Genomic DNA, 72,089 nt, shown 5'->3' on the forward strand with positions numbered 1-72,089 from the left:
AAGTGTGATACCATGGTGTCCTTAGGGCCTGTTTCAGCCCGTACAATGCCTTCTTTGTGAGGGAAAAAGGAAGAAAGGACCATATGTCTGAGAGATCAGAGCAAAAAGAGTGAGTCTATATATAATGGTGAGTGAACATATGCACAAGGGCCCTCTGATTTGAGGTGACTCTGAGTAGAAGAAGACCAGTGTAGAAGCAAAGACGATGTCGGAGCTGAAGCACGATCGGTGACGAAGGCTCACGTCGATGTGAGGCAAAGGCAATCCGTGAGGTGGTCGGTGGATGCAGAGGCACTCCGAGGTGGTAGTGAGCAGTGGAAGGGATGTAGACTGTGGTGACAAGGGTGCTACGGTACCTGAGCAGAGAGGGCTGCCGTCCCGAGTGGTGCAAGCTCTGGTGACAAGGGTGCTGCAATACTTGAGGGGTGGTGAGGAGCAAAGAGGGCTGCCGTCCCAAGTGGTGCAAGTTCTGGTGACAAGGGTGCTGCAATACCTGAGTGATGGTGAGGAGCAGAGAGGGCTGCCTTCCCGAGTGGTGTCAATGGTGAAGATAAGTAGAGAGGGATGCCGTCCTGATGAGGTGAGATGATGAGCAGAGAGGGCTGCTGTCCCGTGGTAAACAGAAGAAGAAATACGATGGTATGTTGTAGCAGAGAGTGGGCTGCTGTCCCATGAGCCGAGGAAAAACACTGAAGTCCTCACTGCAGAGAGTGGGCTGCTGTCCCAAAAGGTGGCCTGATATAAAACGCTGATGTACTGACCTGTAATAGCAGAGTGTGGGCTACTGTCCCAAGGTGTGGCCTGATGTAAAACGCTGATGTGCTGACCTGAAGAGCCGATGATGTGCAATCCCCGACAACAGCAACAACAGCAAGTGGTACCGGATATGACTAAGTGATGAGGCTATGCTATATATAGTGGTGGTGTGCTGCTGGTCAGCCCAGTAAAGGGGCTGTTTGCCAGCAGCAAGACCCAGTAAAGGGGCTGTTTGCCAGCAGCAAGACGCAATAAAAACAAATAAATCCAATAGAACCCAGAAAAATCCCCTTTTTAGGGCTGGGAAAAATGCCATTTTCACACACCCCCTCTCAGGCCAAAAAGGGGACCATGAGAGAAGATGAGAAAAAATGAAGGATACCACGGTCCCACACTAACACTCTGGCAGAAGGAATGTATCCCCCTCTGGAAGCAAAGTCTGATAAAGTCAAAGAGGGAGATTGTGATGGCAAAGGTAGTGAAGGTGAGTTGATGTAGATGGGTTGATCATCTCCCAAAGTAAGATCTTGAACGAGGCTGTCCTTTGAGTAAGAAGTCCCAAGCCCTGTGTGGTCTAGATTAGAGTTTGGAGAATCAGCTTCTAGTGAGAAAAATTGGGCAGTAGATGATCCATGTTGTGTGCTCTCGAGGTCTTCAATCCCTTTGCTCATGATAGCTCTGATACCATGTGAGGGCAAAAGGACGAAAGGACCAAATGTACGAGAGATTAGAGCAAAACGAAGAAGACCAGTGCAGAAGCAAAGATGATGTCAGAGTTGAAGCACGGTCGGTGACGAAGGCTCGCGTTGATGTGAGGCAAAGGCACTCCATGAGAAGGTTGGTGTCGATTTTCTTGTCCGTATTAGATAAGCCTAATTGCAAACATAAGGTCAAAACTCTATTGGCAAACTGAAGGACTGGTTGCGCGTTCTGACGTGCTCCCCTGAACTCATCTTTGAGTTGCTCAAGGTAGTGGGGCGGTAGAAACCGTTGCTTAAGGTCGCGGACAAACTCGTCCCACACATAAGCTGCCATACCTAATCTGGTGTGGGCATGAGCCCACTGAGTCCACCAAGGAATGGCCTCACCTTCTAAGTACCAGCTGGCTAAGATTTTTTTTTCCTTCAGAAAGGAGACATATATTAAGTATGTGTTAGATCACCGTAGCACCACTACGGGCGCTACCACAAGAGAGGACGGCCTCTGGCTCACCACCCAGCCATAGAGGAAGAATGAGGATTGCCCCTCATCCCCCACCAGGCTATATAGTGTGTGGCCTACCGTCCACACTAGCCTGGCCGCCCATGACTCCGCATGGGCATCCTCTCCCACTGAACCCTGGATGGCCACGTCCTCGGCCATCCGGTCTACCGTCGGTCATAGGCGTTACAGCCTACGTGACATTACTCCCCCCTTAAGAAGAGTTTTCATCCTCGAAAACAAATTGGGAAAACCTTTTGGAAATTGCACTACGGCGTTCCCAAGTAGCTGCCTCCTCATCCCTGTCTATCCATTTAACAAGTATCTCCTGGTACACTTTATGTCGGGTTTGTCTATCACGATACCCTAGAATCTTTTCAGGTTCATGTGGTATCTTTGGTGGCTCTATCAAGTCCACCAAAATCTCTCGAGAAACTGCGTTCTCTAACCCGTGAACTGATTTCTTCAATTTACTGACATGGAAGACAGGATGGACTTGAGAACTCTTTGGTAACTCAAGTTTATATGCTACGTCCCCAATCTTCTTAAGGATTTTAAAAGGACCACAATATCTCGAAGAAATTTTATCACACTTTCCCGTTTTCAAGGTTTCTGACCTCGCAGGAACCTTGAGGCATACAAATTCACCTTCTGCAAAGGTCACCTTTCTACGTCCTTTATCCGCATAAGTTTTAGCGCGATCCTGAGCGCTACGAATACTCTCACGTGCGGCTCTGAGCATATCATTCATATCTTCAAGGAAATCCTTGACAGATTGAATCTTCTCCTTTTCTAGGCCTACAGCCATCGGAGATCTCAGCTAGAATCCATACATTAGCATGAATGGTGTAAATCTAGTCTCGCTGAGTGTTTGGAGCTGTTATAGGCAAACTCCAATAAGGGCAAGTACTCTTACCAATTAGATTGCTTCTTACTAACATAAGAATGCAACGTATCCTCTAGAATTTGGTTCTCTTTCAGTTTGACCATCAGACTCCGGATGATATGCCGTACTCATACTCAGAGTAGTATCCAACTTTTTGAAGACTTCCCTCCAAAAATGATTGTTGAACTTTCTATCTCTATCCGACACTATATCTGCGGGCAGGCCATATAGCTTGTAGAGATGTTCAATAAAGAGTTTTGCCAACTCTGGCTTTTTAACAGTTTTCTTCATGGCGATAAACTTTGCCATTTTAGTTAACCTGTCTACTACCACCCACACCGAGTCATTCCCTTGACTCATCTTGGGTAAACCAGTAATGAAATCCATGGAAATGCTTTCCCGTTTCCCCTGAGGAATCTCCAATGGATGGAGTAGTCCTCCAACCTTAAGACGTTCGTGTTTATTGACCTGGCACTTATTGCATTTCAGCACATAAGTCTGGACATCCTTAAACAAACTAGGCCAATAAAGCTGTCTTTTTACTAGTGCATAGGTCTTCTGAATCCCGGGATGACCCGCACTTGGACTATCATGACTTTCTTTAAGAATTTGGGCCCGAAAGTCACCAATAGTTGGTACACATACTCTACCCTTGTAGAGTAAGTACCTGTCGTCAATGGAGTAATTAGCATATTTCTCCCCCCGACGAAGTTTATCACTCCCCTTTGAAGCTGCACTTAACATTCACAACCAGATGTTCTGAAATGAGACGCTGAAGGTTTCTTACTAGAATAGGCCTTTTTGCAGTGTCACATGCACTCTGCACTGTAGTGCATGGTGACAAGATGGCTCATCATCAGTGCATCATTGTACAACAGTAGGACCCTTTAGGATATGATATTGTTGTATGCCGTGGCTCCATTGTAAGCCCTAGTACGGGATATGTCAGGCACGAGCTACGTAGTGTCAGTCAGTTAGTCAAGTCCCTTAATCCACTTGAAGAGTTCATGCATGTAGAAGTCAGTAGAAGCCTTAGGATTTGCATTAGAAAGCATTTTGCATTCGTATAGCAATCATCTCATGTGCATGTGAACCCTTGCATAAGCCTCGAATAAGCATTATACCATTTACCCATATTTATCATCCACAGTCGGTAGCACTTAATGCTAAGTCAGTCAGCTATTACCATTAAAATCAGCATTATTATCATTATCATCATGAATAAGTCGTGTAGCTACAGTCGGCCAGCTCTGTAGCCACTTGACCAGCCACCTAACTCCATATAAATAGCAAGCGTTGGCTTCCATCAATCATTCATCATTGATTCAGTATTCAGCACATCAAGCACCATCGTTTTGCAGCATACAAGCATCCAACCTTCAGCAAAACGCAACATCATTAGCATAGGGAAGAAGTGATTCAGTCCATCTGCGTTTCTCAGCCCTGTAGCAGATTCCAGCATTCATATTCATCATCGTTTTCTCCATCCTCCCGGGTGATGGTAAACGCAGCATATTCAGTCATTCCCTTGCATATTCACAGCCTAGAATAGTCCCAATTCAGCCCCTTTTCTCAGCCCCACAGTTCGTAGCCTTCTTGCAGTCCCTTGGAAGAGTGCATTGGCTTTGATATTGGACACCATTGGTGCTTCTATAGCAGTGTACAGTCAGCCCGACTCTTGGTCTTCTCTGAAGGTCCAAAATCAGTCATGCTCTTCAAAGTAATAAAGCAAATACTCCTATCAATAGGAGGGGGCCCTTCAGTGGGTAATTTGGGACCCAATAAGCTGTACAAATCTCTCTCTCTCTCTCTCTCTCTCTCTCTCTCTCTCTCTCTCTCTCTTAAAGTGTGAAGTGATAAAGTACATTGCTAAAGACGCACGAAACTCAGGATATAGAAGGCGGTGTGAGACTTTGTGTGACAGGATTCTACATCTACACATAATTCCGCTGCATGTTACATTGATATCAGATTTAGCTTGTCCACACACACCACATCCTAGTATGAGAGCATCCTTGGATGGTCATACTTCGCTCTGGCATGACCACCGACTTCAGAAAAATGTCTATAGAGGAGAGTACACATCAGCAGGAAGACGTCTCCCGCTGCAAGTTACATGCGGTGTGATACCCTTGAGTGCCTTTGCGTAGCTTCGATTGAGGATGTAAATTGTTGTGGTCACTACTTCAGCCTAGAAAGTGTCTGGTAACCCTTTCCCTTTTAGTGTGCATCGAGCCATCTCCATATGAGGGTCCGATTATGGCGTTCCACAACACCGTTTTGCTGAGGGGTGTGAGCAGTGAGGATGAGTTGGCGCTTTATGCCACTCTCCTTGCAGCAACTAGGAAATTATGTTGAAAGGAATTCTCCTGTTGGAGTTGTACAAAAGTTATTTTACCTTCTTTCCTATCTCACTCTCCACAAGCTTATGACATTGTTTAAACTTGCCAAAAGCTTCAACCTTATCTCAAAGGAAATAAACCCACATTTTCCTACTATAATCGTTGAAAAAGCATAAAGTGAGAAGATCCCTTCATCTAGGTATATCTTTGTGTTGCATTATCGGACATGCAAATTTCACATTGTGAAGTTTTCGTCCAAGTTGCAGCCAGTTGATATTGTGTTAATTCTTTCGTGGTGCATATGCCCTACCAACTATCTGTTTGTTGTAATAATTTTTTCTATTTGTTATGATCCTTAGTGCTAGGCTTCATGATGGCTGAGTTTGCCCTGTATCTCTAGAGTTCTAACAGAAACTCAGTACACATACCTGCCCTGTATCTCCGGAGTTCTGACAGAAACTCAGTACACATACCTTTGTATGAATGTATGCTCTTATGTGTGTGCGTGCGTGTGGGGTGTGTGTGTGTGGGAGCATATATTGATACCAAGTTCTACACCCACTATTGGGCACTGACGACATTAGTGGGGATGTCGTAGTATCTAGTCCATACTATGCATGATGGAGTTGATGGTTTATTGTCTTGTGGATGACTACCATGAGGTTATAAATTGGACTTGTGGATGACTACCATGAGGTTATAAATTGGACTTTCTTATAAGGTGAATTTGGGCATCTTCCTAGATTCATCTAGGTATATCTTTATGCTGTATTAGGGGACATGCAAATTTCACATTATGAAGTTTTCTTCCAAGTTATAGCCAGTTGATATTGTGTTAATTCTTTCTATCTTTCGTGGTGCATATGCCCTATCAACTACCTTTTTGTTATAGTAATTCTTTCTATTTGTTATGATCCTTAGTACTAGGCTTCATTATGGCTGAGTTTGCCATGTATCTCCGGAGCTCTGATAGAAACTCAGTACACAGACCTTTGTATGAATGTATGCTCTTATGTGTGTGCGTGTGGGGGGTGTGTGTGTGGGAGCATATATTGATACCGACTTCACACCCACTATTGGGCACTGATGATGTTAGTGGGGATGTCGTAGTATCTAGTCCATACTATGCATGATAGAGTTTGATGGTTTATTGTCTTATGGATGACTACCATGAGGTTATAAATTGCACTTTCTTATAAGGTGAATTTGGGCATGTTCCTGGATTCATCTAGGTATATATATATCCCTTCAATGCAGTAGTAGACATCTTACCATAGAGATGAGCATATACCAGCTCTAGAGGAGTCTTTGCCCTATTTTTGCTCTTCTGTGGACATGCCTTGCGCAGTTGCTTGCCCATTATGCAAGCCTCACATAGTTCCTGCAATTTTGAAAATGCAGGTAAATTCGCCATCATTCCCTTTTTTCTCCTTTAGCACAACAATTCCAATTCTCTTGCCATGGACATGGTGGTTGTCAGGCGGTTTCACCAAGGGTCCTTTAGGACAGGCTCTAGTGGTATGGGACGCTAGGGGTGACTGGCTTGGCCTGTGGGGAGTGGAATCTTAGCCCTTGACTCACGAGAGATTCCGGATGGAATCTAAGATTGGGAGGTGAGTTTGCTTGCACCTTTATGTGGGAGCTTCACACCTAGATTATTTACAAAAGTGTGTAGCAGAAGGTCCCAAGAAGATCTAGAAGCTCAAGGATATCTTGAAGGAAAGAGAAATCAAAGCAGAAGAGGACTACAAAGAGCTGGTGGTACTCATGAAGGCGGAGCTACAGTTGGAAAAGATCTGAATGCAGATGTTGGGTTTGGAGGAAACCAACAAAGACATAGCAAACCGAAGGTGACAATGGCTAGGCAAGAGTAGAAAACAAAAATCAAGGAAGGATTGGATGCAGCCACTCCCAAAGCCACAATGGCCTAGCAAAAGGTAAACGTTGTGCTAAAGGAGCACCTGGAGGTGGTCAAGGACGTACAAGCAAGGGCATACAAAGCCAAAATCAAGTTGATCCGGATGGAGGCCAGGCTTGTAGTTCATGAAGCCAAGACCCTTGCAAAAAGTGTATGAGTTGGATGCAGCTAGGATGGAGGAATGGGAGGAGCCTGCAATTGAAGAGCTCCAAGGAGTGTGGAAGGGATACTTGGGGAAGCTCAAAGTTGCAATGGAAGAACGCTCCCCCACATGCAAAGAGTTGGTTATATACAACAAACATGACAAGAATCCTAACGGAGGCAAAGGACAATGGGTGAAGTACTGCTAGGCACTTAGGAAATAGGGGACAGTCAGGAGATAAATGCCAAGCCTCCAACCTTTGGGGAGTCAACATCAGTATTGGTGTGGAAGCATGTCACATGTGGAGAAGCACATGATTAAGATAGAGGAGACAGGAGGGAGAGATGGTTGGTGTTAGGGTTTTTTGTATTTAATATGGTACAAAAAGGTGACTGAAAAGTCTGTACATGGTTGGGCCCTTGCAACCCTAAAGGGGTGACCTTTGGTCCCTACATATGCTCTACTGATGACTTCAGTGATGGATGAATGAATAACTTGGTAACCGCTGAATGATGCCTTTTGCTTATATATGAGTGGAAGATGGTAGTCGGCCAACAAATTAAAGGGATTAAATCCCATTTAAATACTGCGATTTGCCTTGGATGCTGCCCACTTCGTTGCCATGCCATCTGTCGCTTGCTGCCAACTGACTGTGTCTTGATGGTTCTGCCGATAGGCCTTCAGTGCCCTTCCATGTTGTCAATACTGATGGTAATGCTATTGATGATGATGATGAGGCTCATGATGATGCTACTATTGCTGTCCTAACTGATGATTAATCAAGGATTAAGGCTGTTGGTGCTGGAGATTAGCCATGGCACGGGCGTGCATGTGACATCCCCTCTTGCTAAACTTGATGACGGGGTGGACACTCTGTTATCCTTCCTCTGTGGACTACTGACCTTTAACTCCTACTTTTGACTTTGACACTGACTGATATTTTTGTATGAACACCTTCACTTCTGATCTCCACTTCCAAGTCTTGCTGAAGAATCAAGCATCTGTTCCACTGTTGTCCCCATGCCCGCTTTCCCTTACCCTCAACATAGTAGCGGGTCACCTGCTAGAATTGATCATACGTGTCGGTAGGCCTTTGGAATTGATCTGAGAGCTTAATGATGTACTGGTTATGCGTGCATATCCTTAGGGAATGCTTCCTCTAGCTTTGCCTATTTTACAGACCACTCCATATGCTCCCTTGCTGCATTCTTCTACTGGACCTGTGCACCTTCCTTGGGACTTTGCTTAGTGGGATGAGCCTGAATGCTTTGATACCAATGTTGCATGCGTCGGAAGCCTTGCTGTACTGATCGACAGCCCTAAGCCTGATTAAGAACAAGATGCTGATTTAAACATGATTAAGATAGAGGGGCGAGAAGGAGAGAGAGATAGTTGTTGTCAGGCTTTTCTGTATTTCATATGGTACAAAAAGTTCATTGAAAAGCCTATACGTGGTTGGCCTCTGGCTCCTACATATTCTTCTACTGATGACTGAATTGATGGATGAATGAATGATTGAATGAATGACTTGCTAACTGCTGAATGATGCCTTGTCTTTATATATGAGTGGAAGACGCTGGTCGGACAGAAGCTGTCAGCCAGTAGTGGACCTGAATTAATGGGATTAAATCCCATTTAAATGCTGCGATTTGCCTTCGGTGCTGCCCACTTTGCTGCCATGCCATTTGCTGCCTACCGCCTGCTCTGCTGCTGCCAGCCGACTGTGTCCTGATGGTGGCTGCCGACATGTCTTCAATGCCCTTCCATGCTGTCCATGCTGATGGTGATGCTATTGATGATGATGATGGTGATGATGATGAGGCTGATGATGATGCTGATGCTACTGATGTTAATACTACTACTGCTATCCTAATTGATGATTAATCAAGGATTAAGGTTGTTCATGGTGGAGATTAGCCATGGCACGGGCATGCACGTGACACGAGTGTCTTCTTTCAGCCCTAAGCAACTGAATGGGAAGCTTGATGCAAATCACCAACAAAGACAAAGAGAGAGAGAGAGAGAGAGAGAGAGAGAGAGAGAGAGAGAGAGAGAGAGAGAGAGAGAGAGAGAGAGCTGTATTTTCAGTATATTATATAGTACACAAAACTGTACAAGATTGTGGCCTTTGGCCTTCCAAAAGGAACTCTTGACCTGCCCCAACTATGGGGGTCAGATGGTTTACAAATGAGCAATGCCAAACCTTTTATAGGCTCTTGGAAGTCTTTCCCAACTGGCCGACCATGGGACAAATAAACATATCACAATGCTGCCGACACCTCATAGGCTTGGCTGACATGGTCCCTGTCCCAAAGAATACCTTCCGGTGCCTCTCCATGTGTGCACACGATATCCCCTCCTGCTAAACTTGATGACGGGATTCCAACCTTCAACCTTGGATGACTATCATCATCCTTTTGTCTCCTCCTAGACTCCCAAATCTGTCATCCTTCCTTCCTGGCAACCTTTGCACTGAAAACATTGCCATTTCTTTGACTCCGCTCTAGATTTGGTGTTGAGATCTGTGCATCTGTTCCACTTTGTCCCCTTGCCTTCATGCCTTATCCTTGAACACTTAAATTGTCTCCTTCGCAAGTTTGATCCTGGCATCCTTGCTCCACCCCCTTGGAACCGTTTTCCCAAAAGCCTTCCTTGGTATGCCCCAAATGACATCCGACTCTCAAGGTTGCCATTCCCTTGGTTTTAGTTGACACCGACCAGCCCCATGGGATTTCTACCCTAGCTGTGTTACTCTCCTTGGACCTATGCACCTTCTTGGGACACTGGCAGCACCTAGCCTTGCTATAGCCTTGCTGAGCCTGATGTTGTGATACCCATGTCACATGCTTAGAAGCTCTGAGTTTCTTCTTTCAGCCCTAAGCAACTGAATAGGAAGCTTGATGCAAATCACCAACAAAGATAGAGAGAGAATGGATTCAGACCATCTGTGTACTGAGTTCTATCTGTGTGATGTCCAGAGTATAACTGTATATTCATGTGTGAATCACTTTAACATTGTGAACATATGCACTGTCATGGGCATGCATATGAGTACTGTAGTTCATGTAGCTTAAGTCTTTCTTGCACTATGAATAGTAGTAGGCACTCCTGACTCTTGTCCAAACTCATTCCAGACAGTCCTCTGGCTCAACTGGACCAACCTCCAGAATGTCGAGTTCATGCATGCAGGCTGGTGTTGGGCACGTTTTACCCACTTATGGCATTGGGCAGAGGCGGATAGCTTGGCTAGATGTTGGTGGATAGGTGGTCTGGAACCACTAAAGTGTTGGGTCTTGACTGGACAACAACATGATCACCATAAACTAAGTCAAGGTCTCGGTGGAAGTGCATGTGGATGTAAGTGGAGGTGGGATGGTTAGGGGGTGGTGGTGGTGTGAAGGTAGTTTTTGCTAGTCACTTTTCACCTCATGTAGAGGGTCTAAAAGGGTTCTCATGATGGACAAAACTCCAAGGTCAGTCATAGTCAGAAGGTGTACATGCATTTAGTGTAGTTTCTCTAGTGTGGTGGGGCATGCCTTGTGTGTGTGTCATCGTCTCATCTCTAAAGCATAGAAACACACCTTGTGTAAAAAGGGAGACTTATATTTTGCATCGGTTTTAAAACCTTAGGGTATTTGGAGTCCCTTTATAAATCATCAAACCACGATCCTCTTTCTCTCTTCTTATTGTTGCCATGGCTTTCCATCAGTCTTCACCTCTCCTTCTACGTCACCCCATTCGTGCTCTTTCTGATGGTTCTCTGCTCACCATCTGGCTAATCAATCCCACATACAGAAGGTTTTGCTAGTGTTTTGATCTGGTAAACACCCCCAAATGTCGCTCTACTGCAAAGATTAGATATTGATCTATCATTAATCCATTTTTGAATGGGACAATTATGGCATTTTTTAACCTGTTTTTTTTTTTTGGTTGTTGTTGTTGCTAAAGCTACACTTATTACATGGTTAGGGCATTAAACTGCACCTCTCACAAGTTGCATTTTCAACAGATTTATCAAGCTTTGGGTTTTGTATTATCCGATTAGGAAATGATTAATACATAATTAGGACATTGACTTGTGCTTTCTGCATGTACTAGGTACCCTTTTCAACAGTTTCATTAAGATTTGGCACATTTGCAGACTGCCCATTTCAAGGGCTTTGTAGCAAGGGGAGAAGAGGAAGATGGGTCGGCTGTATCTGACAAAGCTAGATGGGGCTTATTACGCTTGCCGTCTCTGCCACACCCATCTTGCCGACATTGAAGAGCTGATGTCCAAGGTAAGGCCCATGCTGATTGGGAAAAATCCTTTATTTTTTCTGAACTTTAAGCTGTTCATTTTTTTTTTGGCTCTCCTGCAATAATAATCTATTTTTTGGGTCCATTTTAATCAAAGATTGAGGCTTGTTATGGGAGGTTGCTTGCATAGCATGGTAAGACTTGTTATGATTACATTGTGCGGGGAATCGAGGTTACTATTAAGCATATCTGCAACTAAGCACAGCTGCATTTGCATGCTATTTTTCTTAGATTGTATGCTACCTTACTATGTGTAATCTGAGATATACCATATGTAATATGATAACATGTTACCTTACCATGTTTTTTGAGACCCCAAATTTTATATAAACCCCGTTGGGTCTATCGAGATTATTAATGATGGCTGGATTGTTGTTGAGTTTACTAAGGGCTCTTGCTATGTGCTTTTTCCAACACACTAGCTGCTTCTTGTGTCACAAGCCAATGATGGCTTAACATTTAAAGAATTACATGTCATCTGTTCTCAATCAGCACAAACAGCATGGTGGAAGATTTGTGGATGTGGCAATCCTTTCATTGCCTCTGGCTGTGAAAATTCTCATTATACACCAAAGGTTTTATTACATTTTACTTTCATCTTCTCCTCCATTGATATGGTCTCCCCTTTTAGCTGTATTAGTCTAGGAGATGACTATGAAGGTGAACAATAAGAGATGTAAGGTATGATGATGATGGTGAGTCTAATGAATGCCTTCTTATGTAGGAACCGCAAGAGATGCTAGAGATTGTGATGGTGATTCTTGAATCTCCAGCAATCACGAAGGGATCTAGAATGATGATGGTGATTCTTGAATCTCCAGCAATCACATGTCACATGCAGGGAAGCTCTGTGTCTTCTTTCAGCCCTTAACACCTTTCTAGGAACACATAGATGCAAAACGTAAACAAGAGATGGAAGGAAGAGAGAGAGAGCTATATTCATTATGTACAAAAAGGTACAAATTCTTGGCAAGCCCTTAACACCTTTCTAGGAACACATAGATGCAAAACATAAACAAGAGATGGAGGGAAGAGAGAGAGAGCTATATTCATAATGTACAAAAAGGTACAAATTCTTGGCAAGCCCTAGGCTGCCCATGAAAAGGTAGCAACACCTAATCTATAACTATGACCCAACACCAAACAAGTGTCAGATAATCCACTAGAAGCCAGCACCGCCTTTATATAGGCCCTTGAAGAGTGCATGAACTGGCCGACAGCAGTTCCTTGGACCTAAAAATCCCTCTTTGTTGTCGACGTCATCTGCCAAGTACTCATTTTCTGGCCCCGATAGAGGTCATGGTCCACCAAAGTACCTTCCATGCCTTAGCTAGCTGTTGAAGCTCTAGAATCTAGTCTTTATCTGCCGCTTCAGGGATTAGCTCTGGGATGAGCATGTCCATGTGCATGCACATGACATCCCCTTCTGCTAAACTTGATGACGGGATTCCAACTTCTGACCCTGGATGACTGTCATCATCCCTTTGTCTCCTCATGGACTCCCCAACTTGTCATCCTTTCCTTCCTGGCAACCTTTTCATTGAAAACCTTGCCCCGTCTCCAATTCCACTCCAAATCTGATGCAGATCTGTGTAGCTTTTCCACTTTGTCCCCTTTCCTTCTTGTCCTGTCCTTGAACACAAACATGAGACCTCCTTCTTGAAGAATGGTCCTGGGCATCTGTGGCTCCACCCCCTGGATGAACTTCATCTCTTGGAGTACTCCATAAAAGCCTCTTGAGCAGACCCTAGCTATTGACTCTCATGAAATACTCCTGTTGGGTTTGCCTGACACCAACCAGCTTCGGGGGGTCGTCACTCTCCTTGGACCATGCACCTTCATTTGGGACACCGTCAGTGTTTAGCATTGCTGAAATTGAAGCTGTGATACCAATGTCGCATGCGCGGAAGCTCTATGTCTTCTTTCAGCCCTAAATACCTTTCCAGGAACACATGAAGGCAACACCTAATCTATAACCTATTCTATGACCCAACACCAAACAAGTGTCAGATAATCAACTAGAAGCTAGCACCGCCTTTATATAGGCCCTGGAAGAGTGCATGAACTGGCTGACCTGTTGTCGGCCAGTTCCTTGGACCCGAAAATCTCTCTAAGTTGCCAACGTCATCTGCCAAATACTCATTTGCTAGCCAACAGAGGTCCTGGTCCACCAAAGTACCTTCCATGCCTTAGCTAGCTGCCGAAGCTTGAGAATCTAGTCTTTATTTGCTGCCCCTTCAAGGGTCAGCCTTGGGATGAGCATGTCCATGTGCATGCACATGCCAACAAAGGATCTAGAATGATGATTGTGAGCTGTTGAAAAACAGACTGTTGCTAGTAGTTGATGTGCCATGTCTCGAGTCACACGAGATGATGGGATGTGAAAGAAAGCTAGCTACATGATTAGCCTAGATTGCCTAGCTTAGGATGGATTAGCCTAGCTTAAGATGATTAGCCTGTGATTAGAGAAAGAAATAATCCACATGGATGGAATATGTCACTAAGGACTCATGTCAACATCTTGCGCTTACTCATGCTACATATGTGGTCCCAAAAATACATGTGTATGGCTGTAGAATGTCCCTAAAGCCTTCAAAACAAGCCATAACATCTACCCCATAATGGCATGAGAGCCTCGTGTAACTTCCAAACACTATGCATCCAAAATCCAAGGATATAGAGCTGTCCACACAGTGAATTTACAGGAAGTTCCAAGAAGCTCGTCCTCTGTTGTTAAGCCTCATTGGACCCCTCAAATGCATCCAATAGCCCTTCAAACCCTTCCAATGTAGAAGCGGGTTGCCCAAAAGCTTCTTCCTTAGGTAATCCTCGCATTGGACCAAGTATTCCACCAAAGTTCGGTGCGAAGGATCCTTTCTCTTGTGTCCAAAATCAATTCCGGCACATACTCAATCATGCCCTCCTCATCCATTGGAGGTAGCTCATCTTGCATAAAAACTTCCGGTCCAAGGTAAGCTTTAAGATGTGATACATGAAACACATCATGAATTCTTGTGGTTCATGGAAGCACCAATTGGTAAGCAACTTCACCAACACGTCTCAAAACTTTGTATGGTCCATAGTATCGATGAGCTAACTTGGTGTTTGTGTTTTTAAGAGCTCCATATCTAGTCTTGGGTATTCTCAAGAAAACCCAATCTCCCTCCTTGAACTACTCAAGGGGTCTCCTATGATCATTTGCATGGTGTCTCATCCTTTCTTGAGCTTGCTTCATATTAGCTTTGTATTGTTGTAAGAATGTGAAGCATTGGCCCGGGAGGCTTGAGTACTCTACTCTTTGTAGAATGGGGTCTCCTATGATCATTTGCATGGTGTCTCATCCTTTCTTGAGCTTGCTTCATATTAGCTTTGTATTGTTGTAAGAATGTGAAGCATTGGCCCGGGAGGCTTGAGTACTCTACTCTTTGTAGAATGGGGTGTCCCCGGAGGCAAGGGAGGGGTATGACGTGAGGCATTGTCTCTGGCGAAGCGCTTGGGAGGCTTGAGTACTCTACTCTTTGTAGAATGGGGTGTCCCTGGAGGCAAGGGAGGGGTATGACGTGAGGCATTGTTTCTGGCGAAGCAATACGATGCGAAGGGATGGAACACCAGCTGCCTGGGCGAGGGCCGAAGCGACAGTAGGGGGGATTCCATCACTCTTCCAATGGCTCCACCAATCACCGGGACAAGACAAAGGTATTCGGGGAAGCCTAAAACGCCAGCTAGTGGGTCGGATGCGGGGTCTAAGCTGTGCTGCCACCTCGCAAAGAAGGCCTGGGCTGTATGCAGTGCGACAAGGCTCAGTTGCATGACTATTTGACGCCGCTGGCAAGTCAAATTCAACCTGGTAGTTCAAAGGATGAATATCGGTAATCTTTACTGGCGCTCCAAGGAGGCTATAGCTTGTAGAAGATCTTTGAGTTGTCCGCGCACCGGGCGGCTACCAACAATCTTGCATACTAGAGTGCAGGCCTCTAGGGATGCAACTGTCGAAGTGAGGAGCTGGAGGTCCACTTCTGAGAAGGACAGGCAAAGGATGGCGGTGTCCTCCTGAAGGGTGTAGACCTGGAGAGGCCAAAGCTTGCCGAAGGATAAAATGCCCAAGAACAAGAAAAAAAACTGCCAGATGAGAACAGAGGGGATGTGTTGTGGAGCCGTAGGGAGACAGGGGGGAGGGACTGGAGAGGCCACAGGGGAGAGGAGGAGGGAAGCGTGGGAGGGGAAACGGTTGGGGCGGGGGGTGCAGGTAAAAAGATGAGGCACAGGTAGAAAGAGGAGGCGAGAGGGGGCGCAGGCAGCGCCAGTGCGGAGGGGGAGGGGGGGCACTCGCAGCTCGGCTTTACTGACTTTCTTTTATTAGTGGTTACATCATGTTCTATATTTTCTCAGTACTAGTGGTTGACAAAGGCATCCACAAAACAGGGATGCCTTATTGGTTTTATCGCATGATCACACTTCCCTGAACCTATGATTGGGAGAACAAGGGTTCAAAAGGCTAACGAGCGAGGTAATCTTGATGTTCTTGATCTTCTCTTTTTTTTTTTTTCTAACCTCATCTTAAGGTAAGATTATGATGCCATTATAAACAGGGCGACTCACAAATTTGGCATTATCAAGGTTTAGTGTATATTTTTGTGCATTAGGCTGTCTGAAATTTTTTTGTGGTAGAGCATCAAGTGCGATATGTCTTGTTCCCTTTCAGGGTAGGAACTTTCTTTTCATGGCTTTGATGATAATTTGATTTTGCAGACTTGGAGGAGGGTTTAGTTGCTCAACTTTTGACAGTGATCTTGTTTTTCTCCAGACCTTTCATTGCAGACATGGGAAAGCTTATCTTTTCAACACCGTGTAAGTTTTCTCTTGTGGTTTTGTTGCATTCTTGATTTTGCTTGATTCAGTATAATGATTTTGTAATGTTAAGACCTTCATTTGATGGATAATTGCTAGAATGTTCTAAACGACGCAAACTAGTCGGAAGCATGATTCTATTACCTTATCCAGTAAAAGGTTAAATCAGGGAATCTTTTTAACCTGAAGTTTCGTGGTTTGGGTTGGATAAAAGCATAAGACAGCCAGAGGTAGAGGTGTGAGGAAAGATGGAGAGCATGAAAGTATGGAAAGCCAGTGTGGTAAGAGGTGTAGAGGTGATGGTCAACAAGCAAGAGAAATTGTTGGCAGAAGAAACAGTAGGAATTAAGACAAACGGCACAAGCTTTTAATGACGGTGGCAGATAGTGGACAAGCTTTACAGGTGGATGAGACAGGCCGCCCAACTCTTGTTTTTTCAACAATTTTCATTCCAATTTGTGGAATGTGCGACATCTCCAGGCACACATTCTTTTTAGTCCAAATGAGTAAAATAAAGTTGGAAGGAGAAACTAACTCCCTTTCGCAAGCATCATCATGTTAAGGTCTACACTCATGAATCCAATCCATCGGCATGTCAAAGATGGGGCAATCAAATGCGTGGGAGGTGTGAAGGGACAGGCGGGTGGTTGGTACAGAGATGGGTGAGCACCCATCCCTCAAGCTGGCTGCTGGGGAAATTCTGGATGAGCTTGACAGTTGGGTGCTGGCTGGCCGATGATCGGTGAGCTTGTCCAGGATTTGTGAGTAACAGCCTGGAGCACTACATCATCATGGAGCAGTTTGGCAGGCAGGGTCGCAGGGGCCTGAACCTGAAACCAGGCAGGCTGCCTTAACTGTAGAGATCCTGCAAAGGCCCTGCCTTTCCGTCAAGTGTATGGGTGCCTGGGTGCTGGCCGTATAGGAACAAGTGGAGCCTGGTTGTGCATGGAGTTTGACACAAGCATACTAATTCTGTGCTTATAGGTACAGGCAGAGCCTGGTTGTGCATGCAGCCTGACATGAGCATGGCAATTCCAGGCAATGTGTGGAAAACATGACGTTATTTTCAAATTTTCTAGATAGGCTTTCAATGTGCTTGACTTGACTTACTGAACATAGTATGAATCTTGCAATGGTTTGCAGAGTGAATGTGACAGTGGGAGAGAATGAAGAACGGATGATGACAACAGGGATGCATGTGGTTGCAGATATCTATTGCATTTGCTGTCATCAGAATGTAGGATGGAAATATGTACGCATCTTCTCTGCCAATTAGATTTTGACTTTAGGAATCAGACTGGGTAGCTTTTAGGCTGTAATATTCTTGAAGTCATAAAAGAAATTTATTCCTAGGTTTGGGATCTTAGATTTCATATGTTTTTTGGCAGGAAGCTGCATATGAAGAAAACCAGAAGTACAAGGAAGGGAAATTTATACTGGAAAGGTGAACTCTTTTGCATTGTCCTAGGAAGAATGGTGGGCATGCGTGCATGATTTTATATGAATGTGAAACCATGGCAAGCATGCTTACAAGTTGTGTTGTTTTGCGTATTGTTTTGGGTCTGCCCTCATACAGAGCAAGGATTGATGGGGAGCGCAAAGAAGCTAATCCCATAAGCAGTGATGCAGATGATGCCTAAGCTTTGTGGGGGCGTCTGGTGCTTTGCTGTTCACAATCCTCATTGATTGCATACACTGCTCTTTTTTTTGGGAATAATTCAAGGCTTTCTCGTAGTATAATCTGTCATAGTTCCAGGCAGGAATCAATTGTATATATTGGTATGCTGATTATAACTACTCTTGCATAGCTTTTAGTCCCACAATGAATTATCTTATTTCTTAATCATTAAGTATATAACGCTTGACCTTTTTGGGTGTGCTTGGCATAACTCATTAGTAATGTTTTTATGGGATCTGGATTAGTTCTGATTGTAGCATAGCTCATGTTCGTATGATGTGTTTTGAAATTTGTGGTGATTTTTTTTCTGACTTGTAAAAGAGCCTCACAAGTGCTGCATCATGGGTATGCCTCTTGCTCAAGGTTATGCACAGATGCTCACCTCCTATGGTTTGAATTTTGTTTCGAAGACTTGGTGTGTTAAGAGTATTTGTGAATGCCGTTTTTTATGTGATTGGCATTGACAAGGCCTGGAAGGCCTGGATATGGGCTAAGGGAAGATGGATCTAGAGCAGAAGTTGTTTTTGACGCCTATGTCAGTTGGGCTGGTCATGGGGAGGAACATTGAATCCATGAGAGTACTGACTCATGGAAAAAACTGGAAAAAAAGAAACTAGCTAACAATGTTGTGAGAGCCAGATGACTGATACAATATGTTACTATGTGGGGATGAACGGGAGATAGTGTAGCAAGACTTAGCTAATGATGACACCTTCTCGGAGGGCTGTAGTAATATCTCTTGCCTGGGATGGGAGCACTCCATATCGTCGAAGAATGTCGGATCTGCAGCTGATTGGTAGAAGGTCAGGATGCTCGGGGTCGGGGATGTCTGGCCCTCACTAGCCCTCTCTCTGATGACCCCTTGGCATTGTCTCTATCCAGTTTGTGAAAGGGATAGGGAAGGGGTTCTGTATAAATCAATCAAATACAGATTGGCTTGGACAAAGGAACTGGATGAGAACCATGTTACCATGGCCCCTATGTTGCACATGGTTGATCCAAGTAAGCCATTTATGGTTGAGATGGATGCTAGTAGTGACTATGCCATAGGAGCGGCCTTGTTCCAAGGGCAACGACCTATAGCTTTTGTGAGTCAAACGCTAACCAATATGCAGGTTAGGTAAAGTTAGAAAACTCACTTTGGGATGGGAAAGGGAGTCCAATATTCCATTTGGAATGGATTGCTCTTCCGAAGTGGAAAGGTTTGCATCTGAGATGCTCAGGATGCGAGGAAGAAAATGCTTTTCGAATGTCCAGGTGTCCAAAGGACATTGGACTTGATCAAGAGAGATTTCTATCGGTCAAAGATGTGAATTTTTGTGGAGCAATATGTGCGTGGTTGTCGACAATGCCAAGTCAATAAGGTTGATAGCAGTATTTTCATGGAAAGTATTGTCATGGACTTTATTGTTAGCAGTCATCTCCTGTCTGTACCATATTACTCAGTGAGGGCCATTGTTGTGGGTGTGCCCGCCCATGTATGCATCTTTTCCATTTTTCCCATCGTCCATTTTTCCGAGTTGTGGGGGTGCTATTTTTCCCTGTCACCCTGTTGGTGTGGCTGGTCAGGTGGGGCCCATTTTTTTTGCTGGCCGACTTGATTATTTGCTGGCCGGCTTGATCTGTTGTTGGCTGACTTGCACTTGTGCTGGCCAACTGGATATTATCCAGTCGTGGGCTTGATCTGTTGTTGGCTGACTTGCACTTGTGCTGGCCAACTGGATAATATCCAGTCGTGGGCTTGTCCAGGGGCTGTCAGCCTGCTTTGTACTGTCCGACCAGCAGCCCCTAGTCCATATATATGTGGGCCTCGCCCCCCCACTTGTTCTTGTACCGGATTTAGGTGTATATAGCAGAGTTTTACACAGCCTTCTCCTCTCTTGCATTTCTGTACTTTCTGCTCTCAGTACTTTGTCTCATTTCTGTTGCTCATTTTGACATGGTATCAGAGCCCCAGGTGGCTTGAAGATTCAGAGACAGTGAGAGCATTCTGGACTGCTGTGTTTGGTGCTCATTGGAGTATTTTTGGGCTGTACGGGATGTGGAGAAGAAGGTAGAAGGCGGTATCATTGTTGGATAGTCACCTTGCATTTATTTGCAGCCTCTTCTTCACATTTTTTTTCCCACCCACCCTCGCTTCACAAGACCAAGTAAACCCCCGAGACGGAAGATTTGCTCAAGATGGTAGAGAAACATGTGAAGATCCCCACCCTCCCGACGTTCCCGGTGGACCGACAATTGAACGGGAACAACCATGGCATCTGGAAGGTAATGATGGAGTCTATATTGGAGTCATATGATTTGGCTGATTTCATCATAGTTGGAGTTCCAAGGCCAAAGTTGGAGGAGGAGGAACCTTCACTATCCACTAGGAAAGAGCAGGAGGCTCAGGCATAGTTGTGGGATCGTGTCAATGCCCGTGTGGATTCTTTCATCTTCCTTAATTGCACACCCCAAGTGATCAACCACATCAAACACATGACGCTGGCTCGAGGGATTTGGCAGCAATTGGCTTCTTTGTACAATAGGGTATCGCCCATGAAGAGAATTTTCTTGGAAGTGCAGATGCGAGTGATGAATCCTACAAAGTCTTCAAAGAGGCGAGAGCACATCAACAAACTCCAGGCTCTTCAGCAGGAGGTTCTTCAGGCTGGGAAGGAGATATCATCAAAGGCACCTTGCTGTTGTCAGAATACACAGCGGAGATGATGACCAGATCTGGGAACACAAGAGCAAAACGCAGTGCAGAAAATCACAGCACAAGAGTGTGAGAGATAGAGGCGTGTAACTCTGCTCTATATACACAAGAAGATCCCGGGGTTGATACAAAATGGAATGGGGAGCTGGGGGCCTATTTATATGGCCCCATATATCAGTCGGCCTGTGCTACAGGCAGCCGACTGGTCTTGAATCTCCACGACCAGCAAAAGCATCCAATCGGCCAGCTAAACTGAGTCGGCCAGAACAGGAATGTGGTCGGGTACATGAAGGTTCAGTCGGCCAGCATAAAGGCCCTCCTGCCAACACACGAAAGCCACCCAAGCCATAGAAAAATGGGAAAAATGCAGGGAGTGAGGAAAAATGATAAAACACCTCATAAGGGCGGGCACACCCACAACAAAGGCCCTGGTATATAAAAATAGACAGGAGATGACTTCTAACACCCCCTTTCAGCTCCTGGCTGTAAAACCAACCACAAGGAGCTGGGGTGCCGCCTGAGCAAATCCTGAGATAGTGACTTCGTGAAGAGGTCCACTGTACTGTCCTCCGTCGAACAGAACTCTAGCAAGATGTCGTCAGCAACGATCTGTTCACGAACAAAGTGCCTCTGGATGACCATGGGTTCCTCCAGTGGAAGCCCAATCCTGCAATGCAACCTCTGCATCCTCACCACCTCACAAGCAGCATCACAAACAGCCCGGTACTCTGCCTCTGTCCTCGACAAGGCGAAAGATGACTGCCTCTTACTGCTTCGTAAAACTGCTCCTGAGCCTGAAGTAGATCTCCTCGTGTCATGATCTCCTCCCCAAACTGAGTCACTCCAACCGTGGAGTCGGACTCCATCCAACAATCCCCCTCCTGTGTACAAGAGTCCATGATCCTTCGCATGCCGCAGAAACCACAGGAAACGCAATCCTGCCTCCCAAAGAGTCATCTGCAACCATGGGCTCAACTGCCTCATCAGGAAGCTTCCGTCCAATCTGGTGTCCATCAACCAGATCAATGAACCATTCTGCTTCTGAGTCAAAGAGGCATCACACTGCTCACAAGGATCAACACCTGTTACAGTGCAAAACCAAGTCCTGGAAACCTGCGGAAGACCACGCAAGGCCTTCTGAAACTTGTCAACCACCCCCTCTGAATCCGGAACCACAAAGCATGGTGTATGCACCTCCTTCTACAAGTAAGCAACTGCCACCTGCTTGGCTTTCCGAAAGGTCCGCGTGGAAAGAACATCCTCATCTACAGGAGGTTCTTTGTCCTGAATACTACGAGACATCAGAGCATAAGTTACTTGTTCAGTTTCCTCTGACCGACGAACACAAGAACTACCAACATCAGTACTGGAGAGTTCCTGCCAACTGCTGCCATCTACTGGCAAGCTATCCACCATCTGGTCCCGGAAAGCCTGCACCTGCAACGTATCCACACACAAGTGGCCAGTACCAGAGTGCCACTCATCACAAACCTGAGGACCTGGGAGAGAGAGTGCTGAAAGCTTGTAAACTCCATTCTCCACTCCGCCTTTCCAAACCACTTGGCCTGTTGCTTTGTCCCGGAGAGCAACAAAATGCTTATCAAACTCCACCGGTACGCCAGTCTTACAAACCTGATGCACTGACAACAGATGAAAACCAAGTGACGGAACATACAACACCTGGGAGGAATGCTTCCCCCCTGCCATCGAGAACTATTTCCATCCTACCCTCACTGTGAACTGGGATAGTGGATGTATCCCCAGTAAGAATGTGACCAGAAAACCTACAGAGATTTTGTAAACAGGAGCGAGAAGGAGTCATGTGCCTGGAAGCACCATTGTCTAGAATCCACTCCCGAGTATCCGTTGCGGAGAGTCCTCCAATCTCCTCCCTGCCTGAAGAAAATGAAACATCGGTGTCCACCACCTCCAGGTGCACAAAAGCCGGAGTCTTCATGATTGCTGCTGAGGAATCTTCACCCTTCTCGGTCTTCCGCTTGGGACACTGCCTCCAATAGTGGCCTTTCTCGCCACAATCATTACAGGTCCTCTCTGCCTTTAGTTTCTCGCGGTTAGTAACGGACTTCTTCTTAGAAGACTTCTCCGACGAAGCCTTCCCTTTGCCCGTGTTACGGCCTTTCGATCGTTGGCCAATTAAGGCCTCCGAACCTCCACCCTGAGGAGGATTCGAGAGTCGTTCCTCCTGGTCCAGGACCATGGGCACAAGCTCCTTCCACGTGGTGGTGCTGAGCCTCCCACTGGTAATCAAAGATGAGTAAAATGATGAGTACGGAGAGGGCAAGTGCGACAGCAACGTTATGGCCATGTCCTCTGACGATATCTCCTTCCCAGCCTGAAGAACTTCCTGCTGAAGAGCTTGCAGCTTGTTAATATGCTCCCGCATCATCGCCGACTTTGCAGGGCTCATAACCCGCATCTGTACTTCCAAGGAAATCCTCTTCATGGGCGATACCCTGTTGTAAAGAGAGGCCAAATGCTGCCATATACCTCTAGCCAGCGTCATATGCTTTACATGATTGATTACCTGCGGTGTGTAGTTGAGAAAGATAAACGAACGGACCCTGGCATTGACACGATCCCACATTTGTGTCTGAGCCTCCCGGTCCTTTCGGATCGACGGTAACTCCCCTTCCTCTACTTCCGGCCGTGGAACACTAACAACGACGAAATCAGCGAGGTCGTAAGACTCCAGAACAGATTCCATCATAACCTTCCATATGCCGTAGTTGCTCCCGTCCAATTGACGGTCCACCGGGAACGTGGGGAGTGTCGGGATCTTCACATGCCTCTCGGCCATCTCAAACAGATTTGCCATTGCGGGGATGTACTCTGAAAAGGGTGGGTGGGTGGGAACAAAGAAGAACTAATACTTGCAAGTGGCAGTCCAGCAAATCAGCCTGCCGTCCTCTTGCTTCTCCTCTTCCCGAACAGTCTCGTACAGTCCACCAATCAGCCACACAACAGTCCCTCTCTTGCTCACACAAATCCCAAGAACTATCTAGAGCCTAGGCTCTGATACCATGTCAGAATATGCAGTGGAGATGATGACCAGATCTGGGAACACAAGAGCAAAACGCAGTTTAGAAAATCACAGCACAAGAGTGTGAGAGATAGATGAAAAGATGTAGGGGGGAAGAGAGCTTGAGCTCTTGCAAGCACACACACACTTACAAAACCCTAATAGAGAACACACAAGGTAAGAGGCTGAAAATCTTCTTCTTCTTCACTCAACACTCAACACACCATATACAAGATAAGAGTACACACAATATGAAAGGTACTCAACCAAATACATACAAGGGTTCTCTATAGTGTGAACCCAACTAAATGAGCTGGTGCTATAACTATGCCAGTCTCTAGAATGGCTGTCACACAGCTTGTTATCCCACTGGCCGCATATCACCCAAGATCTCACCAACCATGCCACTGGTGTAAGTGTGGGGCCTATCCCCCAGGCGGATCATCAATGTCCACCACCTCACTAGACGAGCTCGATATCTCAACACTCCCCCTCGAGCTCAACTCCATCTCATGTACACCAAGTGAAGCTCTGAATTTGCGGAGCTTCTCTGTACCCAATGCTTTGGTGAAGATGTCAGCTACCTGATCCTGTGTGCTGACATAAACAAGATCAAGGTCTCCTGCCAAGACCTTCTCTCTAACGAAATGGTAGTGGACCTCTATATGCTTCGTGCAAGCATGAAAAACTGGGTTCTTGGCCAATTGTATACTGCTAATGTTGTCACAGAATTTGACAACTTGTCTATCCACTCATAGACCCAAATCTGCAAGTAGCTTTCTTAACCAAGCTACCTCACATGGTGTCATAGTAGCTCCTCTGTACTCGGTCTCTGTACTGGATAGGGCAACCGTAGGCTGCTTCTTGCTGCTCCAAGTCACAGCAGCACTCCCCAAAGAAAACTTGAAGCCACTGGTAGATCTTCTATCTGAGATGCTACCAGCCCAATCAGCATCTGTGTACCCGTGTACACATATCTCTGTCCCAGTCTCATAAAATAGTCCACAATGCAAAGTAGACCTCATATACCTCAGTATGCGTCTCAATGCATCCAAATGCGGTTTCCGTGGAACCTGCATAAACTGACTCACCAACCCAACAGCATAGCTCAAATCTGGTCTGGTGATCGTCATATAGATCAAGCTTCCTACTATGCGCCTATACATAGTAGGATCCTCCAAAATCTCTCCTGAATCTGCACTCAACTTGCCATTCTGATCTAATGGCACGGAAATAGGCTCTTACAGCCTGTCATACCATACTTGGACAACATGTCCAAGCCATACTGTCTCTGCAGTAATCCAATACCATGTGGTGACCTAATCACCTCAATGCCCAAGAAATATCTGAGCTCCCCCAGATCCTTCATCTCGAACTTCTGTCTAAGCAAGATCTTTACATCAAAGATCTCTGCATCATGGTCCCCCGTAATGATCAAGTCATCTACATAGATGACAACCAGCACAATCCCTCTATCACCATGTCTCACATACAGTGAGAAATCTGCATTGGCTACATGAAAGCCAATAGTGACAAGATATTCAGAAATCTTGTCAGACCATGCTCTTGGTGCTTGTTTTAAGCCATACAAGGCTTTCTTCAACCTGTAAACATGCTCGGGGTGACTCATATCCCTATAACCAGGTGGTTGCAACATATACACCTCTTCTTGCAAATCCCCATGCAAGAATGCATTCTTTACATCCATCTGATGTAAAGACCATTGCTTTGACGCAGCCACTGCTATCACAACTCTCACTGTTGCCATCTTGGCAACTGGGCTGAAAGTTTCCTCATAATCAATGCCATATGTCTGCGCATACTCTTTGGCTACCAATCTAGCCTTGTACATGTTTATGCTTCCATCACTGTTATGTTTTACTTTGTACACCCACTTGCATCCAATGGCTTTGTTGCTTCAGGCAATTGCACTAAATCCCAAGTTTCATTTCCATATAGTGCATCCATCTCCTCATCCATAGCTTTCTCCCAACACACATTTCCAACAGCCTCATCAATGCATGTGGGCTCTACAACCTGCACAACCTTTGCCATATATGCATAGTGATGTGCCACATAACCATCATAAGTAAACCTCTGCACAGGGTTTTTCACTCTCCTAGATCTTCGCAGCTTTTCATTCATGGCTTCCATAGCCTTCTTTACACTAGGTGTTCTCATAGCTGGGATCCCAAGCTCCTCATCAAGGCTCATATCTGAGCCACTAGACTCTCCATCAACATGAGAATGCCCTGCAGAAATGTCAGGCATACGAAGGGGCTCAACCACTTTCTCTTTTCCTTTATGTGATGCACTAATCACATTTGCAGGATTGGTATTATGACGCAGCCTGCCACTCCATGGTCTATCAACAGACCCACTAGATGAGGACTCTCTTGGTCCACTCAAAGACTGTGATTGGTTGACTTGCATTCTGTGCAACCACACTTCCACTCACATCAGCCCCAATAGCTTCTTTTTTAGCAGCATACCAGCTGCTCATCTCATCAAAGACAACATCCTTGCTTACCCTCAACTCACGTGTAGCAGGGTTATAACACCTGTATCCCTTTTGCTCAAGGGAATATCCAATAAACATACATTTTTCAGCTTTTGGATCCAGCTTAGTTCTCAGCTCGTCTGGCACATGCACATATGCAATGCATCCAAAAACTTTCAGATGAGACAAATCAGGTTTTCTGCCAGTAAACCTCTCCTTTGGAGTTACATCATGTATGGCTGCAGTTGGAGTCCTGTTCATGATGTATACTGCTGTAGAAACAACCTCAGCCCAATAGCTATGCGGCATATTCTTCTCTTCCATCAATGCTCGCGCAATCTCAGCCATGTGCCTGTATTTCCGCTCAACAACTCCATTTTGCTACGGAGTGTATCTGCATGTAAACTGTCTCCGAATACCATTCTTCTTCAAAAATTCAGAGAACTCATTGGAGAAGTACTCTCCCCCTCCATCTGACCTTAGGCACTTTACATATTTCCCTGTTTGCTTTTCAACCAAAACTCTGAAATTCTGAAAGTGAGTGAACATCTCACTCGTCTCCTTCATGAAATATACCCACACTTTCCTTGTGTGGTCATCAATGAACGTCACATAATACCTGCAGCCCCCCATAGACATGGTCTTCGTAGGACCCCATACATCTGAATGCACAACATCTAGTGCATTTCTGCTCACAAATCTGTTACGTGGAAATACATGCTTTGTTTGCTTTCCAAATTGGCATTCTTCACATATTCTCAGCATACCTTCCACTTTAAATTTTGGCACCCCTGTCATAATTCCTTTAGTCTGCATAGACTTCATTCTCTGCACATTCACATGTCCAATTCTTTTATGCCAAATGTCTGTGTCTGCAACAATTCCTGAACCATTTGCAAACATCGCAGCACTCATTTCAGGCATGTCTACATTTAACGTAAACATTCTGTCCACTCTGTTGCCTTTTGCAGCCAACCTGCACTTGTCTTTAAAGTCTTCAACATACCAACCATCAAGGTTAAACCGAACCTGTAAACCTTGCTCAATCATGTTCGGAACGTGAAGTACATCTGCAAGGTACTTCACTTTGCCATCCTGCATAGACAATGGCACATCTCCAACATGGACAATTGGATGGGCAGTGTTATCCCCTGTTTCCGCAAAACCTGGTCTTTCAAGGTTTTTCATCTCCTTGAACCACTCCCATGACTTGTCATGTGGTTCGAAGCACCTGAATCCACATACCATACATCATCTTTTTGTGTTGCTTCAACATTTTCAGACATGGCATTCACGACATGCTGCATAACAAATAACCTTTCATTATTCTCATTATTTCTGCTTGAGGATGCATAGTTGTTCTGCTGCACTTTCCCATTTTGCATGTCAGCCTAACATTCTGCCTGTACATGTCTAAGCTTACCACAATAAAAGCATTCACGTGCATCATTATATTGTCTTTGTTAATTTCCACGTCCTCTTTGACTCCCCCTGCCTCTGAATTTGCCTCTTCCACCTGTGTGTTGTTGATGTTGTTGTTGTGTATTCTGGGACTGTTGCTGCTGCTGGTGCTGGCCATAATTTTGATTACCTATTCGGCCACCTCCTTGACCGCGTCCACAGCCTTCTCTACCTTGTCCTCTTCCTGAACTTGTGTAGAAAGCCTGTTGCTCTGAACTGTTTTTGTTTTGTGAAGACTGTTGGTCTTCACCCAAGCTCTTCTCTTCTATAATCAGCATAGACACCAAATCTGTAAAGTTGGGAATATTTTTCCGAGTCTGAATAGACGTCTTGAACGCCTTGTATTGTGGCCCGAGACCACGTAGACAGACTTCCACCTTATCATCATCATCTACTGACACACCAATAGATGCAAGGGATTCCACAATACCCTTTATCTTCAATGCATAGTCATTCACAGACATGCTCTTTTTCTCCACAGTATGAAGTTCGTTCTTCAACTGTATCTTGCGTGCCTTGGTATTTGTTTCATAGAGTTTTACCAAGGTGTCCCACGCCTCCTTGGGAGACTTGGCATCCTGAATGTGCCCAATCATGGTGTCCTGTATACTAATGGAGAGCCAATACATAACTTTTTTGGCTCCTTGGTTCCAGTCTTTAAACTCTTTCACATCTGCAGCAGTCGGATTTATGTCCAGTATCTCCGGTGCCTCTTCATGCTCACCTTCTATGTAGTCCCAATAGCCCTTTTCCATCAGGAAATTCGTCAACCTGAACCTCCAGGCATGGAAGTTGTTCTTATCAAGCTTCTTTGCCACAATCTGGGTTATGCCATCATTTGACATCTTGCCAGACACACAAATTTACCAGAAACAGCACTCTGGTTTGTCCTGCACAAACTGCTGTATTTTCTGTAGCGGTACTGTAGTACTCTCAAATGTCACAACCAGTGACTTCAAAATGCATACATACACCTAATGGCAACTGTTGACCTCTTTGCAGCATACACTGTGTCTGCACAGCCAATCTGTCTTCCTGCAGTTCTTAAAACAGATATCTGCAGAGAATCGATGACTTACCCGCAGCGCTCGAAATCGCCTGCTTTCTGAAGAACGGAGGTCCAGACGCGCCCGAAACGCGTTTTCGGCCAAGAACATATTGTCCGATAGGACAATATAGTTGTCCTATAGCACAGTATAGTTGCCCTATAGCTTTACTCCCGCGAAGAAAGCTCCTCAATCAGAGATCGTTTGTGCCGGTGCCTCCTGTAGAGCTCTTTACAAGGGTGTAGTCACCAACACAAATAAGAAAGAGTAGTTGAAGCTCTTACCCTCGTACCGCTTCCCGTGGTTCTCTTGCTTGCAGCTCAGCCCTTAGCACGAACTAGGCTCTGATACCATGAAAAGATGCAGGGGGGAAGAGAGCTTGAGCTCTTGCAAGCACACACACACAAGGTGAGAGGCTGAAAATCTTCTTCTTCTTCACTCAACACTCAACACACCATATACAAGATAAGAGTACACACAATATAAAAGGTACTCAACCAAATACATACAAGGGTTCTCTATAGTGTGAACCTAACTAAATGAGCTGGCGCTATAACTATGCCAGTCTCTAGAATGGCTGTCACACAGCCTGTCATCCCACTAGCCGCATATCACCCAAGATCTCACTAACCATGCCAGTGGTGTAAGTGTGGGGCCTATCCCCCAGGCGGATCATCAGTGTCCACCGCCTCACTAGACGAGCTCGATATCTCAACAATAGAGGCGTGTAACTCTGCTCTATATACACAATGTTGGGTTTTATGCTGTGTATGCACCCAGAGGAGTGCTAGTGATCATCAGTAAATTACTGGGGCACTTTTTACTTCAGTTAGTGGAGGTTTTTTCCCCAGTTTAGCTTAGTTTCACTTATAAGCAGTTTATAGGTGTTTTGGTCCACCCGACACATTTTATGGCCGGACATGTGAACACATCTCTTTAGGTCACTTATCATGTGGCTATTGTACTTCACATTTTTTATCAATTGAATACACTGAAGTCGTGTTCTCTCTCTGTTGCTCTCCACGCCTGTTTGCAACATCTCTAAACCCTAATCCTAACTCTCCATTGGCCTTCATTTGGTATCAGAGCTGTGTTGGCCTGCCATTGCCCAGCTTGTACAGAGCCGCCTTCTGTTACTGTCCGTACTGCACTATCTGTATATCTGCCCGTACACTGTGCGTCGTCTACAGTACCCGTATACTGTTCGCCGCCGTACTGTAGCTTCAGTTCCTGTCAGCGCCGCCTTCCACTGGTATTGTACTGTACCAGCCCGTACAGCACCTGTCAGCGCCGATTGCACTAGTCAGCTGTCAACGTCGACTGCATCTGTCAGAGCCCCTCGTACTGTACCTGCCTTCCTGCAAGCGCAGCCGTACTGCAACTTCAGTACCTGTCAGCGCCGCCTTCCTTCCGTACCACTCAGCGCCGCCTTGTCAGTACCAGCACAGTATCAGCTTGCAGTTGCCTTCAGTTCTGTACAGTACAAGTCGATTGTACCTGCACAGTACAGTCAACTGTACTTGTTCTTTTGGTGGACTGTACCTGCATATGTACCACAACCTGCTCAGTCAACTTGTGGTAAGCAATATAAATTTTGTTTTTTGGGCAATTCTATTTTCCTTGTGAAAATCTACAGGGCACTACAGGCAGACTTTCTAGCAAAGAAGTCTACAGGCTTTTTGCACAGTTTTGGGTGCAGTAAATTTGGGCATTTTTGGGGCATTTTGGCTTTGTGTACACGCCATTTTTGCTGCTCTACTCAGTCATTGGTGCATTGAGCTGCACATTCAGAGGATTGAGAGTGCAGGCATATTTGGGTGAACTGTATTCAGTGGAGTACAGTTGTTTTCAGGGTTCTTGCTATTGGGTTTTTTGATACACAGGTACAACATTGTGCATAGGCATAATGGCAAATCAACAGCAGAGTGATGTATTCACATATTTGTCTAAGGAAGACAAATTGGATGGCACGAACTACTCCTTGTGGAGTTTTATGCTGAAAAATGTGCTTGTGGCAAAAGGTCTTTGGGATTTTGTTAGTGGTGATGAACCACGTCCAGGTCCATTGGCTCCAGAGACTCCTCCCCAAGGGGGTGCTCGTGGACGAGGACAACAGGTACAGGCTCCAGGGCAGCCATTGCCTGTTCAAAGAACAAATGCTCAAAAGACATGGGATGCCAGGGATGCACAAGCTTTGTCACTCATTGCATTGTCAGTACAGAGGTCTATTATACCTCATATTCGTTCAGCTGGCTCTTCACAGAATGCATGGGTGACTTTGGAGCAGATGTATGCTGCTCGTAATGAGGCTCGGATCTCATTCTTGAAAAGAGAGCTGGAAAATCAGAAAATGAATGAAGGAGATGATATGTCTAGCCACTTAAACAAGGTGGAGGATTTGAGAGAGCAACTCATCAATGTGGATGAGATTATTCCTGAGACACAGCTTGTGTCCACCATCTTGCACTCTTTGCCAAGATCTTACTTGGCTTTTCATACCTCTTTGAACCTCAGCATGAGGAATGCTGTTGAACCCCTTAAGTATTAGGAACTTGTTACTCTCTTGCTACAAGAAGAGCAAATGAGGAAGAATATGAATATGAACACAAGTGCTGAACAAGCATTTACTACAGGTCTAAAGGGGAAAGGAAAAACTCAGCCAAAGAGTTCAAATGAGAGTTCAGGTGATGGTGGTTCTTCTCAGGATACCAAGAAAGGTGATGGACAGCCCAAGAAAAAAGGGAAATGTCATTACTGTAAGAAGCCAGGTCACTACATCACTGAATGTAGAAAGAGGATTGCCAAAGAGAAGGCAAAGGAAGCTGGGATGTCTGTTAATGATACTTCTAAAGCTCCTCCAGAGACTGCTTCTTTTGTTGAGGACAGGGATTACTGTTTTTATACATGCAGCTATGATGCCTCTTGGTCTTCACAGGCACTCAGTATGACATAGCATGTATGTACTTGGTATTTTGATAGTGGTACCTCAAAGCATATCACATCTCGCAGGGATTTGTTTAGTCATGTTGGCCCTGCCCCTGTTGGCAAAACTGTTCAGTGTGCCAACAATGCTTCATATCCAGTTCGTGGCATTGGGGAGATTCAGCTCACAGCCATTGATGGCTCCATTCTCCGCCTTACAGATGCCTTATATGTACCAGGGATAAAGAAGAATTTGTTGTCCATTTCTTCTTTAGCACATTGCGGTATGCAAGTCCACTTTGATGATGATAAATGCATGGTCAGAGACAAAGCTAATGCCTTGACCTTGATGCTTATTGGTACATTATGTCATGGACTTTATCAGTTGGATGCATTTCAGCGAGTGGATCAGTCTGCTTATAATGCATTCACTCTTACTCCAGCTATGGTTGATGCGGAGTTATGGCATGCTCGCATGGGGCATGTAAATTTTGGTAGTCTTGTGCTTATGCAGCGACATAACATGTTTACAGATCTACCTCTCATGGAGAAGCCTCCAGATCACATTTGTGAAGGATGTATTTTAGAAAAAATGCATAGGTTTTCCTTCGCACGTGATCAGGCTCTAAGAGCAACTGCAAAGTTGCAGCTTATACACAGTGATCTTTGTGGTCCCATTCAGACGAAGTCATTAGGTGGTTGCTTCTATTTTGCAACATTTATTGATGACTTCTCTCGTATATGCTGGGTCTATCCTTTGACACAGAAATCACAGGTATATGATGCATTTTTGGCCTTTGTAGCACTTGCTGAGACAGAGTCAGGATGCAAGGTCAAGACTCTCCGTTCTGACCGAGGGGGGGAATATATGTCACACATGCTGAATTCCTTTCTTGGGAGTAGAGGTATAAAACATCAGTATACTACTCCTTATACTCCACAGCAGAATGGGGTTGCAGAAAGGAAGAATCGGTCACTCATGGAGATGGCCAGATGTATGCTAAAGGCAAAAAGGCTACCACATATCTTTTGGATGGAAGCTGTCATGTGTGCTTGTCATATTTGGAATCGATGTCCCACAAAGGCATTGGTTTCTATTACTCCTTTTGAGGCTTGGCATGGCCATAAGCCTTCTGTATCACATTTTCGTATCTTTGGGTGTCTTGCATATGCACACATACCCAAAGAGTTGAGGAGGAAGTTGGATGATAAAGCCACTAAATGCATTTTTGTTGGGTATAGCCATGAGAGCAAGGGCTACCGGTTATATGACCCACTATCCAGGAAGATATTCACTAGTCGGGATGTGATTTTTGATGAAAAATCAGAAATATCCATGGCTGGTTATGATGCAAATCAGGCTGAAAATGATGTGTTTGAAGGTCTACTACCTATGGAGTTTCATTCCACAGTTGGTGAACCAACTCATGAGGGTACAAGACAGCAGCACATGATGAAGGTGGTGCAGAAATTCAGCAGCAAATTGAGCCAGAAGCTGAACCAAATATGGGGCAGCAGGCACCACAGGATAGACACATACCTAGATGGTATTTGAGGACATTACAGGACAGCCATTTAGAGGGTCCTCTTGCTGGTCGTACTCGTAGGGAGACACGGACCAATGAGCATGCACACCATGGATTTGAATCTGGTTATGGCAGCCAGTTTACAGGATGATGATGAGCCTGCTTATTTGTGGATGCACGAGATAATGTGCATTGGAACAAAGCCATGTAGGATGAGCTTGATTCTATTAAAAGGAATCAAACATGGGTTTGGTTGATCTGCCCAAAGGCAAGAAAGCAATTGGTATTAAGTGGGTCTATAAGTTGAAAAGACATGCAGATGGATCCATTGACAGGTACAAAGCCTGTCTAGTTGCAAAGGGCTATGCACAGAAAAGGGGCATTGATTATGAGGAGACATTTGCTCCTACATCCCGTATGTCGACACTTAGGTGTGTCATTGCATTGGCTCCACATCGTGGTTGGGTTGTTCACCAGTTGGACATAAAGACTGCATTTCTACATGGGGACCTCGAGGAGGAAGTTTATGTATATCACCCCATGGGTTTTGCAGAACATGGTCATGAGGGGAAAGTATGCAGCCTGAAAAAGGCCTTGTATGGTTTGAAACAAGCTCCACGAGCTTGGTATGCAAAAATAGATGCTTTCCTACTCACTCAGGGATTTGTGAACAGTCCATCAGAAGCCACTCTGTATGTAAAGAAAGAAGAGACAGATCTGCTGGTCATCAGTCTTTATGTGGATGATCTCTTGCTCATGGGATCAAATGATGACAAAATTGCAGCTTTTAAAGAGATACTGCAACAGACATTTGACATGTCTGACTTGGGGCTTGTACACTACTATTTGGGCATACAGTTTGTGCAGGATAACAGAGGCATTGGGTTGTTGCAATCACGGTATGTTGCTAAACTTCTGGAGAAGTTTAAATTTCAGGATTGCAAGCCTATTAGTACTCCTATGGAGCCTGGGATGAAACTGTCACTACAAGATGACAGTATTTCCTTTGATGCCACTACATATGCTCAGGCTGTTGGGTGCCTTATTTACTTGTGTAATACAAGGCCAGATATTCAGTATGCAGTCTCTCAGTTGAGTAGATTCATGCACAGCCCGCGGTTGTCACATTGGCAAGCTGTGAAGCGTGTATTCCGTTATTTACAGGGTACCTTGTCTCTTGGATTGCTTTATCCTGAGGGGGGTGACATATAGTTATACGCTTACAGTGATTCAGATTGGGCTGGTGATTTTGATACCAGACATTCCACTAGTGGGCATTGTTTCTTTCTTGGCTCTTCATGCATTTCTTGGCTAAGCAAGAAACAGACCACAGTGGCCACTTCGTCTTGTGAGGCAGAGTACAGAGCAGCCTACACTACTACTGTTGAGTGTGTTTGGCTGCGTCGTCTCATGATAGATATGGATATTTCAGTGGAGGAGTCTACACCTATCTATACTGATAGTCAGAGTGCCATTGCTGTGGCCAGGAATCCTGTGTTTCATGCTCGCACGAAACACATTGAAATTTACTATCATTTTGTTTGGGAGAGACTCCAGGCAAGAGATATCAGTCTGATCTACTGTCCTACAGATCAGAATGTGGCAGACATCTTCACCAAGGCATTACCACGTCCGAAATTCGAAGCATTCCGCACTGCTTTGAATTTGTTTCCTTTTGGTGGATGATGTACAGTGATCACATATCACTCCAGGGGGGTTTGTTGGGTTTTATGTTGTGTATGCACCCAGAGGAGTGCTAGTGATCATCAGTAGATTACTGGGGCACTTTTTACTTCAGTTAGTGGAGGTTTTTCCCCCCAGTTTAGCTTAGTTTCACTTATAAGCAGTTTATAGGTGTTTTGGTCCGCCCGGCACATTTTATGGCCGGACATGTGAACACATCTCTTTAGGTCACTTATCATGTGGCTATTGTACTTCACATTTTTTATCAATTGAATACACTGAAGTCGTGTTCTCTCTCTGTTGCTCTCCACGCCTGTTTCCAGCATCTCTAAACCCTAACCCTAACTCTCCATTGGCCTTCACACAAGAAGATCTCGGGGTTGATACAAAATGGAATGGGGGGACTGGGGGCCTATTTATATGGCTCCATATACTAGTCGGCCTGTGCTACCGGCAGCCGACTGATCGTGAATCTCCACGACCAGCAAAAGCATCCAGTCGGCCAGCTAAACTGAGTCGGCCAGAACAAGAATGTGGTCGGGTACATGAAGGTTCAGTCGGCCAGCATAAAGGCCCTCCTGCCAACACACGGAAGCCACCCAAGCCATAGAAAAATGAAAAAAAATAGGGGAAAAATGCGGGGGCGAGGAAAAATGATAAAACACCTTATAAGGGTGGGCCCACCCACAACAAAGGCCCTGGTGTATAAAAATAGACAGGAGAGGACTTCTAACAGCTGTCTCATCTATCCCCTGAGTACTTAGCTTTCTGTTCTTCTTTGATCACCAGTGAGAGGCTCAGCACCATTACATGGGAGGAGCTTGTGCCGATGGTATTGGACCAGGAAGAGCGTTTTTTGAACCCTCCACAGGGCGGAAGTTTTGAGGCTTTGACTGGCCAATTGTCGAAAGGTCGTAACAACAACAACAACAAGAAGGGCAAAGGGAAGTCTTCACCGGCGAAGTCTTCTGAGAAGAAGCCCGACTCAGAGCGTGATGCTGTGAAGGCCGAGCAGACTTGTAACCATTGTGGCCAGAAGGGTCATTATTGGAGGAAATGTCCTCAGCAGAGCACCGAGAAAGGTGCCGACTCCTCAGCTCTGCAGCTGCAAAGATTCAAGCTTTTGTGCACTTGGAGATTATGGACATTAGAGCTTCATCTTCTTGGAGCAGGGAGGTGGTTGGTCTTACCGTTGGGGATACTCAGGAGTGGATTCTAGACAATGGTGCTTCCAAGCACATGACTTTGTCTCGAGAGTTGTTACAGGATCTTCGAAGGCAAACATGTCACATCTTTATTGGTGACAAATCCACGATCACAATTTACAGTGAGGGCAGGTTGGTGATTGTTCCCGATGGCAAAGGGGAGAAGCATTCCTCCCGGGTTCTTTATGTTTCATCTCTTGGCTTTCATCTTTTGTCAGTGCATGGATTTTCTTGATTACCAGTTTATATAGTGGGCCATTGAGACCTTATCAAATTGTTCTCACAAATACTCTAGATTGAATATTCGATGCTATGGGACTTGATTTGGTTCTTAAATTATAGCTATGCTAAACTTTGAAAACTTGTGCACCATATATGATGTTGCATAGTTGGTCTAGTTGCAAACACCCTTGGTTTGGATGCAAAGTCATCCATATGCTTGAGATTTCGTAGCTATTTCTCAAGGAGAGGAAAATAGTCCACTTGTGTGTCACAAGTGAGCTTCATGCTCACTTGATGGTATGGGACGTCAAGTGCTCATAAATGTCATTGTGGTCTTGGTGGTATGGGACACTAAGGCTCGTACACAGAGGCTGACCCTTTGGTTAGTTGTATACTTGTTCCATAGTGATCAAGTGTGTGTATGCTTGTTCTATTGTGATCCAATGTTTAGACAGATTGAGCTTTGAGATTTATTTGATAGCCTTTTGTTGGGAAGAAATCCAACGACAGAGTTCAGAGAAGCTCTGGGTAGCATAGCCATGATCTTGTACTAGTGCTGATAGAACCATTTGTGAGCAGGGAGACTAGTATTGTTGGATGATTCTTATGTGGGGGACATCCCACAAAATTTAGGGAGTGTAATCTCATATATATCCAACACTGTTGTTCATTTTTTAGCACATTTTTGGCTACTATCATTTAAATTATGGAAGTATGGAATGACTTTCATAAATTAACAAGTAAATTCTTAGTTTGCTTGGGCTATTTAGTGTTGCAAGTTCATGTCCTTGGAGAACCTACCAGTTACAACGCATTGGGAAATGAGTGGATCATTATTACCAGTATGTGATGGGGGTACTACACCTGGTTAAAGTGAGAAGTGATTCACTCCAAACAAGCATGGTTATTTATTGTCATTGAATCCAACATAGTTTTATAAACCATGACTATGTTTTTTAGAAAGAATTCTAAGCCAGAGAGCTTAATAGAGTATTCTAACATGTTTGGTGAGTTTAGGACTGAACATGGTGGTTTAGAAGTAAGCTCAAGGTTTGAAGCTAATTCGAAGAGATTAGAGGAAAACTACACTAGATTTGGCATTTCGTTTGGAGTGATTATACAAATCCTGATCTTGATGCTAGTACATAATTCCTAGCAATTATTATGATCATTTTTTAATAGTTTGGTATGGTATGTATTGTTGTATGCGCGTGCACTTTTCAGCAATCATCGCCTTTCTTGTTAGAAAGGTGTGCTAATTCGGAGTGATTAGTTGAGGTTTTTAAGAGAAGAAGAGTGAGTGCTAATCTAGAGCAATCAGACGAATCTCTTGGGTTATGTACTGAGATGGAATGCTTAGGGTTGGACCCTTCGAGCCTGCTTGACGTTGTGTCAAATGGGGGTGATAAATCTATCAGAAGAAAGTGGTAGATTTATCTAACCGATATAGGTGTTGACTTGCCAAAACGAGCTCAAATTTTATGGAAAGTCACAAACCTTAAATGCTTGTTATTCTAGATAATGCCCTAATCTTGTCAATTTGGTGGTAAACCAAATTGGCAAGAGTGTTTAATGTGTAGTTGAGTATGTGTGAAATTTTTTTCGCACTATGCTCAGGCATGGTATATTTCCATGAGGTGGTACCACAAAGTTTTGAGATACTTCTTTAGGGACTTTGCTATTTATATTCACACTCAAAGTTGAAGTCTAAGGCTACTATCAAAACCTAGTAGGACTCATGGTTAAATGCTAACCGGAAAGTTTAGAGATTGACATAGTTGTTTAGTAAATTTCTTTGAATCAACAACAATTGGGTGCTAGAATGGCCCATACTTTGTGTCGTAGTGCCAAAGGTTTTAAGTCAATCTAGATGTGCACTCCACAAAAAGTTGCTTGAGCGTCTTATTAAAGATGGCTCTGTGGATATTCCAACTCAGGAATGGTGTATCCACAAGTATGGAGTTACTTGTAAAGAGTACGTAGTTACTCAAACAAATTGAAAAAAATTGGTATTTAAGATAGATGAGCTAAGTGGCGAAGTCCAACTTTACCAAAAGTCATAAGAGGATTCTCTTGTACAAATTTGTGTTGGTAGTACATTTATCAAATCCCATTACTCCTTGTTTGCTCGATTACATTTTGGTAGTATATTGCCACCCTACGAGTAAGTAGTACATTGCCACTGTAATGAGTAGGAAAGAAAGTTAATGGTGCACACGAATTGTATGATTGGTGTTTTTGATATAGCAATCTCGAGGTAGAGATATTTGGTTATTTGTCTATCAATGTCAGGTGTATTGGAAGCATATTTGAACCACATATCTGTTGAGAAATATGGTGCCAAAGAGCACAAGGAAGAGGCTGGGAGTGAGTAAGGTACAAGGTCATCTAGCAAGTTGTCACATCATCAAAGCTAATTTATCCCACATGAGCTCTCAAGAAACTTAGTAGCCATCTCATATAAAAGGGGCACCTTCAAGCAATGTAAACACAATCAATTCATCTCAAGTAATATCAAGTAAGCCCATTTGGTTGCATTTCTTCTTCATCTCTTTTTAGTTATTCATTACTCTTATTCATGTTATCTTAATCATGTTTAGCATTTGCTTTAATCCACCTTAGCTTAAGCCTAGCCTTGGTCCATGTTTCTGAACAATATCATAGCATATGTTAAACAACTTGGTTAAACCTGAAAGATCTTCTTATTCATTTCTTGTAAACCATTCTTCATGGTTGAAAATGATTTATAGCTTCTTATCTATGGTTGAGAGTGATTTACAATTGGTTTGTAGACTTAAGAGGTGTCCAAGGAGGTCCCACTCGTAGAGGTGTGTATGGATGGTGCTAATAATGTTTATATGTGAGCATACATAGCCCTTATGCATGTCCGTAGAGACGTGGTTGGATGTAGACATATGCATATGTATTGCCAAGAAGCCAGAGTGGTAGACATTTTCTATTAGTGCATAGACACCATAGACAATGGCTATGTTGTCATCATCTTTGTTTTAAGATGTGTGACTAACTCTTGAAAGAACTAAGAGCTCATAGTAGTTTTAGAAGAGTGACCAAGAATTTTGAGAAGTGTACCTTTCATTAGACTGTATATAGTATAATTTACTAAACACTTCAATGTCGGAGTACATTCAATAAAGTTATTAAGGATTTTAAAACTTGTAAGGGAAATCTATCATTCAAGGCCTCGATTGTGAATGTGTTTTATTGACATACATTTCATAGTTCTAATGCTTTAGTGCTTCTGTGATAGAATACTAGTAGTTGTAAGATCCCTCCCAAGCCATGTATGTATGTGTCTCTTTTAATATAGATTTTAATAAGAAAAGAGAGTGCAATTAGAAAGAGTGAGACAATAAGGCTAGAAACATTAGAAAAGTGTTAGAATAAAAATATTAGCTCCAAAAATCCTAAAAGAAATAAGAACATAAGAATAGTTCTATTAAGAGATAAGTATCCCCAAAAATAGAATTTCGATTTTAGGTGATAAGAGATCATATTTAGAGTACTTTTACACATTTAGAGTCCATGCATACTAAAAATGTGAAAAAACAACGTGTTTCCAAAGATGACGCGTTTGTGGCTATATATACACGTTTTTGCCTATTCTGCTCGCGTTGGCTTGTAGACCAGATGTGTTCTTTTGACTGGTTATACGACTATATTCTGAGTTTTCATCAGAGAGTTATGGTTGAAACAGTTTGCTGTTTCTGTCAGGGTCTCTACACAGAGAAAACTGTGAGAAGGCAGCAAGTAGCCTTAAGGTAATCCTAGAGTTTGAGATGCATATATCCCTTTAATCTTATCTAATATCTCAGAAAAGAAGCTTAGATTGCTAGTCTTTCCAAAGATGACGCGTTTGTGGCTATATATACACGTTTTTGCCTATTCTGCTCGCGTTGGCTTGTAGACCAGATGTGTTCTTTTGACTGGTTATACGACTATATTCTGAGTTTTCATCAGAGAGTTATGGTTGAAACAGTTTGCTGTTTCTGTCAGGGTCTCTACACAGAGAAAACTGTGAGAAGGCAGCAAGTAACCTCAAGGTAATCCTAGAGTTTGAGATGCATATATCCCTTTATTCTTATCTAATATCTCAAAAAAGAAGCTTAGATTGCTATAGTCTTTCGGAGGAAGAGACCAAAACTCCATAGCTTTTCTTTTAGAGAAAGAATAGTATGCCGTAGCTCTGTAAGAGAAGGCTATTTTGCCATAGATCTTAGAAAGAGAGAAGAGTTATAGTATGAGTAAGAGGAGATAAAGCTTGGAGATGATTGGATGATTTCAATCATAAGAGGAGGTATTAGAAGACTCTATATTCTAAAGCTCTTGTTAATAACGAGCAAAGGCAATGATAAACGATAAATTTCTATGAGGTATATACATATTTTGTTTTTTAATTATATATCATTCTTAAGGGTTGAGGTATGGCCCCGGCTTCTCTATTGATTGTTACAGTGATCTATTTGATTGATCTACCATTTAAAGTTTGTATTCTTTTAAACAACAGCATATGCCTTAATAAAGAATGTCTTATCGCAATCTCAAGTTAAAATGCTAAAATCTGTGTGAGAAAAGGATTGTTTTCTTAAGAAGGTAACATGGATTCTAGTCCTATGGTTTAGTGAGTAAATAGATTGTTATCTTGATTAAATTAAGGTACAGGTACAACTCTCCCTGCCTTGATGCTGCCCCGTTCTTGTGCTTGTATAGCGGGACGGCGGAGATGTTAGTAAGGCTCGGAGTTGGCCCATGGTATCCCTCATACCATTGGGAGAATGAGGTTCGCCGATTGAGGTGAGTGATTGTGATGCTGCCTAGTTCTGAGGGCCCAGGCTAGTGTGGTAAATTAGCCCACCCTAGTGCACAAATATCCCTCTGAGGGGCGGGAGGATCGAGCGATGGAGCCTGAGAGGGCGACAGGCCGGCTTGAGTCCTCGCCAGCCGGCCGACGATGAGGTGTATGGTCCCGTAGGGTTTTGCCCAGCATGTGGAGGCTGGAAGGCCGAATTCTAGATCATCGGCGGTATAAAGGAAAAGAATAAGAGAGCCAGTTTGGCTTGTATGAAATTGATTCATGTTTAAACTTTGTTTTTATATAATTACATCTTGTCTTTGATTTGATTGTATTGTAGAATAACAAACCTTGTGAAAAGGGTCTTAATTAAGGAACATGTTTATTTATGTCAAACTGTGTGGTAGGATTAATTAGAAAACAAATTGACGCGTGAGTAGGGTGGAAAGTGGGAGGATGGAATGCTCCGACAGCACCATCCTACTGACGGGTGGACCCGATTAGTCGGGTAGCTTTCCAACAGATTAAGTGAAAGCCCTATGCTAGATAAATAAGTTCTTGGGCAACTCTATTCTAAAAGATTAGGCCAGCGGCTGTGCCTTGCATGGATGAGGAAAAAAGCGTTGCCTCTAGAAATCAAGTCTTGTAGTTGCCCAATTTATGTGATCAATTATCCTATGGGTGATTTGATTTTAGAAGACCACGCTCCCCCTGCAGGATAGAACTAGGTCTTACCTATGAATCGTATCCTTGAATCTCTGTATGGTCAAGGTGTCAATGAGTAGGAAATTTTCTCTAAGATAAGACTTAGTGGACTATCTTAAGTGTTTCCCCTATTTGTGGAAGGGGGGAACCTTACAGTAGTGGTGCGTGTCTCCTTGGTTGTAGTACCTAAGGAAAGCACGTGTCGTGTGTCCTATTCCTCTAGTCGTACTACTTAGGGAAGGTATAGGCATAGAGGACTGTATATTCTGCACACAAACGCTTGTTTATGGTTTTTACAATTGTTTTCGTGGATGAAAACTCTTCTTAAAGGGAGGGGTAAATAGGTAAATAGTTGATCAACTAATAAGATGTGAAAACATTTGAGTTTGAAAGGATCTTTATCAAGCATCTCTACAAACTATATGGCCTATTTGGCAGATATAGTGTTGGGGTAGAGATAGAAAGTTTGATAGTCATCTTTGAAGAAAAATCTTCAAAGGTTAAATATCACTCTAAGAATGAGGTCAACAATCCGTAGATTGATGGTGGTCAAATTGAAAAACCAACGAGGTTCTAGAGAATATGCTTGTGTATAGATGAATAATCTAGTGAATTGGAGTACCTCTTACCTTTGGAATTTGTTTTTTGTTGTTCATGACTAGATTTTTTCCATTTACATTGTTTTATGGACTCTAGTCGAGATCTTATGGACATAGAGCTATGCAAGGAGAAGAGTCAACAAGTTGGTAACGTAGCATGGTAGCATAGTCTACAAATATCTAGTAGCATAGTCTAGAAATGCTTAGAAACGTAGTCTAAAAACTTGAGTTCCCAGAGAGATCTCAAGAACATCTAACTTTTGTACTGCTGGCATGCAAAAACTAGGGCAGTAGTTTGCCTTAAAAATTTGGGAGATCATAACATGAGGTTTATTATGTATCGATAGACACTTGTTAAGTGAAAGGATAAACTAGAAAAGGTCTCAAGCAAGAACAACTAAATATGCTTACTAACAACTTTTCCCAATTTGTTTTTGCAGACAAAAACTCTTCAGAGGGGGGGGAGGTAATGTCATGTAGCCTGTGATGGCATGCATGAGGTTCTCAATCATAGTGGTGGAAAAGCTCAATCGGACACAGAGTCCACACACCAGAGTGCATGTGGTGAGTGTGTCTAGGGTTTAGGGGTGAGGCACCTGGGTCAGAGGACCATGGGTGGCCAGGCTAGTGTGGGCAATCACGCCACTATATAAGCCTAACAGTGTGGACGCTTATCCACATTCCTCTACGGTTGGGAGGTGACTAGAGCTCCTTGCCCTCTTGAGCTATGGTGGTGGCTATGGTGATGTGACAAGACCACATACATTATTGTGTAAAAGTTGTAATTTTTGGACAGTTCTAGTTGAACCATCTTTAGGAAATGATGGTTGTTGCATTTTTCCAAGAATACAATCCTCACAAACATGTTTGATAGGGGCTTCAAGATGTGGCAACTCAGACACCAGGTCATGCTTATGCAAATGTAGCAAACTGCCAAAGATCAAGTGACCAAAGAGTTCATGCCACAACTTAGCATCATCTATTGCCGTTGTGGAAAAAAATGTACATACAACATGGGTGATAGGAAGCAAGGAGGATGATGAAGCAATATTCCAGTCCAACAAGCGAAACATTGAGGTGCAACGGAGTGGGTCCTTTGCAACTCTGTGCATGAGCTGGAGCCCACAACACAGGAACAGATGCCCCCGGGTTTCCCTAAAGTATGCCCAGCGGGTCCCATACTAGAGAGAAAATGTTCAAGGGACAACAGGATCACGACGAGCCTGTGGAAGGAAGAGGATGAATGCTTGGAATGGCTAGATGCCCAAAAATCCCATTCTGTCATATATGTGTCTGTGGGCAGCATAGCCATACTGAACAAAGAGCAACTTCATGAGCTTGCTTATGGGTTGGAAGCCAGTGAGCTAACCATACTATGGGTGGTACGGCTGGATCTTGTGGGCGAGAAGGGGTGTGCCTTGCCAGACGGCTTCTTGGAGAGGACCCAAGGCAGGGTAAAAATAGTGGCATGGAGCCCTTAGCTTCCGGTGTTGTCCCACATTGCAGTGGGGGGGTTTTTGACCCACTGTGGATGGAACTCAACCATTTAGGCCATGTCAATGGGTGTGCCGATGCTCGTGTGGCCACAAATGGTGGACCAGTTCATTAATGCAGGGCTGGTGGGGAAGTTGGGGGTGGGGTTGGAGCTGGATGAGGGAGGGAAAGGGTTTGTGGGGAGGGCCATGGTAGAGGGCCAAGTGAGAAGGATGATGGAGGGACATGAAGGGAAACTGGTGAGGGCCAAATCTATAGAAATGAGGCAGCTCACTCTCAGAGCAACCAAGAAAGGAGGGTCCTCTCATAACAGCCTTGACAGGTTTGTGAATTGGATGAGGCAACAAACTGAGCTCATCCACAAAGCAAGCAGAGTTTAAAGTACACTCTCAAGCAAGGTTGAAGATGATGATGAACAGGTATCCAAGCTTATTCGGTGTTTGAACCCAACTTGTCTACAAACCATACAAGGCTTATTGTAGCATTTTTGCACCTAGAGTCTTCTAAGTTAAATTGTGACCTTCTACTGTGTGTGTGTGAGAGAGAGAGATTAAGGGTTGAAGGTGACAAATGTAAGCTTATCCACATATCAAGGGAGGTTTTAACTCAACTTATCCACAAACCAAGCAAGGTTTTAAGAAGCCTCTTACTGCATACGTGAACAAGTCTTAATAAAAATTTATTATTAAGATAAACAACGTAGATATCTTAATAAAATTCTAATGCACGATCTTTGCCCATACGTAACAGTCTCGATAAGTTTTTAAATTCACCCCAAGCACATATCTCTCTCTCTCTCTCTCTCTCTCTCTCTCTCTCTCTCTCTCTCTCTCTCTTGATGTTAAGGCGACTCCGTCTCCGAGGGTGTGTGTGTAAAAGAGGACATTCTCACTACCTTTCTGCCACCCATTGTGGGGTAGAAATGGCTAGTGGAATTGCCCATTGTGGGGTAGAAATGGCTAGTGGAATTGCCCTTAGGATGACATGAACCCACCTGGGTTCAAGTCTCTCCGCCAATTGGTCTCTCTAGATCAATAAAGTTGACGTTAAGCGGCTCTCTCTCTCTCTCTCTCTCTCTCTCTCTCTCTCTCTCTCTGTGTATGACTATGATGACATGGAGATCCTCCACCCTGTGGATCCAGAGGAGATAGGGGCTAGTCGGGCATCAGAGGACACTGGACCAGACAGAGGGCATTATGGGGACCACTTACTAGAGTTGGGAGCCAGGCATCGTCTCGTTATTTATAACGGGATGCTACAGTGGCCGGGATCAGGAGGGCTGACATGCTTCCCACATGGGGGTCATACACGGACCGGAGGCACGGTGGTAGACTACATTATGGGGTCTTTGGAGGCATCACAGCTTGTCACCTCATTCTCCATTCCACCTCGTCCTATTGGGGCAGATCATACATACTTGGCATTTTCACTAGCCGGATCACCAGTATCACCAGCCCCCCATATACCGACGCCACACACTACCATCTACTTCACACATGACATGGCAGACATATACACTGGCAGAGTAGAGGATGGGCTCCTACTCATGGATCCCCTGGCATCTATGGATACCATTACAGCCCAGCTCGCATCACTCCTACACACGGCTGCATTACAGAGCTTCCCACATCGTGTACACTCAGGAGAGCCTGCGAGACCTGGGACTATGCCCCAGAACAGATGGTATGATGACGAGTGCAGAGCCCTATACTCACGACTCCGCATACAGAGAGCCTTGGGAGCCATCACAGAGCAGGAGTCGAGGAGAGAGATGAGGAGACTTACTCGCCGCAAAAGGCGGGCCTTTGCAGAGATACAGGAGCTAGAGATCTTTCATTTCTTCATGAGTAGAGATAGCCCTGTCTCATGGCGGCACTTCAGAGAGCCCCGGACCCCGACACCTATTGCAGACCCACAGACATGGCACACATATGCAGAGGGTCTATACCATGCCCCACAGCAGCCACCTATACCTCAGCCACAGGAGCCTCGACCTACCACAGCTAGCTTCTTTACCCACTCGATGGTACAGGAAGCTATCCGCCGCCTACAGCATGGACGGGCCGCCGACCATATGGGCCTGCAGGGTGAGCATCTCATATATGCAGTAGATTCTTTAGCTCCTTTTCTTGCACACCTGTTTAACAGGGCACTAGCAGAGGGTTTGCCTGTGGAGTGGACGATGCACACCATTGTGCCGATTCACAAAACAGGGGATATGCTCGATTCGAGCAACTACATGACGGTTATGGTTGGCCACGTGCTAGCCAAACTCTATGGTGCAGTGCTGGAGCAGGAGCTTAGCTTATATGCTGAGCGAGCAGGTTTACGCTCATCAGGGCAGGCAGGCTTCAGGAGAGCTTTCTCTACCACTGACCATGTATTCACTTTGAGATGTATGATTGATCAGGCCAGAGTGAGGAAGAGAAAGCTCTATTGCTGCTTTGTGGATTTCCGCAAGGCATTTGACACAGTACCACGAGAGAGGCTCTTTCAGCGTCTACAGTCTCTTGGCATACCAGCAGATATGACATGGGGCATCTATGCATTATATGAGCAGGTTTTTGGGCGAGTCAAATGTCCAGGAGGTATGTTCGAGACTATTGCTAGCACCATTGGTGTGAAGCAAGGATGCCCACTTTCCCCCACGCTATTTGTGTTATACATTGATGAGGTGGCTGACTTCATTACACGGGGAGGCGGAGATGGAGTTGATTTAGCAGGTACCTCAGTACATATTATGCTCTATGCTGATGATATTGTATTGGTGTCTGAGTCCCCAGGTGGTCTACAGCAGCATCTACATGCACTCCATGATTTCTGCACACAGAGGGGTCTTACTGTGAACCTTGGGAAAACCAAGGTTATGGTCTTTCATACATCGAGACAGGGCAGGAGTCAGCTGACATTCACTCTCGCAGGATGCCAGGTGGAGGTGGTGACATCATACGTGTACCTAGGGGTTACCTTCTCTGCAGCAGCCACACGCTTTACCATGGGTTCAGCAGCCAGAGCTAGATTGACACGGGGATATGCAGCATTGGCTATGCTAGAGAGACAGTGCCACCAGGCGCATTTTCAGGAGCCCCGGACGAAGGGGTGGCTATTTGACACATTAGTCACACCGGCATTGATGTATGGAGCAGCAGTATGGGCGCCAGGCCTTGCTACTCATTGGTGGACACAGATAGAGAGACCACAGGCCCTCATGATGGCACGCATGATACACAGCAAACCGTCAGTACCTCATGACATTATCCGAGCAGAGTTTGCTGCGCCTCCTATGATGGTAGAGGCCATATTTCAGACTATATGCCTGCTAGACAGATTCAGAGAGATGCCACAGGACAGATTATCATACAGAGCTTTTCAGGCATCTAGACAGTTGGCTGAGGCAGGAGACAGAGGATCATGGTATGCACAGGTCACACATTGGTTCTCACAGCATGGCCTAGACATGGATCATCTACCACCATTCCAGTATGACAGGGATGCACCACATATCCGTCTCTCTCATAGTGAGAGGAACAGAGTATTGAGACAGGATCTATGGCAGCTCTATACACGAGAGACATGGATATCGCCTACACAGCCTCTTCCACCGAAGATGCTATACTACAGAGATCACTTCATGAGTATCACTGATGATGGATTTATAGAGAGGCCTAGATACATGGAGGGCTTTTTACCACACGGCTCCCGAGTGGCTATTGGTCAGCTCAGAGTTTCATCACACTGATTGGAGATTGAGACTGGCAGAGCAGCACGGATCCCCCGAGAGGAGAGGGTATGCAGATTGTGCAGAGAGGAGGTGGAGCGTGAGGAGCATTATGTATGCAGATGCAGAGCATATACAGCCATCAGAGAGAGATATTCCATTTTATTCAGAGAGCCACATTCCCTACGCCAGATCTTTGAGACAGCAGACCAGCGCATACTGGGGAGATACATTCTAGACATACAGCGCCACAGAGAGACATTATTACAGGCTCAGACAGCTCCAGAGGGGGGGCGACAGACACAGATTACTACATTTTTTCAGAGATCCATACCCCTACCAGCCCCTACACGGCAGGGAATTACTCTCCAGAGAGCAGAGACACTTAGAGCCCGCAGGAGACAGAGGACACCTGGCTTTCAGACACCACGCCTATACCAGAGAGAGATGACAGAGATCAGAGCTCAGTTTCACAGAGAGGGTGCGGAGCGACTGGCTCGCTTCAGAGCACACCCAGGCATGTTCTTCAGGGAGCTGTGGACACCCCCTTCACTGATGTATACCATTTTATACCCCCAGTATGGTACAGGATGGAGCTAGCTAGGTTGCATATCATGATTGTATACTCCATGCATATAGCTTTGCATTCTCCTAGTAATAGAGCTCCATCCCCTGCACACCCAGATTCAACTTTTTTTTTATTCAGTACTTTTTCATTTTGTTGGGATGACAGAGGATACCCCATACAGGTACTCCGATTTGTCTCATAGGCCGAGTTCGGTCTTTTGGAAGACGTTAATAAAATCTTTCTTTCTTTCTTTCTTTCTTTCTCTCTCTCTCTCTCTCTCTCTCTCTATATATATATATATATATATATATATATATAAAGTTCATAGAAAAAACTTGTAAAGAGGCGCATAAGGCTCATGGCAAAAAGTGTTGGAAAGCAATGTTCCATCCTCGTCAATGTCACTATATGTGGGTGATGAGTTGCTCTATTTTGTAAGGTCCTTTGTATGAGGAGAAGCCACTATGTTGAGCACTGGGGAATCCACCAATCCCGAGTTTTAGACACTGGATATTAGCAATGTGTGGTCAGATGGTTAGGAGATATCTTATGTAGACTTGGCATCATGCCAAGTAGGATGCATGTTAGTGTAGACTATTTGGGTAGAAGGAGATCTTCTTGGAGACACGTAGTCCTCGGGTTGTGGGATCGAACGGGCACCTAGATGCTCGGAGTCTAATATGGGTAAGAAGGAGATCTTCTCGAAGACACCTCCTAGTCCTCGGGTTGAGGAGGATGGAACATTGCTTTCCAGCACTTCTTGCCATGAGCCTTATGTGCATCTCTACAAGTTTTTTCTATAAACTTTACACACACACACATATAGAGAGAGAGAGGTGGCAATGTGTGGTCAAATGGTTAGGAGATATCTTATGTGAACTTGGTACCATGCCACGTAGAATGCATGTTAGTGTAGACTGTTTGGGTAGAAGGAGATCTTCTCGCAGACACTTAGTCCTCGGGTTGCAGGTTCGAACGGGCACCTACATGGTCCAAGTCTAATATGGGTAGCAGGAGATCTTCTTGGAGACACCTCCTAGTCCTCGGGTTGCAGGTCCGAACGGGCACCCATATGACTTCAAATGTAGTTTAATATGGTTCAAGTCAGGTGATGTGGTCGATTCGATCGATATAGACCAGTCATAAGGTGGCCAACCTATGATACAACCAACCTTTTGGTGTTAGTAGTGTGGGGACTTGGACATAGCATTTTAGTAGCCGCATTAGTGGGTTGTTTACATTAGAGAAGGGTGGAACATTAAGTCGTTCACTTTCATATGGTTGTGTGAATCATGGTTCCAACATTGATAAGTGTTAGCATGTTAATAAAAAAATATATGGCTTGACATGTTGTAAAGCCTCCTGGTGGCATTGTCACGTGCAGCAAGAGTCTCAAGCAAATTTGGTTGCATATGTATGAGGGCATGCTAGGTATTGTATGAAGGATTTGCAAAAACCACATTTCAAGTTTTTTTTGCTGTTGATGAATTTTCGAGTGAGTGTCAGCAGATATATGCCCTCTATGGACAAGTTTACCTTAAGAACAAGGGTTACTTGTCTTTGGGATCAATCTGTTTGACCATGTATATGTTTACATGGATAATTACATTGCCAATAAGCTTGGGACAGCATTTAGTCCACTTTATTGCGGATGATTTACACTGGCAAATATATCCTTCAGCTCAATGGATCATTCCAAAAACATGCAATGGAATGAGCAAGAGACGCGGATAGTAGCAATCAATGAAGATGCCATAAATTACTCAATGTGAAGACATTGACCAATTTTTTTTCTTGGATAACGAATCTTTCAAGTATTTTCTAGTTGAAGGAGCACTCGAAGAAGACATAGAATCAATCAATGATGATGGGAAGCCTAGGAGTCAAAGCAATCCGATCAACATCTCCAATGATGAGCTTGGTGATGGCAATATAAATCTTTCTAACAGGTATAGATCAATGTGGAATGCACCAGTGAGAAGGTTATCAACAAACGCCATGATTTTATACCTCTCTCAAATATGTGATCGCTTTCTGAATGTAGAAATTTTGTATATATGTAGCCAAGACAAAAGATGCACTCATTTTATGAATGTAGACATTTTATGTATATGTTGCTGAAGACCAAAGATGTAATCATTTTTTGAATGTAGATATTTTGTATATATGTATTTGTTGTATGTATAAATGGCCTTTTGTGAAGAAATGTAAAGGAGAAGAAATCCTTTTTGCAATAATACAAATATGTCTTCTTTTGTCAGCTTGAAATAATTTTTTCAATGGACTTTGCGAACTAAAATATTGTTATTTTTAAATTAAATTTGTTATGCTTTTTAAGGATGTTTAAGGTTGTTTGTAATCATAAGTTTTTATTTGTTTAAGAAATTAGTGGTGTTTTATTATCTGTTATGCATTTTTGAATGCAATCAAAAAATTGCCATGTATTACGTATTGTGCTTTTTTATTTATGTCAAGATAGGTTGGAAATTTCTTTTTTATTTTTGTAATGTTAAGCTCTTTTTTTTGTCAGGTTTTTTCCTAAGATTTGTAATCCAAGGTTGGTAAGTTAAAGTACAACATTAGCTTATCGGGCCATTAATTAATTATTGGTGAAAAAGTGAATCAATGGGCATTAATTAACTAATGGTGAAAAAGTGAATAGGTGGCATTTATTGTCAAGATGGGTTGGAAATTTCTTTTGTTTTTGTAATATCAAGCTTTTTTGTAAGGTTTTTTTGTAAGCTTTGTAATCCATGGTTGGTAAGCTAAGGTATAGCCATATCTTACCAAATCGAGGTATTAATTAATTAATGGGTGAAAAAGTGAATAGGTGAGCATGGTGAAAAAGTGAATAGGTACAACCGCTTCCTCTCCCTAGGAATTGAGTTTAGAAGCAGTTCTTTTAGGATGTGAAGGCCTTAGTAACATTAGGGGACTAGGGTAGTGGGTGAGTAAGTGGAGTGGGTAGTGGTTGGTAGTAAACATGCATGGTGTTTATCTCCATGCTTTCTTCTGTAGTCGCCTTCATCTTCATGGTTTAGCTCTCCACTGGTTCGCCTTTGCCTTCTTAATGGTTCTATAGACATAGCTTGTCTTCGCCTTCTTGATTGGTTCCCGTGTAGGTAATTTGTGACTCCTTGGTTTTCCAATTATGTTTACATATCTTGTTGCTTGTTTCTGGTTAGGATTTGTGGTGCATGTCGTCGTTTTTATGGTTTGTGATGACTGCTAGGGTTTAGGTTGCTAGATTCAATGTTGCTTGTGGTCATCATGGGCTATCATGGACTTGTCACCAACATTAATCATGCATGATGGTGGGTACTTATCTCCATGCTTTCTTCTCTAGTTGCCTTCACCTTCATGGTTTGTCTCTCCCACTCCTTCGCCTTTGCCGACGCGATGGTGCTATAGACATGGCTCACCATCTTGATGTTGCATGCCCACTTCTTTGCCTTCTCATCTCCACTGGTGATTGAGTCTATTGAGTTTTCATGCACATAATTTGTTATTTCTTGATTTTTATTATGTTTGGATGATTTGTTACTTGTTTCTAGTTAGGGTTTATGGTGCATGTCGTCTTTAGGATTTAGGGTGGCATACGTGGTTATCATGGGCTCGTCCCATGGATGGCCGTGGGTGCATCTCATCTTCGTGGTTTCGTTCTTCTACTCCTTTTGTTATTTGACTTATTTCATTCTTTTGTGTGTTATATAAAGCAATTCTCTGTGTTATGGTTGCTATGTGTTAATCTGGTACTGCTAGCTATAAGGTATGTTACTGCTAGGGGGGTATGTTATGGCTCCAAAAACAACCTCCATTGGTGGATTCGATCAACACTTGTCCACGTTTAATTCGTTGGTCTTATGTAGGGACACCTATTTTTTCTCCCTTGACACTGGGTCTTCCTCCTGTGAGTGTGTCTTTGTTGGGGACCATCTGCTCGTAGTTCTCATCATATGTGTGGTTCTCATGGTAATGTGCTACAAAATCTGGTCCTGGGCCCAATGCTGAGTTTGCTTCTACTGGTCCTGGTCAAAAACCACCATCTGCTTCTACCACCAGTGCTGATTGTGGTGGCGGTGCTTTGGTCGATCCTGTTTTTCCACGAATAATAACACCACCAGAGGGTTCAAAAGCCGTGAGAAATCTACACATGGTGAAAAAGAAAGCACGTTCCTTCAGGTTTTTTTTTGTCATTGTTTGTGTGAAATACTAGTATTGTTCTTGGTTGTGTATTGTGTGTCACATACATTGTAGCCTTGTGTGACATGCATTTTGTATGTTTGAATGGTTCTTAGATCAACAAAGGGCTATGTTAGAGCCTAGTGTGCAAAATAAGAGGCTAAGTACGCAAAATATTAGAATTATCGATTACTTTTGATGTTGGCAATGGGTACTAAAACATAACATATTGGCAGATGCTCGCAGAATTTATATAAGCTAAATACGTATTGGTTGTCAAATGGTTAGGAGATACCTTATGTAGACTTGGCACCATGCCAAGTAGGATTCATGTTAGTGTAGACTGTCTGGTTGCACTCTTGGGTAGAAGGATATCTTCTCGGAGACACCTATTCCTCGGGTTACGAATCCAAACAGGCACATAGATGGTCCAAGTCTAATATGGGTAGAAGGAGATCTTCTCGAAGACACCTCCTAGTCCTCGGGTTGCGGGTCCGAACGAGCACTAATATAACTTCAAATGTAGTTTAATATGGTCTAAGTCAGGTGATGTCGTCAATTCAATATAGATTAGTCATAGGGCCAACCTATGATATGACTAGCCCTGGATACTATACGACTCTCACACATACTATATGACTAACCGTACATGCTATATATAGACAAGTTCGTGGTGGCAGTCTTGATATCATATTGAGATCATTATTTAGATCTAATATGTTCCAAGTCAAGTAATGTGATCGATTCAGGCCATATGGACTATACGTAGGGTGATATGGCCAACCCTAAATAGTATATGGCTCTAACCTACGATATGACTAACCCTGATACCATATATAGACTAGTTTGATAGTATTTTTATCATATCGAGATCATTGATTAGATCTATCTTTGGTGCATTTCGCACCGTTGTACATGTGCATGGTATATGTGCATGATCATCCATGTACATAGTCTACCTAGATTGCCATCAAAGCTCCTTGCTAGAGCGCACATATGGCATACACCATTAGTTTATAACTCTAGTTATTGCAATAGTCGTTCAATATACTTCTCTGTCTCTCTCTTGCTTCAAGATTATTCTTCTTAAGTAAACTTTCTTAACTAGCATGAGAGATTAGGCTCTGATAGTAGATAAATCGTGGCGGTAAATGGTTCTTTGGGAGAAGATTTGAAGAAATGGCATAACTTGGAGCTACATGGGCTCGACCACCACCACCATTCTCGATCATGAGAATTTGGAAGGAACCAGCTATACTCTCTAGAAGTTCAAGATAAGGTCCATGTTTTTATTTTTTAAATTTTGTCTGGATGCCACGTTGCTTGCTTTTGGTCAGGGTTCATGGCACATGTCCTATTTAGGGTTTAGGGTGGTATACATGGTTGTCATGGGCTCGTCCCATGCATGGTTGTGGATGCATCTCATCTTCATGGTTTTAATCTTCTTCTACTTCCATTCTTCTGTGTGTTATAGAAATCCGTTCTCTATCTTATGGTTGCTCTATGTTAACCTAGTACTGCTCGAGTGCTTCCTTTGTTTAGTTCTATTACTATAAGAGGTGTGCTATGGCTCCAAAAAGAACCTCCATTGGTGGATTTGACCAACACTTGTCGGCGTTCACATTCAACCCGTCGGTCTTGTATAGGGACACCAGTTTTTGCTCATGTGTGACACCTGCTCTTGCTCTTACTCTCGTAATAGGTGCTTCTCGTGGTCAATTTGTTAGACCATCTGCTCCTGTTTCTGGTCCTCTAGGTGGTTCTGAAGGTCACTATGCTACAAAATTTATCATGCCATTTGAGCATACTCCATGGGTTAAATCTTACAAAAAACATGATTTACTATGATTTTCTTAATAAAGATCTAAATCTACAAATGGATAAGTTTAAAAGCTAATTCTTATGCTTTTTTCAGCGACATTACTTCAGTCTATCCTACTATGCATCTAGGGATGATCTCCTCTACAGACCCAAGAACTCTTCGTCCTTCCTACTTTTGTTGATTAAGTGCATGGAGAGGAGTCTCTTACAGTGGGCATGATCTCCTTTATATATGCTTACATTCATGTGTCTTAAATCCCCTAGTCTGTCCCTCTCCATGCCACCCTCACATGTAGCTCCTTATATTCAATTATGCTTGTTTTCTAGCCATCATGTAATATTAGTATTTCTTTTTTAGAATTTAAAAAATACATAATTCAATAATATATCTACATTTCTTGGTAAATATGCTAGTGGGATCACGTGAGTTTTCTCAAAAAGTTAGTAATCACTCCTCTTTCTTGATACCTTAGCTCAAAAGCTCGTGGGTTTTAGCTCAAAAAATGGTAGGTCCCATAGTGTGGGGACTTGGACATAGCATTTTGGTAGCCGTTCAAAGCTTGAAAAATATACCCGAGATGAATGCATTAGTGGGTTGTTTGCATTATAGAATTGAGGAATGTTAAGTCATGTTCACTTTCATATTGGTGAGCATTTTCTGAATGTAGACATTTTGTATATATGTAGCCCAAGACCAAAGATGTGATTATTTTCTAGATGTAGACATTTTATATATACGTAGCCAAAGACTAAAGATGTGATCATTTGCTGAATGTAGACATTTTCTATATATGTAGCCGAAGACGAAAGACATGATCATTTTCTGAATGTAGATCTTTTGTATATATGTCGCCCAAGACCAAAGATGTGATCATTTTCTAAATGCAAACATTTTGTATATATGTATTTGTCATACATATAATTGGCCTTTTGTGAAATGTAAAGGAGAAGAAATACTTTTTGTAGTAATATAAATATATATATTTTTGTCAACTTATAATTTTTTGAATGGACTTTGTGAACCAAAATATTGTTATTTTTTAAATTAATTTTTTATATTTTTAAAGGATGTTTAAGGTTTTTTGTAATCATAATTTTTTATTTGTTTAAGTGATTAGTGGTTGTTTATTTATTTGTTATGAATTTTTAAATGCAATAAAACATACAATATATTATGTACTATGCTTTTTTATTTATTGTCAAGATATGTTGGATTTTATTTTTTGTAATGTTAAGCATAGTTTTTTGTTATGTTTTTTCCTAAGTTTTGTAATCCAAGGTTGGCAAGCTAAATTACAAAATTAGCTTATCAGGGCATTAATTAATCAATGGTGAAAAAGTGAATAGGTGGGCATTAATCAATTAATGGTAAAACAAGTGAATAAGTGGCATTTATTATTGTCAAGATGGGTTGGAAATTTCTTTTATTTTTGTAATGTTAAGATTTTTTGTAAGGTTTTTTCCTAAGCTTTGTAATCCACGGCGGTTGGTAAGCTAAGGTACAACCTTAGCTTATTGAGGCATTAATTAATTAATGGTGAAAAAGTGAATAGGTGCAACCCCTTGCTCTCCTTAGGAATTGAGTTTAGAAGCAGTTCTTGTAGCACCCCTTGAGTGCATTTGAAGAAGAGTTCCGACTTACTCATAACCACTTCCTCTTGTGTGCATTTGAAGAGTTGCAACTTGCTCAAAACCAACTCCTCTTGTGTGCATTTGAGGAGTTGCAACTTGCTCTAAACCAACTCCTATGTAAATCACCGTTTATCTCATGTAGTCCTTATTTGAATGAGTAGCATTACACTTAAAGTGATGGTGAATGTTTACATGCCCTAGCACAGTTTGAACTTTTGTTAAGCAAAGAGAATTAGAGTAAACTTTTAAAAATTTAACATTAACTTTACCATGATTTTCATAACCATGTATAGCAACGAGGACTTCATAACATATGTAATTGTTTATTAAAGTCTCACACGTTGTTCTCTCTCTCTCACACACACACACACACACACACACACACACACACACACACACACACACACACACACACACAAATTTACGCATGCACACATGCACATACACACACACAAGCATACACACACATGCATGCACATGTACACACACACACACTAGGTGGAGGAGTGATTAGACATGGATTAGGATCTCTTTCAATGATGATGAAATGTTATTTAATTTTCTAAATATTACTTTGAAAATATGGAGGTGCAATTGAAATAGGCCCCAAACATAGTTTTTCAAACTGTTAATGAATGTGATTTTGTTTGCTTCGTTAGTGGGACCTTAGGATGTGCAGATCTTAGTAACATTAAGGGACTGGGGTAGTGGGTGAGTAGGTGTGGAGGAGGTGGAATGGGTTAGTGGGTGAGTAGGTGGAATCTGCCGGTTGGCACTTTGGCTGTCCATTGGAGTTAGGCTAGAGTCTTTTCAAATGTGGCCATGCCCAAGAGTCCCAGCGTCATTATCTTTGGGATTGTCCCAAGGCTTGGTAGGTTTGGCAAGAAGCACCGGGAGGCCTTATTGAAGATCTCCAATCACGGTCCCTTTCTCATTGATAGTGGTGGTGATCCCACTTGGCACTATAGACCACCTGTGTGGTTTTCCCCCCTCCCCCCATTGTATGAGATAGCCTTTTCCTCCTAGAGTGTTCAGTCGGACAAGAAGAGCATCCTCCCCCTTTTATGTTTCTTGACTCTTGCTCCTTATGTGAAGCCGAGTTTGTACTTAGCCATTATGGCTGTTTTTCTTGGTAACTAATAGAAGGATATTTTTCTTAAGAAAAAAGAAAAATAAAGGGAAAAAAGAAGAAAAAAATCATGACATAATGCGCAACTAACAACAATCATCTCAAGCAAAAGGGTCACCTTGACAACACACTCTCTAATGGTGAAGGTCAATACAAATTTCTGTCTATATATTTTTTACAAATAGTTTACATAATTTATTATTTTTGTCAAACTTTTTATTATTAAATAGTTATGAAATATTTAGCTAGTAAACCTAGGTGGACAATAATTATTGGTAGAACCTTAAACTAGAGACTTTAGGAAGTTTTTAGTATCCTTAGATATTGGTTAGACAAAGACTCAAAGTTGCAACACATAACTCAAACTCAATAATCCAAAAGATTGTTAAGTGTAAAATTGTACCCTAAATAAGTGTTGATTTTTGGCTTCCTGAGAACGTTTGGATTGCTTCAATTGTGATGCTTGTGGTGTTGTGGGTGATCTTTAATGGCTTGGCACCTTGTATGTAGCATCAACTAGTAGAAAATGATGAGATTTGAAGTGTTTTAGAGGTGGGTAGAGATGGGATTAGTGTGAAGAGATAATTGATGATTACTTGCTAATTACCTATGGCCATAGAGGAATGGTGGTAGGTTTTGATACCAACTTAAAAATTAAGTTGGGAGTTCACCTAAGATAGATAGAAGTGGATAATGCTACTCATAATTGCATAATCAAAGTAGCAAAAAAGTGATTAAGCTAATGACAAGATAATGAGAAGCTAAGTGATAGGGCAAGAGGTTAGACATACTTTTTACATTAGATTGGGTGCCTTTAAATAGGTTGGATTATATCATCATTAGCATCTTGCTTTGCTTAATCCATTGCCTAATCCATCCCTAGTATGGATCCCTTGATTGTTATGAGGTCCCTCTCCCCACCGCGCAATGAATTCAGGGGTGCTAGCAGCAGTGGAAGTAGCACTTCTTGTGCGGGGCAGGGTCCCATTTAATTGCCTAGGGGCGTAGAGGAATGGTGGTAGGTTTTGATACCAACTTAGTTGGGAGCTCACCTAAGCTGGATAGAAGCGGATAATGCTACTCATACTTGCATAATCAAAGTAGAGGAAAAGTGATTAATCTAATGACAAGATAATGAGAAGACAAGTGATAAGGCAAAAGGTTAGATTCAGCACACACTTTTTACATTAGATTAGGGGCCTTTAAATAGGTTGGAGTATATCATCATTAGCATCTTGTTTTGCTCAATCCATTTCCTAATCCATCCCTAGTATATATTGAAAAGATGCAGGGAGGAAGAGAGCGTAAGCTCTTGCAAGGACACACAAACTCACACAAACCCTAGAAGAGAACACACAAGAGGAGAGGTTGAAAATTGTTGTTCTTCTTCTTCTCAACAAAAGGGTTCTACTAAAAAGATAAGGGAAATTCAACATAAGTACTAAAGTACTATGTACGTGCGGTCCATAATGTGAACGCGTTGAGTGAGTGGGGTGGCAAGATAAGTATGTCATAACTCAGTGGACTAGTAGTAGCTGGTGTAGTCGAGTTGTAGAATCACTGGCAAAGATCTATAACATCCTACCAAACACGCCAGTGATGTAAGTGGCAGAAATGGTTACCCAGGCATATCATAAGTGTCAGCTCATGTTGAGCTTGACATCTCAACACTCCCCCTCAAGCTCAACTCCATGTCTAGGACTCCAAGCATAGTCCAAAATCTACAAAGCTTCTCTATTCCCAGGGCTTTTGTGAAAATGTCAGCTACCTGCTCCTCTATGCTAATATACATGAGATCAATGTCTCCTGCTAAGGCCCTCTCTCTGTGCTAATATACATGAGATCAATGTCTCTTGCTAAGACCCTCTCTCTGATGAAGTAATAGTGGACCTCTATGTGTTTGGTCCACGCATGAAAAATTGGGTTCCTCGCCAATTGTATATTGCTAAGGTTGTCACAATAGATAACAACCTATCTGTTAACTTGCAGTCCCAAATCACCAAGTAGCTTGCATAACCAAGCTACCTCACATGCTGCCATTGCAGCACCCCTATACTCTACCTCTATACTCGACAAGGAAATTTTTTGCTGCTTCTTGGTGTTCCATGTCATAGCAACACTCCCAAAAGAGAACATAAATCCATTGGTAGATCTCCTATCTATGATACTACCAGTCCAATCTGCATTGGTGTATCCAAACACATGTAACTCTATACCAACCTCATAAAAGAGACTATAGTCTACTGTAGACTTCACATAGTGCAATGTGTGTCTCACACCATCCAAATGTGGCTTCCGAGCAACCTGCATAAACTGACTCTGCAATCCAACTATATAGTTCAAATCTGGCCTAGTGATCATCATGTAGATCAAGCTACCCACTATCTTCCTGTACATAGTGGGGTTCTCCAAAATCTCACCCAGAACTGCACTCAACTTGCCATTTGAATCTAATGGCACAGAAATTGGCTTACAACCAGCCATACCATATTTGGATAGCATGTCTAATGCATACTACCTCTGTGATAGCCATATGCCCTTGGCTATCCTAATAACCTCAATGCCAAGGAAGTACCTCAGCTTACCCAAATTGTTCATGTCGAATTTCTACTTGTGAGGAGACATTTCACTCTCAACTTCCTCTCCACCATCACCCCCAACAATCAAGTCATCCACATACATTGTGATGACCACAAGGTCCTTATCACTCTTCTGCACATAGAGTGAATGATCAGCGTCTGCCACATGAAAACCAATGGTGATAAGATATTATGCTATCTTATCATGCCATGCTTTTGGTGCTTATTTCAAGCCATTTAAAGCTTTACGCAACTTGGATATAAAATCAGGGTGACCCACATCTTCATAACCTAGTGGCTGATCCATATACACTTCTTCTTTCAATTCACCATGCAAGAATGCATTCTTAACATCCATTTGATGTAAAACCCATCCTTTTAATGCTGCCACCACAATAACAGCTCTCACGATTGCCATCTTGGCAAAACGAGGTTGAACCTCTCCTCACAATCAATGCCATAAGTTTGAGCATAACCTTTGGCAAACAATCTTGCTTTATACCTGCTAATACTTCCATCTAAGTTGTGTTTTGTTTTGTACACCCACTTGCATCCAATAGCCTTCTTGTCCTTAGGCAATGGCACCAAGTCCCAAGTTTCATTTGCATCCAATGCACCCATTTCTTCATCCATGGCTTTCTCCCAATCCAAATTCCCAATAGCTTCTTCAAAACATGTGGGTTCGCATCTTGCACAACTTTAGCCATATATGCATATTGATGAACAACATAACCATCATATGTCAACCTATCACAACAAGTTTTCTGAATCTCCCTGACCTGCGTTGTCCATGATCACTACTTGGCATTTTTGCAGCTTCTCTTGCCTTTCTTACACCAGGTGTTCTAATAGCTAGAATCCCAAGCTCATCATCAAGGCTCTGCTATGAGCCTTGCCACTAGACTCTCTGTCAACATAAGAATGCCCTGCAGATATGTCAGGCATACCAAGAGGCTCACCAACCTTCTCTTTGCCTTTCCATGATGTACTAATTGCATTTTTAGGACTGGTATTCTGACGTAGCCCGCCACTCCATGGTCTATCAACATACCTAGCACAAGAGGACTCTCCTAGTCCACTCAATGATTGTGATTGCTGACTTGCATTCTGTGCAATCACATTTCGAGTTACATCAACCCCAATGGCATCTTTATTAGCAGCATACCAACTACTCATTTCATCAAACACATCTCTGCTTACCCCTCAACTCATGTGTAGTAGGTTTATAGCATCTATATCCCTTTTTCTCAAGGGAATATCCAATAAACACACATTTTTCTACCTTTGGATCTAGCTTTATACGCAATTCATCTGGCACATGCACATAGGCAATACATCCAAAAACTTTCAAGTGAGATAAATCAAGTTTCTTGCCCACTAAATTTCTCCTCTAGCATTACATCATGTATGGCTGCAGTAGGGGTCCTCTTCATGATATAAACTGCTGTGGATGGAAACAAATTCAGTCTAAAAGCTATGCATCATATTCTTCTCTATCCCCATCAATTCTCATGCTATCTCTACAATGTGTCTGTTTTTTCGCTCAGCAACTCCATTTTGCTACAGAGTATATTTACATGTAAACTGTCTCTAAATGCCATTCTTCCACAAAAAAATCAGAGAACTCATTGGAGAAATACTCTCCCTCTCCATCTGACCTTATACACTTCACATGCTTTCCTGTCTTCTTTTCAGCCCATGACTCTAAAATTCTGAAAATGAATGAAAACTTCACTCTTCGCCTTCATGAAATACACCCACACTTTCCTCATGTGATCTGATAATTGTTACATAATATCTGTAGCCACCCATAGACATAGTTTTTGCAGAATGCCATACATCTGAATGCACCACATCTAGTACATTCCTGCTCACATTTCTATCATATGGAAACACATGCTTTGTCTGGTTTCTAAATTGACATACTTCACATACTTTCTGCATACCATCAACTTTAAACTTAGGCAAACCTGTCTCACAATTTCTTTATTCTACATAGACTTCATTCTTTGCATATTTACATGCCCAATTCTCTTATGCCAAATGTCTGTATCTGTAACAACTCCTGAACCCTATGCAAACATTACAATTCTTATTGGACTATTCTTTGTTGAAGTAGCCACTTGTTGGTGAGGATTGGAAGAATTACGTCGACTTGCGAGGCTAATATAGATATCTCAGTAAGGATTGAAGATCATTGATTTGTGAAGATGGTGGCATCATTTGGAGAGGTTCATAATTTGAAGGAAAATTCCAGGTGATGGGTTGTACCATTGACTAGGCTTCCGCCCACCATGCCCCCCCATCCACAGATGTACCTTTAGGCTCATAAGAGACCTAATGCTATTACAATGACTACTCTCATAATATATCCATGAAGTACATCACTTAGGACTTCATCCTAACTTGCTACCACACACTCTTGAAGTGGGAATTGCCATAAATACTCTGTCACACCATTACGGACACCCGTCCAAGTTGTACCTTTGGACACTACTGCTTGATATCTTGAATGTATAACCCTTTGGTGTATCTACCGTGACTCCTTGATGTAAGATGATGGCGATATCTCTTGTTAATCCTAGAATTGGATTAATATTCCCCCCCTTCTTGATGACGATCGCGTCCTCGTGATCGCATTGAAGATCTTTGTGTGGGGAGAATGAACAAGCTTTGTCGATGGCTTTGATGTTGAATGACGTTCAATGGTCTTTGTTCTTTCGGAAGGAATAAGAAAAGGTAGTTAATGAATGAAGAGGTTAGTGGTGTATTGGGAATTCCTAACGGGGTGGGGGGTTTTTGCGAATGATTGCATTTTTATATTTGTGTGCGTCACTTTTTTTTAACAAATTATTTTGCTCACTTTGTTTTTGGCAATCTTCGAGGGGCAAGGTTACATGTGATTTTTGTTAGTGGGGACATTAAGAGATGTTAATAAGAGGATAGAAGAGAGAGAAGGATCCGGAGGAACGTAGACGTAATCATCACAACGAGATGGTGATTCTGAGTTCCTCATTTGATTCATTGAAGTGACATTCATCATTTTAAGTAATTGGCTTGTGGTGATGTCCCTTTGTGTGGTAGGATTCTTGTCAAATGTTATTGAGTAGGACCTGATCCTGCCTTCTTCTGTCCATATTCTTTTTATGTTTTTATGTATATTTAAATTCTCTTAGAAGCATATTTACATGAAGTACAAGAATTGAGTCATATAGACTCTTATTGAACTGCTCTTTGTTGAAGTAGCCACTTGTTGGTGAGGATTGAAAGAATTACGTCGACTTGCGAGGATAATATAGATATCTTCACTAAGGATTGAAGATCATTGATTTGTGAAGATGGTGGCATTGTTTGGAGAGGTTTATAATTTGAAGGAAAATTCCAGGTGATGGGTTGTACCATTGACCAAGCTTTCACCCACCATGGCCCCCCCATCCAGAGATGTACCTGGAAGTTGTCGGCAGTGAGGCTTTGGTGCAAATGTTTTCCAGTGCATGAGTATGGATACGTACATACTCATGGAGCAGCTGCTACATTAATTTAGCCAAAAGAATAGTAAGCAATAAGCTTAATAAATATATAGTGGCTATTTGTGTGATATGGCTTAATCCATGATGAGCCTTAAGTGTGAAAGTGCACGTTCTTAAGTCGTGAGATGGAACTTCGTGAATTGTAATTCCTTGAGATGGAGTTCCGTGAATTTGTAGATTTTGACCCCTTTTTTGGGGCACTTTATGGATCATCTAGGTCAGGATTTGCAAGCAAGAGCTTCTTATGCACCCATTTCTTACTTCCAGAGGGGTGAGAAGAGCATTGTGATTCTGTTCTTGATGTGCTCCTAAGTCTCCATATTGCTTCTTGAATTTGATGCTGAAATGATGTCGAGGTAGTAGGAAAGACCGTTGATTGTTTGCTTGAATAGAAAAGCTCTTGTGTTGGTGTTGGATGCAGTGATTTACTTGCTATTGCTTGGGCCTCCATTTTGTCGAACCATAGGTGAAGTTGTTGGGGTTGAAGTCGCGGTGTGGTGAGGTTTTCTTCACATTGTTCGATTTTGGCAACCATATGATGGAATTACCATCATACTATTCTTGTTGTTGAAGTACATGCACAGGTACCCATCTTTGATAAACACTGTAATTTGGCCGATGTGCTTGGTGTTGAGGCAATCTTCTTTGTGCAAGCTTAGGGGACTTTGTGATGCGCTTGGGGACCCAAGCTTTGGTGTTTCTTTGGTAGTACCCTTGTGCTTTTGCAGCAATGTTTTTGGTACCCACACTTGTTGCATTGGTGGAGTTCTTTGGTGGAGTTCTTTGAGGAACTCGCATAGGCTTTTGTGGACGGTGTTGTGGAGTACTTTTTTTCTTCCTTAGCTTTCGAGTGCTTCGTTGAGGAATAGGTTTTGACTGTCAAGGCACCCAAATTTGATTGGCATCTTCATAGTAGCCTTGAGCTACAAGTAGCTGCTTCTCCACCCACATTTTGATACTATTAAGATATCGTGATTGTGGTTGTCATGGTGGAGTTTTCTTTTGGGATGATGTGGAAGGTTTGGGACCCTCCTTGACTTTCGTTGGCACTGAGGCTGTAGGTTTGAGACTCATGGGCATTGTTGATGATGATGAGGTTACAGTCTCTTGTTGAGTGGCTATCGATGTGACGAGGCCTTTGAGCATGTGGTTGTCTCCTTTGATGAGGTTTGTCGATGAAGATGCATAGGATCCAGGGCCTTTTCTTTGAGTTCCCTATTAGAGATAGATGGTCGTTGGCTGTGGGAATCTCTTCAGGAATAGATGTCGAACGATTACGAGGTCTTGGCATCAAACTTCGTAGGTGAGGATGGGATTGAAGGAGTAGAGGCTTTATCAGAGTTGGTCGTTGACGTAGATGGTATGTCATGGTGTAGAGGGGCTTTTGTGGAAGAGGCTTGTATCCTTTTGCGTTCAGCATCATAGATATCCATTAAAGTTGGATCTTCTTCCTCGCAGTATGGTACTGTCAACTTTTTTTCGTTGACCATCATGATGACTCTATCGCTAGTAGCAAAGCCCAGTGGTGCTTGGGCAGCAACAGTCCATTTATGCCCCAAGATTAAATCTGCTTCCAACACATACTCAACCACAAAAAACTTGCAAGTGAGGGGGTTAGTTTCAATATACATTGTATGTTCAAAGTACCCCAGACATGACATGTTCAAGTCTTGTGTAAAGGTAATCCTTTCAGAATGGGCCGTGAGTGTTGATTGACCTAACAAATCCCATAGCTCTTGGGTCACGAGATTGTGTTCTCTGTTGGATAAAGCTATGCTTGAGGTGTGGTGATTTCATTTGCAATTTCCAATCCAACCAACATCCTAGGAATCTTTTCAGTAAGATATGTTGGAAGTGTTGAAATTTGAGCATAATGATGAGCTATGGTGGATTATATAATAGAATCAACATCATTAACAAAGTGATTAGCAAATAATTAAGACGTAATTAGTGGGTAATTAACAAATAGATTAATGTAGGCATGGATACTTAAAAACCAGCAAATTCTCATTAGGGCTATGCCTCAATTTATAGAGTTTACATCAAGTATCAAATCCCATTGATTTCTCCATGATTCACTCCCAGAATATCTCCACTTCTTGCCTGATTCTCTCCACCTCTTCTCTTTTCCCTGAATATCTCCCAGAATAAATCCACACTTCCTAAATTCTCTCATGCTACCCTTTATTCTCTCCCAGTAGATTCTTCTCACCTTTTCACAGGTTCTTTCACAATTACATCTTCTCTTTTATAGCCTCTAACCAAGGGCTTGTTCCCGCACACACCCTATTCACTTGTATATTTCAACACCTCCCCTCAAGTGAATACTCCTAGTACACCTAGACCCTATACCAAATTTGCCTCCCCTTACTTTGATAGTCCGCGACTAGTGCCTACACCTCCCCTCAAGTTATCTTAGCACACCTGGACCCTGTATCAAGTTTCTTTCTTACTTGATAGTCCGCGACTAGTGCCTCAAGTCCCTAAACTCCATAGTCCTTGACACTCTCTCTCTCTATGTGTCCAAGGCTACTATAAGTGCCCGCGACCTTGACTAAAGTGCTCACACATACATCTACCACGTGGCCTACATCATCGGTGGCTCAGAGGTGGTTTTACTTTGTTGGGGCAGGTTACATTGGGTTGTGGGGTCTCTCTCTCTCTCTCTCTCTCTCTCTCTCTCAGAGATTTTCACATGGCTCCTCACTCTTTGGAGCCTCACATCTTCTCTTGTTTTCAGTCTTCTTGTCGTGGCAGCATCTCTCCACGCGTCCGTCTCTTCTTTCAGTCTTCTTGGGGCAGCTTTTCTTCTCATGTCCATGTATTCCTTTAGATCTTCTTGGTGTGGATCCTCTTCTTGGAAAGAGATATTCTTCTTCTTTCATGGCTGGGGCCATGAGCTTGTCCGTCAGGTCTTTTTGCTCCATGTGAGCAACATGTTTCAATGTTTTGCTGACAGTTCCTTTGGGCTTTTGATGTTCATCTTTTATCATTATGCAATGCAAACCCAAATTTATGCGGGAGGTCTTACCTCTTGCCTTATTATGGACAAGGGCAGTGTCTGATCCCATATTTACACTGATGTAATGTGCCCAATACATAATGGGTATAGCATTCATTCTAATGCACATTCCCAAATGCAACTCTAGCTATGAATAATCTTGAATTTGAGTGAGATTTACAGGCATTAACCAAGGGTTAAATGCAAAATGATGATTATCACAATTTTATCAGCACAATTTTACTAGAAATTACATTAAATCAAGGGTAACCAATTTGTACGGGATGGTTGGAGTATCAAACCAACTCCGAATTGTAATCTAAAGTTATAGGGATCTGTATCAGATACCTAATGGTTAATTTGAACCCTCAATTGCACCTTAATCACTAATTAGCAAATTAATCCACTGTTTTGTGTGCAGAAAACAGAGTATGCTCCCCGAGTCTAGATCTGGTGCCTTAGACTTCAAATGATCTCAAATTCTTTTAAAGGCATCAATAGCAATGAGGATTAAGCCAAGAAACACAAGAGTATGCTCCCCGAGTCTAGATCTGGTGCCTTAGACTTCAAATGATCTCAAATTCTTTCAAAGGCATCAATAGCAATGAGTCTAGTAGAGGATTAAGCCAAGAAACACAAGATTTGACCAAATATTGAAAGCTTAATCTCTGTTTTACCAAAGTCACCTGCAGATTTGATGAAGAGCTTGGATTTCACTGTAGACTTGATGAAATTGAATTCTGTCTTCACCAGCTTTTAGAGCATGCTTGAAAACACCTTGGGCTAGGAGGAATTAGAAGCATTTGATTTGATGAGGAAGAGATCTGCAAATTACTCAGAAAAAAAACGCGCAGGCCAAATCGTCGATTTCTCCTTCGTTGCTTCGCGGTTTGCTATGCCGTCTTGATGAGCTTGAAGCCAAGTGTGTTGGCTACCATATGCTAGAAGCTTTTGCCCTAATTGTGAGTGTGCAAGCTGAATGGACTCTTCCACTGGCTGGGGGTGAAGGGGTGAAGTGAAAAATAACTAAAATTTGGATTATTTTCTAATTATCTACTAATCTTGATTAATTAAATAATGGGCTCATAAACCTGATGGATTCTAGGCATGGCTCTGATACCATATTGAAATTTGAGCATAATGATGAGCTATGGTGGATCATACACTAGAATCAATATCATTAACAAAGTGATTAGCAAATAATTAAGATGTAATTAGTGGGTAATTAACAAATAGATTAATGTAGGCATGGATACTCAAAAACCAAAAAATTCTCATTAGGGCTATGCCTCAATTTATAGAGTTTACGTCAAGCATCAAATCCCATTGATTTCTCCATGATTCACTCCCAGAATATCTCCACCTCTTGCCTGATTCTCTCCACCTCTTCTCTTTTCCCTGAATATCTCCACCTCTTGCCTGATTCTCTCCACCTCTTCTCTTTTCCCTGAATATCTCCCAGAATAACTCCACACTTTCTAAATTCTCTCATGATACCCTTTATTCTCTCCCAGTAGATTCTTCTCACCTTTTCATAGGTTCTTTCACAATTACATCTTCTCTTTTACAGCCTCTAACCAAGGGCTTGTTCCCGCACACACCCTATTCACTTGTATATTTCAACAGAAAGTTCCAGATCATGCAAGGTTTCTTCCTCCCGTGATAATAGCAATTGTACATTGCATGCAGGAGTGTTCAAGGTGACTGTTTGCATGGATTCATCTAGTGAATACAACGATTCACTTATCCAAGGTCCGCCAATGATGACATCATACTCAAGGGAATCTAGGGTGACATGAAATGTAAATTCCATATCACCATCGATTGTTCGAGTAGTGTATCTAAAGTAACCTGGAACTTCAATGTTTTGTTCATTGGTTCCTTTTGCAAGACTATTGCTTGTCGGGTTGAGGTTAGGTTGTCTCAATGACACCCAAGTGTCAATTGTCATGATGTTATGACTTTCTTGAGGGCTAATCAATGCGCGCTTGCGCTGAACATCATTGCATGTAGGGAAATCCAACCATACCATGATAGAGTCTTCCAAAGGAACCATGGGTGTTTCGGTTATTGTTTCAGCTTTCAGATCGTGTGTATGTTTCATATTCCCATTCACTTTCATCCTCTATTTGGGTCTCAGCTTTTTCAAAAGTACCCAATGCATACAATGGCACACTTGGCCCTCTGACAATTCTTAATGAGGGCTGTTTGGAAACTTGTGAATCCTGACAATCCTGTTTTAAGTAGTTCGTTATGTCCTTGTATAACTCAGGTTGAGCCATTAAAGGTGTAACTGTTGATATGATGCTAGCTTTATCATGAGAGAAGAGCATTCCTCCAAATGGGGGATTTTTTTTGCGAGCTTTTTTTGCCGAGCTTTTTGGAGCAATGAACAAGGAATCCGAGCTTTGTAAAGGACCATGAACTTACTATGAGCTTTGTAAAGGACCAAGAACTTACTTACATATAAATAACAAACTTTGAAAGATCAACAATATAAATTTCAGTCTTTTGATCCACATCATACTTATTGATATAATTACATATATTCATATATGTAACTAAATTCATGCACCTCATACATATACACATACAAAATATACATATACATACATACATGCAAGAGCTACCTACATACTAACATATATACATACATACATACATACTTTCTTACTTACTTAAATATAAAAAACAATCCTTTAAAGATAAAAAATGTATATATCGATCTGTAAAGTTCCAAACCATGAAAATCTCGATTATAAAGTCTTTTGATCCACATCATACTTATTGATATAATTATATATATACATATATCTACCTAAATTCATACACCTCATACATATACATATACATACATACATACAAGAGCCACCTACGTAGCACTAACATATATACATACATTACATACATATATACAAGAGCCACCTACGCAGCACTAACATATATACATACATTACATACATACATACTTTCTTACTTACTTAAATATATAACACAATCTTTTAAAGATAAAAAATGTATATATCTATCTTTAAACTTCCAAACCATGACAATCTCGAATACAAAGTCTTTTGATCCACAAATTATAGCATTCTAATTATAGCATTCTTCTACGTGTCATCCCGACCTAATGAGAAATCTCCCAGACATGCTTTGGCTACCTCCATGTCATTCTCTATCCCCATATAGTGCCTTTTTAACTCTTGGCATGCACGTCCCAAGCCTCCACATCCCGCAAAAACGTCCAAGACACTAGTCCAAGACACTATCTCCTTCACTTGAGAAGGTCTCCACTAGCCACCTATAATGAAATACAATCATAAACGTGCATCTAAGTATTTTGAAAAAGTAGCTATGAAAATGAACATTTGTCTCACCTAAAGAACATAGGAGATCTTTCTGCACCACCTCGAATGTAGCGCTCCAAGACCATCATGCGTTGGAATGGATGCTTCTTATTCTTCTCAAGAATGAAATTTCGTTGAGCGTTGAATAACTTCTTTGAAACATTTTGCCCAGCCTCACGATCAATAATAGGATGCTTCTTATTCTTCTCAAAAATGAAATTTCGTTGAGCGTTGAATAACTTCGTTGGAATGGATGCTTCTTATTCTTCTCAAAAATGAAATTTCGTTGAGCGTTGAATAACTTCTTTGAAACATTTTGCCCAGCCTCACGATCAATAATAGGGACATGGCAATTTACTCGATAGAACATACTAAGCCAGCGCCAATGCTAAGGAAGAACATGTCTTTAGCCATGGTCTTGTTGAGGCTAAGGTGGTTCATGGTGTTATCCTTTATCACCCCACACCTCAAGATTTTAGGATTTCTTGTCATATTTATAGACTTCTCAGTTGTTTTATCCTGAGAAGTAAGATTGTAGCACCATTAGTAGCAGTAAGGGAACAATTACATCACGGCATGTCCACAGCGTAATATCGCCGTTACATGCGTATACCATTAAGGCATTAATTTTCTAGAGCCATGTTGATCTATGTATATATTCCAAACCTTATGTAAATAAAGAATGTTGTGTGAAAAATTTTCAGTTGTCTAAGTGATTGACTATCAAATATTAAGTTTAAAGAAATAAGATCTGTTTTCTCGGACGTATGTCGTAGATCTCTAGTAAGAACGGTTACCTTGTTTGAACTTCTTAAGTCTTAGGATCTTGAGACAAAGTCAATTAGGAATTTAATGATGTATCGTTTTGGCAGAATCATGAGACGTGCGAATCGTGGTGGCAGACAGTCATCTCAGATCCTCTCACGGGATGAGGAAGAGCTTGACCCCGATGTTCGCAAAGCTATTCATAGATCTTAGCCAGGTCCCTTCAAGGGTGAAGGGGAAAACTTATGTGAGGCTGTGGAAAAAAGTGGATCGAAGCCATGGAAGAATACTTCGATGTCACTGGATACAATGAGAAAAGTAAGATTGCTCTTGTCAGGCTAAAGATTGTAGAAAAAGCCAGAGTAGCATGGAGAAATCACTATGAAACAAACCGTCTGGATCGGAACACCCAGACGTGGGACGATCTCAAGGCATACCTCCAAAAGAGATTCTGTCCTAGAAACTAAGATGACTGAGTTCCTAGAGCTAACCTAGGGAAGCCGTACCATGGAGGAATACCACCAGGTGTTCACTCTTCTCCTCAAATACTCGCCACCACTGGATGAGAAACAGCTGATCGCTAGGTTCATCCGAGGAATGAACGAACCTTTGGACACCCTGGTAAAGAATGCCAAGCTAGTTTTCATGGCTGAAGCAGTGCGGATGGCGAAGGACTTCACCAAGGCCTTTGTTGTTAAGGTCCCGCCACCAAAGCCAGCTCCCTCATCCTTCAAAAGGTTTCAAACCCCAGGAAGTACTTCCAACCTTCTGCCTCCTAAAAGACACCAAGGTCCCAATCAGAACCAAGAGATGGGAAGTTTCAGAAATGAAGGAAGACCTTTTCCTTGGAGCACTTTTTCAAGATCTCCGGCTCTTTCCAAGATGCAAAAGGAAGATATTCGAAGTGAAAACAGGTGTTTCGGCGGTTATCAAGGTTTTGGGCACACCAACTCAAGGATTGCCCAACTCCTTCTATGTCAATGGGCCAAGGAAGCCAAGGTCCTAGAATGCCGAGGCCGACGACTCCTTCATATCAACCTAATCAAGGTCCCTCTCAGCAAAATCAGGGCAACCCCAGAAGAGTGCCAACTCAGCCTGCAGCCTCAATGCAAAGTAGTCTCAGAACTCCCTCCCAAAATTTGGGAGGCCAGAGAGAGAGAGTCTCGCCCCCCCAGACAACAACAGCCAAAGAAATCACAATAGCTAATGCAGTGGAGGAAGAAAGAGGAAAGATTTATGCCGCCATTGAACATCAAGGGCAAAATCTTCAGTTCTCAGTCCTTTTAGACTCCAGCAGAATATAAGGGTAAGCACTTTAAGCTTTTAATTGATTCAGACAATACACATTCTTTTATTTCCCCTGGATGCTTGTGTAAGTTAGTCCTAGATCAAAAAATAGGGAAACCTATGCAAGTACAATTGGCCAGTGGGAAGGTTCTTTTTCACACACCATGAGACAGACCGCATTCAGTTTAATCTAGATGGGAATGCAATAGACTTCCAATTCAGAGTCTTACCCTTGGGAATCTATGACGAAATCCTTAGAATGGATTGGCTCCACAAAAATCAGGCTGACATTCACTGTCACAATGGAACCATCTCGTTCACAGGAATCAAATCCAAGGAACTGGAATTTTGGATCCCTAGTTCTGCACAGTTAGTAAAAGCTTCTAAGTTGCTGAAGGGACTCAGAAAGAAGCAAACTATCTATGTCGTTAAAATGAATCTAGTAGACAAAAAAATGCAAGGCTAAGGAATTAGAATGGCTAAGTGAGTATGCTGATGTATTCCCAGAAGAGCTGATTGAGATGCCTCCAACTCATGCAGTAGATCATGA

At 42.8% G+C, this 72,089-nt stretch overlaps 1 protein-coding gene and 1 pseudogene across 2 annotated transcripts; both read left to right on the top strand.

The window, feature by feature from the left end:
* Positions 1 to 10,926: 10,926 nt before the first annotated feature.
* On the top strand, positions 10,927 to 18,284 carry LOC147629258 (protein yippee-like At3g55890). 2 transcript variants are annotated; one of them, XM_086812522.1, is made up of 6 exons: positions 10,927 to 11,064; positions 11,343 to 11,524; positions 16,348 to 16,391; positions 17,535 to 17,643; positions 17,780 to 17,835; positions 17,968 to 18,284. In XM_086812522.1, the coding sequence occupies exons 2-6, from the start codon at positions 11,429 to 11,431 to the stop codon at positions 18,029 to 18,031; spliced, it is 369 nt and encodes a 122-aa protein (XP_086668648.1). In that variant the 5' UTR covers positions 10,927 to 11,064; positions 11,343 to 11,428; the 3' UTR covers positions 18,032 to 18,284. The 2 variants fall into 2 exon arrangements, with proteins under 2 accessions (XP_086668648.1, XP_086668647.1); XM_086812521.1 differs by having other exon boundaries at positions 11,386 to 11,524.
* Positions 18,285 to 20,250: 1,966 nt separating this feature from the next.
* Positions 20,251 to 44,522, top strand: LOC147629259 (UDP-glycosyltransferase 85A3-like; annotated as a pseudogene).
* The last annotated feature ends 27,567 nt before the right edge of the window (positions 44,523 to 72,089 follow it).

The sequence above is a fragment of the Cibotium barometz genome, chromosome 18, assembly GCF_041138505.1.
Source record: "Cibotium barometz isolate CiBa-2024 chromosome 18, ASM4113850v1, whole genome shotgun sequence".
Lineage (NCBI taxonomy): Eukaryota > Viridiplantae > Streptophyta > Polypodiopsida > Cyatheales > Cibotiaceae > Cibotium > Cibotium barometz.

Excerpts from the sequence above, each read along its gene's own strand:
- LOC147629258 (XM_086812522.1), top strand. The coding sequence starts at position 11,429 with ATGGGTCGGCTGTATCTGACAAAGCTAGATGGGGCTTATTACGCTTGC. Across the intron at positions 11,525-16,347 it reads TTGAAGAGCTGATGTCCAAG|ACCTTTCATTGCAGACATGG; the intron begins GTAAGGCCCATG and ends GTTTTTCTCCAG. Across the intron at positions 17,836-17,967 it reads GGGAAATTTATACTGGAAAG|AGCAAGGATTGATGGGGAGC; the intron begins GTGAACTCTTTT and ends GCCCTCATACAG.